The sequence below is a fragment of the Magnolia sinica genome, chromosome 5 (genome assembly GCF_029962835.1).
Source record: "Magnolia sinica isolate HGM2019 chromosome 5, MsV1, whole genome shotgun sequence".
Classification (NCBI taxonomy): Eukaryota; Viridiplantae; Streptophyta; class Magnoliopsida; order Magnoliales; family Magnoliaceae; genus Magnolia; species Magnolia sinica.
In genome coordinates, this window is record NC_080577.1 from 18,233,176 (window position 1) to 18,305,264 (window position 72,089).

Genomic DNA, 72,089 nt, shown 5'->3' on the forward strand with positions numbered 1-72,089 from the left:
GATTGTGCATGTTGAGTCGTGCTATAGCCGAATGCAGCTCAATTTGAAGCCAAATCTTTTGGCCCCAAGCATTGAGATAGACCGAAAGGCTGATGCATTGCCAATTGACCATTTATTGAACCACTTGTGAATGAGATCAGGTAATTTGAGAATGGAAGGGTTAAAATAAGATAATTATTAGATATTTTTGGTTTTCAATACTCCAACGAGCGTCCGACAAATCAGATAGTTAGGTGTTAAAATAAGATTACAAATAAGATAGATAATCAAATAACATAGATGAACTTGAAAGAAATTGACATGTTTGATTGTTTTGATGATTGAAACTTGGTTATTAGTAAATGAACTTGAAAGAAATTGTTCAAATAGTGGATTTAGATAGATTTCAGTTACTATATTGATTTGATTTAGATATTGAATTGATTGTCAAATAATAATAAATAGCGTAAATTCAATAAATAAATGCTTATTAATTAAAAATTATAAATATTAATGCAATGTAAAAATTAAGAACTAAATCAAACTGTACGATTCGAATGGTTTGATTAAGCTAATGTTTACAAGTATACAATTTCAACATGCATGCCCGAGCATTGACCTCTCATACCCTGCCATACTATCAACCCTCCCCACGTGAGTTGTACGTCCCATACCCACTAGCAGAATATGTAGGTGCAATGGTGACAATGAGCTAGAACAGGCCCAAGACTGGCCATTAAGGCCATAAACGGGCATGTTCCTGTGTGAGATTGTACGTTAGTATTCGATCCTACCTGAACTTGATAGGGTGAATTATAATTTGGGACCGTCCATCAAGATGAGACTGCAGTGGATGGGAAATTATTGAAAGTATGTACATATCAGATTATCCTATCTAATGAGATGTAAAAGACACCCATATATGGGACTTTTGACAGATGGGCCATCCAAGATAGGCCCACTAGAAGTATGGTCCTGATTGATAGAACAGCTTGCACGTGTGATGTGAAAATGTGGCTCCACCGTATCATCTCCCTTGATTAACATGAGCCCAAACAGAGAAGTAAAAGTAGCAATGGCCAGGCTAATTATCAAAGCCAACAATGCATTGGACCCTGGCCTGACCTGACCTGGTCCACTAAAAATTAATATAATTTCAATTTGGGTTGGGTTGGGCTAAAATGACTGGAGCCGAGTTCAGCCCAAAATTTGATTGGACCATGTCCAGCCCATGGACCAACGTACAACAGCTCATAACAATCCGTAATTTGCATGTGTAAGGGAGCCGGTGCAAATGCCTCCACACGATAATGGCTATTTGAGAAGAAATCCAATCCATCCAAGTCAAGGGTCCACCACTATGTTGATGCCCTGGCTCAAGAATTTGGTCAGTCCACTAATCAGGACAAAATAAAAGTACCACTTGTTTTTGAACCAGTGGCCTTCCTAATGAGCGGACCAACTTAAAATTTGGGTGAGAACATATTCAGAGTTACCTTTTGGATGGATTGGATACATATTTACCAGATGTGGGGACGTGGTGATGCGTAGATGGTGTGCCTTGTAACACGTGGGTTTGTGATTTGTGTGAATTTGATAATTTAGATCACAATGGTATTCTTTTGAATTATCATTCTTAACTAGAAAGGAAATAAACCTTTTAATTTAGATGATTTAAGGTAGAAATATTTCATTATTTCGATATTTTAGGGCATGTATGGTTGAGGATTACTATAGTAAAGTATTGTAATGAAAAAGCTTAATTAATTATAATCTTTTTCAGCAATGTTTCGTCTGTATTTGAATGAAGATTATTGTCTTTGGTTCATTGATGGTAAATTTATAATGATAATACTTTTTCATTATGTTAATATCAAATTCTTAAATCTATATATTATGTATATAATTTTCACAATAATAAAATTGAGAAGCGTATTAATTAAAAATTCATTTACCTGTCTCCTAAAAATATTTTCGTATTACCGAGGAATGTTGCATTTGATTTTGTGATGGTAAAATCATGATGATAATACTTTTTTCATTATATTATCATGGTACGTTATCTTCAAGTCATCTCAACTGTATTAAATTAAATAAGAAATTATATAAGTGGTGGAGTTTAGCAGCCACAGTACTGTGATATATGGATTTTATCCATAATCTATTTTCAGATCATTTTATGATATGAGCAAAAAATGAGGCAGATTTCATACTCAAGCAAACCACACTGTAAGTATTGTATTGAACAATTTCTGTTGAAAACTTCTTAGCAGCCATGGAAGCATTGGATCAAACTGGCAGTTATTTTTTCACTCCATCTATGTTTGCGTGACTTCATGAATAGGTTAGTAGACCTGAGAAGTTTTCAACGTTGGGTGTCATCATCACTAATGCTTCCTTTGGTGTGGCCTACTTGAACCTTGGACTCACCTCATTTTTGAGATCCCATCCTAAAATGATCTGGAAAAAAATGGATGAATGGGGCAGATAAAACCCATACATCACAGTGGGCCCCACAGAACATAATTAGTACACATTAACAGTAGATTAGAATCTTGATCTCTAATACATAATACTGTTAATTAAATAAGATGAACTCATTCTTATTCCTCTACCAAACAAGAGGCTATTTATGAGACACGTGCTGAATGTCATGAGTGTACAAATTAATCAGGGCCACTCATAAAGCGTGTGTGATCAGGGACATGCATGCCCTGGTCTGAAGTTCAATCTGGTCCACTCATCTGGTTGCTCACATGTGTACGTTGAGTGATACATAAGTGGACACCGAGGATTTTGATCTATATAATGTCAGAGTGGACCCCACATGACCAATGACAAGAAAGATCAACTATTTGCTATGAATGGCATCTTCAATAATATATGAAGAAGAAGGGAAAAAAAAATACAAGAACAGATGAACATTAGGTACCACCAGTTGGAGTGTTCATGTGTGGTGGGCTACAACTGACAGCGATAGATGGTGATGTCTCCTCGTGTGGGGCCCACTTGCCAACTCAAAATTACATGACCTGGCCCCACGCAGATGCTGATGCGGAATCCGATGTGTTGGAGAGACGAAGTGACGATGAAGCGTAGTGAGACTTACAGAGCATCTGAGCCGGCCAACCCAATGCATCATCCACCATGCGCACGTGCCACCTGCATGGCACGGTTTAAGCGTGCGATGAACCCATGTCTAAGACCCCCACCGTACTGCAAGAAACGTGCCACACCTATCAAGGTATCATATCATCCAATCCCAACAATAGATACAGTGAGATTTCTAGTGAGATTTCTATTTTCGGCTAATTTCATTAATCCTTTGCACCCCTATAGGCCTCGTATTGATTCATGTGTTTTATCTATGTTATATATCCCTATGTGCTCTTTTACCCATCACATTTGAGTTGCATATGTTTTCATGTGTTTGATATCAGATGTGAATCTGGTCTATTGATTACAATTTTATGGTCCACCAAACCTAAACTTCACTTAGGAGCTTTGATTTTCGGTTTACTGTATTAATTCTAGGTAAATGAGTAATAATTATTTACTTTTGATTTTATTTTATTTTTCCTGCAGTTTCCAAGTAATGTTGACAACCGATGTCATCTATTGCACTCTCACTTCACTCGGGGAAAAAAGTTACATTTGTGGGGTCCACCATAATAAAAGTATCTTATCTACAGCGTTCATCCCTTTAGCTAGCTCATTTTAGCACATGAGCCAAAAAACAAATGAGATAGATCTAAAGCTTGAGTGGACCAAACCATAAGAAACAATGGGAATTGAGCTCTCACCATTGAAAGCTTTTTAAGGGCCCTAGAAGCTTTGGATCAAGCTGATATTTTTGTTTTTCTATTATCCATGACTCTATGATTTTATGAACAGGTTGGATTTCAAATAAACATTAATGTAGGCCCTAGGGAGAAAATACCTTTCAATGGTTGACATCGTTCAATCATCATTTCTTAATTTATGGCCCACTTGACCTTGGGATTTGTCTTATTTTTGTAGTCATACCATAAATGTGCTGTTAAAAAGGTTGGATGGTATGGATAAGTCACATACATCACGATGAGGCCCACAAGTTTAAATTGATGTTAACATAGTTTTTATGGACCGATTTTCAAGATATAATTCCTAGCCTATTTAATTTAAACCGGCTAAGTTAGTCACAATTATTTATTTATACTTATTTACTAAGAAAATTAAAAATCCAACAACCCTTTAATAAAATATTTTTATCAAATGAGGAATTTGATGAAAATCACATGATTGGTCGGTCAAAATACCATGGTACTTCCAAACATGCAATTATTGTAGTGTAGTAATGATTTTAATTCCATCTAATGTAATTCTATACCATTTAATCCCACCTGCCAACTGAGTAATTTTGAATAGTACTGCACAGCAGATTATAGAGTTGAGATTGAGTTAGCTCAACCAGGACTCAGATAACCATGGTCTGACGATTCAATAAGAACAAAGTCCGCCATGACATTTAATGACATTATATCTTTAAGTCATCTCAACTGTATTAAATTAAATAAGAAATTACATAAGTGGTGGAGTTTAGCAGACACACTTTGATGTATGGATTTTATCCATAATCCATTTTCAGATCAATTTATGACATGAGTAAAAAAATGAGATAAATTTAAGACTCAAGTGAACCACACTGTAGGTATTGTATTGAACAATTTCCATTGAAAACTTCTTAGCAGCCATAGAAGCATTGAATCAAACTGACAGTTATTTTTTCGCTTCATCTATGTTAGTGTGACCTCATGAATAGGTTAGTAGGCCTGAGAAGTTTTCAAAGATGGGTGTCATCATCACTAATGCTTCCTTTGGTGTGGTATACTTGAACCTTGGACTCACCTCATTTTTGAGATCCCATCCTAAAATGATCTGGAAAAAAATGGATATATGGGGTAGATAAAACCCATACATCACAGTGGGCCCCACGGAACATAATTAGTACACATGAACAATAGATTAGAATCTTGATCTCTAATACATAATACTGTTAATTAAATAAGATGAACTCATTCTTATGCCTCTACCAAACAAGAGGCTATTTATGAGACACGTGCTGAATGTCATGCGTGTACAAATCAGGGCCACTCATAAAGCGTGTGTGTTATCAAGGACATGCATGCTCTGAGTGATACATAAGTGGACACCGAGGATTTTGATCTATATAATGTCAGAGTGGACCCCACATGACCAATGGCAGGAAAGATCACCTATTTGCTATGAATGGCATCTTCAATAATATATGAAGTACTAGAAGAAAAAATCACAAAAAAAAATAAAAATACAAGAACAGATGAACATTAGGCACCACCAGTTGGAGTGTTCTTGTGTGGTGCGCCACACCTGAGAGCGATAGATGGTGATGTCTCCTCGTGTGGGGCCCACTTGCCAACTCAAAATCACATGACCTGGCCCGACGCAGATGCTGACGCGGAATCTGATGCGTTGGAGAGATGAAGTGCCGACGAAGCGTGGTAAGACGCACAAAGCATCTGAGCCGGCCAACCCAATGCATCATCCACCATGCGCACGTGCCAAGGTCCCTGCATGGCACGGTTTAAGCGTGCGACAAACCCATGTCTAAGAGCCTCACCGTACTGCAAGAAACGTGCCACACCTACCCGGTCCATGCCTGCCCAACACCCACCGTCAGATTCCGGCAGTACGGCACCTCCATAATCGGACGGCGACGGGGAGAACCCCGCCACAATACTAATGTACTCGATCATGCCATCCAAAAGAGACACCGGTGCGCTACCGTTCCCGTCCCAGAGCCATACACGTGTGATACCTTGTTGCACCGCTGCTGCCATGGCCCACTCGACGTGGGCCATGTCCATGATATGTGAGCTAATTTGAACAACGAATTCACGTGGACTGCGGCGATCGACGGCCACGATTGCTCCCTCCTCGGTCAAGTTCTGGCCAGAGAATCGGAGAGTCACACGATCGATCGGCTTTCTGGGGTGGTGATCATCAGGGTATAGAATATTTTCGACGAAATGGCTGGCGTTAATGATAATTCGGGTAGCTTTGTCGTCGGAGACGAATAAGAGACCGAACCGGCGGCCTGCTGGAAGATCGGTAGCGTCGTTGGTGATGGTGATTTCAAAGCCTTTTGATGCTTCGTGGTTGGCCCAGATGGACATAATAGCAATGAAAAGGACGGTGATGATCCGGTGGATGATGGTGGAGGTGGAGGAGGAGATGGTGGTGGTAGGGGGGGATTGGTTGACGTGGTGGTCCTCCATCTATAGAAAAAAGGTTTGGTATGAAGAGTGGATGGGAACAATAAACAATAAACAAGAAACGGATCATCTTGTCCTCGGATGTGGTTTGGGTGGATACCCGGATTCACTTACGTTGGTGGATCTCTAACTGTGGGGCCCATTTTGATGAACGTGCCTTACATCCACACAGTTTATCCATTTTGAAAGATCATTTTAGGGCATGATTCAAGAAATGAAGTAGATCAAAATCTTAGGTAGACTATACCAAAGGAAACAGTTATGATTGAATGCTCACCGTTAAAAAATTCATGGGGGCTACCTTAATGTTTATTTGTCATCCAACCTGTTGATGAGGTTAAAAACGCCTGGATTAAGAGAACATACAAATATCAGCTTCATCCAAAACTTTTATGGCCCACGAGAAGTTTTTAATGGCCGTTCACCATCTACCTGAGACTTGGAACTGCTTCATTTTTGGATCGATTCCATAAAATGAGTTTTCAGAACGGATGGACGGCGGGATATAAGGAATATACATCACAGTGGGCTCCACTGTCAGGGATCTCACCCACCCCGGTGGATCCGGGGAACCACCGAAACCGCCCTCTCCACTTGTCATGGGCGCGGATTGGCTACAGGTTGAGTGGCGAGACTGGTACTGAAGTGACGTCACCAAATTCTGTGGGCCCACCATGATGTATGTTTTGTATCCACGCCGTCCATCCATCTGGAGATGGAGATATCATTTTAGGGTAGTATGCAAAGAACGAGTCACATCCAAATATGCAGTGGACCCCACCAGAGAAAACAGTGGGGAGAGTGACACCACCGTTAAAAACTTATAAAGGCCACAAAAGTTTTAGATCAAGCTGATATATTTTTTTTCATTACTTTAATGTCTTTGTTAACTTTTGAACAGGTTGGATTTCGAAAAAAAACATCATGGTGAGCCTTAGGCAGGTTTTAAAGGTGGGCATCAATCTCCCAGCTGTTTTCTTTGGTGGGGTCCACTAAAGCTTTGGATCTGGCTCGTTCTCTGGGTCATGCCTTAAAAAAATATCTCCAAATGAATGGACGTTGTGGATACAACACATACATCGTGGAGTCCAGGTAACTTGGTGACGTCACTTCAGCAGCCACTCTCGCTACTCAACCCTGTCAGTATCTACTCCGCGTACCCCTTGTCATCCTCTGTAATGATTGTGGGCCCCACATCATGAACGGTATTGGGAATCTGTCAGGTGGGCTGGGCCTCACCATCACGTGTCATGTTGAAGATTCATGATCCAGTGAAACTTCCCATGCGCATGGTTGTATATAGGCTCATTGCAATCCACATCACCTATCTGAACCATTCGTTAGGCCCAGCCCACAAATCATTGTTGCTTTGAAAATATCATACTGATCTGTTTATCAAAACCGTACCAGTGACATGAAAAAAAATTTGAACGGACAAGATTGTTTGTAGGAGGTAGCTTCAGTCACAGATGTCTAGGACCATCTGATTGATGTGAGTTTTTCACAGTAGACGAAGAAGAGTAGATTGGACGTAAAGGACAGTCCGGATAGGTGAAGTGAAGGCTAAAAACTTCCCAAACGCATCTACGTGCATGGAAAGGTTTCCATTCTCGACCCACTAGATCATTTCTCATTTACCATTGAACCGCGCTAGCGTACTCGCGCTATGTATACTCGAACGGAGGACGCATGCACGCGCAATATCCCATCCGCGTCTTAAATGAACAAAATAGAGAAAACAAAGGATGCAAGCACTGTACGTGAAGTCTCACATACAACACCCTCACCAACCACCGTATCATGCATTTTGGACATCCTAGTTCCAAAACATAGACCATCTAAAGATCACCTTACGGTGGAAAATGAGTCAGATCACCGGGAAAATGAGTCAGATCACCGGCCGTCCAGTCTCTCAACATTGTGGCCCAACAAATGAGTTCACAGGCCTGATTTTCTCCACACTTGATCTCATGGCGTGGCCAATATCTCTGCACGGCTGGGATTGCGTGGAGATGAGGCTTCAGCTGAGGAAAGACGGTTGCGTGTGAAAATTCAACGTACAACGCCTGTTCGTGATCATTTCTATGACCTGGCATAGTACACAAATAAAGATAACTTGATGGTTGCTGGTGGGGCCCACCATTAAAGGAGCATAACCACATGGATGGAACCCCAGTCGGTGGGGCCCACTCACAAGGAGAACGTGGGAGTAGCGTGGACTGAGAGAGACCAGACCACCCAATTCACGATCCTACCAAAGAGAAATTTACGACTGTGGACCCCACCTTTTATCCATTGAATATTCTTGAAACAATACAAACTTAGAATACGCAGTTGGACCTCTTCGTACGGACAACAAATTTCAGAACGAAAATACCCCTCCTTTTCACGGAAACCTCCTTTTCACGGAAACGGATTGGGTACGCCTCCTGCCACCCGCGAAACCTCCTTTTCACGGAAACGGATTGGGTACGCCTCCTGCCACCCGCCCAAGACGGATAGTCAGTGGTACGTGGGCCTCACCATGATGTTTGCTTTTCATCCATGCCGTCCATATATTTTTTGAGATCATTTTATGATATGAGACCAAAAATGAGGTATATCCAAGTCTCAAGTGTACCACATTACAGGAAACAGTGTTGAATGAGCGTCAACCATTGGAAACTCGGTGCCCCCCTTTTTTTCCCAAAAACCCCAAATTTTAATGGAAAACCCCCCCCGGCCAATTTTCCCTTTCCCTTTAAAAAAAAAACCCCAAGGTTTTGAACGAAATAATAATAATTTGGCCTCCCCCCTTTAAAAAAAAAACCCTTTTGGAAAATTTTTTTTTTAAAACCCCCCAAAAAAACCCAATCAAAAAATTTTTCCAACCCCCCCCCAAAATTTTAAAAAATTGGGGGGAAAAAATTTTGGGCCCCCCCCGGGGGAAAAGGGGGGGGTTTTTAAAACCCTTGGGGAAAAAAACCCGCCGGGGGATTTTTTGGGGGGGAAGGAAAAAAAGGTTCTTGGGGGGGCCCCCTTTTGGACATTTCCCGGGGAAAACCCCCTGGGAAACTTTGGGGGGTGGGGGCCCCAAAGGGAAAACCCCCCCCCACCCCCAAAAAAAGGGGGGGGTTTTTCCGGAAACCCAAACCCAAAAACCCCCAAAGGGAAATTTTTGGGACCCCAAATTTTAAAAAATACCCTTTTTAAAAAAAAATTTTTGGGGTTTTTTTTACCCCCCCCCCAAAAAACCCCCCCCCCCCTTTCCCCAAGGACATATAGCTAGGCCCCGGGGCCCCCTTTTTTTTTTCCCCCCTCCCCAAATCCAAGCAAAGGATGGACCAAAATTTTTTTTTTTTTTCCCCCTTCCAAAAATTTTTGGAAAAAAGGAAAAAAGGGGGCCCCAATTTTAAAGGAAACCCCCCCAAAAGTTTTTAAAGGGTCAAAAAATTTTGGGGGAAAACTTTGGGAAAAAAAACCTTTTTAAAAATTTTTAAAAAAAAGGGGGAAAACTTTGGAAAACATTTTTTTTTGGGGTTTTTAAAAATTCCTACAAAGGGTTTTTTTTTAAAAAACCTTTTTTAAAAAAAAAAAAAAGGGTTTTTTTTTTTTTTTTTTTTTTTAAAAAAAAAAAAAAAAAAAAATTTTTTTTTTTTTTTTTTTTTTTTTTTTTTTTTTTTTTTTTTTAAAAATTTAAATAAAATGTTTTTTTTTAAAAAAATTTTTTTTTAAAAATTTTTTTTTTTTAAAAAAAAATTTTTTAAAAATTTTTTTTTTTTTAAAAAATTAAAAATTTTTTAACCCTTTTTAAAAACTGGGGGTTGGAAACCCGGGCCCTTGGGTTGGTTGGGGGTTTTTTAATTTTTGGGGGGGCCCAAATTTCCCAAAATTTTTTTTTCCCCTTCCAAAAAACCCCTGGAATTTTTTAAAATTTTGGGGTAAATTTAAGGGGAAAATTTTTCCCTTTTCCCCTTAAACCAAAATTTTCCCAATTTCTCCCAATTGGAAGAAAATGAAATTTTTTCCAAATTTTAAAAAACCCCCCCCAAACCCCCCCAAATCCCAAGTGAACATTAGAAATTCCAAAAAACCCTTAAAATTTTTTTAAAAAAACCCCAAAAAACCCCGGGGGAAAAGGAAAAAGAAAATTTAAAAAAAAAAAAGGGGGGAAGAAAAAAATGGGGAAAAACAAAAAAAAATAACCAAAAAAAAAAAAAAAAAACAAAAAAAAAGAAAAAAATAAAAAAAAAAAAAAAAAAAAAAAAAAAAAAAAAAAAAAAATTTAAAAAAAAAAAAAAAAAAAAAAAAAAAAAAAAAAAAAAAAAAAAAAAAAAAAAAAAAAAAAAAAAAAAAAAAAAAAAAAATTAAAAATAAAAAATAAAAAAAAAAAAAAAAAAAAAAAAGGGGGAAAAAAAAAGCATGATTAAAAAACACAACTAGAAAATCCAAAAAAAAAAAGGGGGAAAAAAAACGGGGAAAAAAAAAAGGGGAAAAAAAAAAGGGGGAAAAAAATTTGGGGGGGGGAAAAAAAGGGGGGAAAAATTTCGAAGAAAATTTAAAAAAAGGGAAAAATTTGGGAAATTTCTGAGTGGCCCTTGGTAAAAAAAACAAAGGGGGTTTTTTTTTTTTTTTAAAAATTAAATAAATTTTAAAAAAATTTTTTTTTAAAATAAAATTTTAAAAAAAAAAATTTTTTAAAAAAACCTAAATTTTTTTTTTAAAAAAAATAAAAAAAAACAAATTTTTTTTTTAAAAAAACCCAAAAATTTTTTAATTAAAATTTTAAAATAAACCTTTTTTTAAAAAAAAACCCCCCAACCCCCCCCAAAAAAAAACCCCCCTTTTTTTTTTCCCGGGCTTCTTCTTCCCCCCTCCTCCCCCCCAAATTTTTTTTTTTTTCCCCCTTTTTTTGGCCTAATGAATTTCATAGGTGAGGCCCACATTAAAATGTGTTGTATGGGTTAAAAAACAACCCCCAAAAATTTTTTAAAAATAATAATTTTGGTTTTTAAAATTTTTAAAAAATTTGGAAAAAAATTTGGGGAAAAAAATTTTTTAACCCAAAATTTTTTATTTAAAAAAATTTTTTGGGAATTTGGAAAAAAAATTTAAAAAAAATTTTTAAAAAAAAATTTTTTCCCCCTTTAAAATTTTTTTTTTATTTTTTTTAAATTTAAACCATTTTTTTTAAAAAATTTTTTTAAAAAACCCCCAAATCCAATTCCCCTTTTTTTTTTTTTGAAATTTTTTTTTCCCCATATTTTAAAATGATCCGTCTTTTTTTTGGGGGTTTTTTTAAAAAAAAAAGAAAAAAAAAAAAAGGCCAAGGGGGTTGAAATACCACAACAAGGGAAAAAAGGGGGGGAAAAAAAAAGGGGAAAAAAAAAGGGGAAGAAAAAAAAATTGGGCCAAAAAAAAAAAAAAATGGAAAAAAGGGGGGAAAAAAAAAAAAGGGAAAAAAAAAGTGGGGAAAACGAAAAGCAAGGGGAAAATTAAAAAAAGGGAAAAAAAAAAAAGGGGGAAAAAAAAAAAAGGGGAAAACGAAAAAAAACGAAAAAAGGGGAAAAAAAAAAAAGGGAAAATTTTAAAATTTTTTTTTTTCCCAAATTTTAAAAAAACCCCTTTTAAAATTTGGGAAAATTTAAAAAATTTTTTTTTTTTTTCCCCTTTTTTTCTAGTTTTCCCCTTTTTTTTTTTCCCCCTTTTTATTTTTCCCCTTTTTTTTTCCCCCCTTTTTTTCTTTTCCCCCTTTTTCTTGGTTTCCTTTTTTTTTTCCCCCCTTTTTTTTTTCCCTTCCTTTTTTTCCCCTTTTTCCCTTTTTTTTTTCCCCCCCCCTTTTTTTTTTACTCCTTTTCCCCCCCTTTTTTCCCTTTTTTTTTTTTTAAAATTTTTTCCGGGAAGTTATTTCTGCGATTTTTAAAATTTTTTCAAAAAATTTTTTTCAAAAAAATTTTTCATTTTTAAAAGGGGGGCCAAAATTGGGTTTTTAAACCCAAATAAAACTTTTTGGGGGGGTTGAAAGGGGGAAAAAACCCGGGGGGAAAAATTTTTTTAAAAAAAAATTTTGGGGGTTTGGGTTGAAGGCCATTTTCCCCCCAATTTTCCCAAATTTTTTTAAAAAAAATGGGATTTTTTTGGGTTAAAATTAATGGGGTTTTTTTTTTTTCCAAAAATTTAAAAAAAAAAATTAATTTAAAAAAAAAAACCCCCAAAAATTTTTTTTGGGAAATAAAAATTTAAAAATTAAAAATTTATTTTGGGTTTTAAAAAAAAATTTTGGCCCAAAAAAAAACAATTAAACCCAATTTTAAAATTTTTTTGGGGTGTGTTTGATTTTAAATTTTGGTTTTCCTTTCAAAGACTGGCTATATGGTAATTAAATTTTTTCCCCTTTTCCCCCCTTTTAAATTTTAATTTTTTTTCCCCCTTTTTTTTGTTTAATAGGTTTTTTTAAAAAAAAACCTTTTTCAGTTTTTCCCCCCCTTTTTTTTAATAAATTTTTTTTGGGGTTTTAAAAAAAAAAGGGGTTTTTTTTGGGGAAAAAAAAGGGGGCCCTTTTTTTAAAAAATTTTAAAAAAAATAAATTAAATTTGGTTTTTAAAAAAAAGGGGGGGAAAACCCCCGGGTTAATTGGAAAAAAACCCCCGGCCCCCCCCCTTTTTTTTGGGGGCCGGCCGGGGCCCCCCCTTTTTAAATTGGGCCTTCCCGGTCCCCGGGCCGAAGCTTGACCCCCTTTTTTAATAAACCCAAAAAAATTTTTTTTTTTTTTTTTTTTTTTTTTTTTTTTTTTTTAAAAAACAATTTTTTTTAAAAAAAATTAAAAATATTAATTAAAAAAATAAAATTTTTTTTTTTTTTTTTTTTTTTTTTTTTAAAAAAAAACCCCAAAAAATTTTTTTAAACCGGTTGGGTTTGGGGGAAAAAAAAACCCCCCCTTTTTTAAAAAAAAAAAAAGGGGGGTCAAAATTCAAAATTTTTTTTTTAATTTAAAACCCCTTGGGGGGGGGAAAGTTGAAAGGGGGGGGGTTTGGGTTAACCCTAACCCCCCCCCCCCTTTTTTTAAACCCCCCAACCCAAAAAAAAGGGGGGGGGGGGGGTTTTTAAATTTTTTTTTTTTTTTTTTTTTAAATTTTAAATTATTTTTTTTTAATTTTTTTTTTTTTTTTAAAATTTTTTTAAAAAATTTAATATTTTTTTTTTTTTTAAAAAAAAAAAAAAAAAAAAAAAAAAAAACCCCCTTTTTGGGGGAAAAAAAATTTTTTATTTTTTGGGGGGAAATTTTTTAGGATCTGATTCTTCTGAAGAAAAACCAACCCAATTTAAATTTAAAAAAAATTAATTTTGGTTGGGTTTGGGGAAAAAAAAAAAAAAAAAATTAAGGGGGAAAAAAAAAAAAAAAAAAAGAAAAAAGGGATAATTAAATGGGGAAAAAAAAAAAGGGGTAAATAAATTAGGGTTAAAAAAAACTAAGGAAAAAAACAGTGGGGCAAACTACATTATGAGCGGAAAATTTTTAAAAATTTTTTAAAAAAAAAAAAAATTTTTTTTTTTTTGGGGGGGGTTTAAAAAAAATTTTTTTTGGAAAAGGGAAAAGGGGGGTTTTGGCCCTTTTTTAACCGGCCCCAAAAAAGGGGGGGGCCCCCCTTTTCCCCCCCCGGTTGGGGGGGGTTTTTTTTTTTCCCCCCAAAAAAAAAAAAATTTTGGGGGCAATAAAAAACACGCAACTTTGGTGGCACACGTGTGAGAGATCTATTCCAACCGTCCATTTTCATCGTACATGCGTGGCCCACTTAGTAGACCGAGCCTAAGTAATGAGTCCGAAATTTTATAGGTTTACCCATCTATTCATGGACGCCTATATCCTACACAAGAGTCGAGTTTCACGTGTGCTGTGATTCACGTTTTAAATCTTTTCATGCCTATATCCAACCCCCTCGCTACCTTGATGCATGTGTTGTATATTCACGCCATTCGTTTAAGGGCTGTTTAGATTTATGTATGAGATTGTTTTACATTGTCTTTTTATTAGGACAAGGTATTCATAAATACAGTTTTATACTATCTAGGCTATAAATCTATATAGGTCCTTAACTTGCTGACTCATTTTAGCTCAAGAACTTAAAAATTAAAAACATCCAAACTCATTAAAAACTTTCAAAGGCTCACTATGTTATATATTTTATATCTAAATATGTATATATAAGTATATAAAAATATTTTTCTATCTTTTAATTCATTTCTTTATCTATTTATTTAACAAGCATATCTCCTAAATTAGAATGATTTACTTAAGTTACCATATATAATTTTGGGTAGGAGATGCTAATTTAGCCAACCAACCTAGTTATTTTCCAAGATTCCATCGGGTTGATGATCGAAAATCTTATTTCATTTAGTTCGTGGTCAATTCCAATCACTTCGCGGTCGGGTTGGTTCGAGTTGAAAGTCGGGTGGGTTGGTTCGGGTGGTGCTCAACCCTAACCCAACCCAAGTTTCCTATACCTAAACCTTGACCCAACTCAACCCAATCTTGGGTTGGGAATTCTCAACCCAAGCCCAACCCAAGAGGGCTCGACGGGTTGATTGGGTTGGTCGGGTGTATACGTGCTAATATTTTCGTTATTACATTAGTTTATTATATTTCAATATAGGACTTATTTTTTGTATCTATACTTTTATTAATTATATACGTGAATATTCATCATAAAGAACTTCATTTTTTCCTTTTAAAAACCAAGCTAAAATATGGGACTACTCCTTTAAAAAGTCATGTAGCATAGCACGCAATCTATTTTGGAGAGAGAAATTCGGCATTTCTTATTAACGCGAGTCCTTGGAAATGACGTGGACAAATGAGACCCGACATCACTAGTGTACCTTCTACATAAACAATCCACACTCAATTATAATTTATAAGTAACTAATATATTGATCGGGTTCGAGTTGGGTCGGGCAACCTGAGACCTCAACCCAAGCCCAGCCTAAGTTTTATCGGGTTGGTGTTTGTATAGCCCAAGCTTGAGATCGGACCCGATATATCCTGCCCGAGCCCAACCCAATGTCGGGTCGGTCACGGGTCGGTCGGGTTGAACCCGCCCAACTTTCAGCCGTACATGAACTTGAGTGGAGGAAATTAGAAAATCAACGGGGCAACTAGAAAATCAGCGGGGCAAATTAGGAAATTAGCGGGGCAAACTAAAAAATTACCTGGACAAACTAGAAAATCAACGGGGCAAACTAGAAAACCAGCGAGGCAAACTAGGAAATCAGCTAGGGAAACTAGAAAATCAACGGGGTAAACTATAAAATCAGTGGGGCAAACTAGGAAATCAGCGGGAGAAACTAGAAAATCAGCAGGGCAAACATGAATTTGAGCAGGACAAACTAGAAAATCGGTGGGGCAAACTAGAATATCAGCGGGGTAAACTAAGAAATCAGCGAGGCAAACTAGAAAATTAGCTGGGCAAACTAGGAAATCGGCGGGGCAAACATGAAATTCAGCGGGGCAAACTAGATAATCAGCGGGGCAAACTTAACAGATAATTTTATGGCTTAAGCCGATAAATCTAAACGTATCCAATCTTCAAATGGACCACACTCATTTTCATATTTGCCCCGCTCATTTTAATGTTTGCCCAGCTCTTTTTCGTGCTTGCCCCGCTCTTTTTCATGTTTGCCCCGCACTTTTTCATGCTTGCCCCGCTCATAATTCAGTTTGTCCCGTTGTTTTTATAGTTTACCCTGCTCATACTTAAGTTTGCCCCACTCATAATTCAGTTTTCCCCGCTATTTTTCTAGTTTGCCCCTCTCATAATTCAGTTTTCCCCGCTGTTTTTCTAATTTGCCCCACTCATAATTCAGTTTCCCCACTCATATTTCAGTTTGCTCCATTGTTTTTCTAGTTTGCCCCGCTTAATATTTAATTTGCCCCGCTCATACTTAAGTTTGCCCATTGCTTTTCTAGTTTGCCCCGCTCATATTTATGTTCTGTTTTTTAAGTTTGCCTCGCTCATATTTGATTTCCCCACTTGTTTTTCTAGTTTACCCAAATTGCTTTTCTAGTTTGCCGCTCGGGGGTGGTAGACTCTTAGGAGTTTCAACACCCAAAGCGTTCGAGTATCCGTAGGTGGTGAAATATGTATATATAAGTGTATAAAAATATTTTCCTATCTTTTAATTCATTTCTTTGTCTATTTATTTAACAAGCATATCTCCTAAATTAGAATGATTTACTTAACTTACCACATAAGATTTTAGGGGTAGGAGTAGCTAATTTAGCCAACCAACCTAGTTATTTTCCAATATTCCATCGGGTCGATGGTCGACAATCCATCATTTAGTTTGTGGTCAATTTCAATCACTTCGCTATTAAACTGGAAATTTGGCAGGGCAAACATGAACTTGAGTGAGGCAAACATGAAATTGAGCAGGGCAAACTAGACATTCGACGGGGCAAACATGAAATTGAGCAAGGCAAACATGAAATTAGGGCTGAAAGTCGAGCGAGTTAGTTCGCGTTGGTGCTCAACCTTAACCCAACCCAAGGTTCCTATACCTAAACCTCGACCCAACCCAACCCAAGGTTCCCATACCTAAATCGGTGGGGCAAATTAGAATATTAGCGGGGAGTACTAGAAAATCAGGGCAAACTAGAATATCAGGGGATACTAGAAAATCAGGCAAACTAGAAAATCAAGGGCAAGCATGAAAATCACCGGGCAAACTAGAAAATCAAGGGAAACATGAAAATTAGCGGAGAAAACATAAATAATCGGGGCAAACTAGAAAATCACGGGCAAACTAGAAAATCAGGGGGAAACACAACGGGGGAAACTGGAAAATCATCGGGGCAAACTAGAAAATCCAAGGGCAAACTAGAAAATCAAAGAAAGAGGAATTTTATGTTGAGAAGGTGAAAGAAACAGAGATGGTGACAGATGACTATGTGAAATTAATAGTAGATTGGTTAGAGGTTTATAGAGGGGTCCCTTCCATTTTAGATGAGAATTTTTATGTGTCAGCTTGGTGGAAGCTGCCCTTCCATGAGTTAGATTTTAGGTATGGGAGGCCCACCTATGGTGGCCCAGTTGTGAGTGGAATGGATGAGTTTGTGCTGTTGCTCTCTGATGGTATTGGGGTGAGGAGAGGTGGAGGTGACAATGTATAGATGGCCTTAGAATAAGAGAAGATGGAGAAATTCATGATGCATGTGTTCGAGATGTAGTCCTTTCCTTATATATTAAATGTTGGTATACACGTGAAATAGGTAGTGTCCTTATCATGTGTATGAGTTGTACTGTAGTGAAAAGAGTACAAACTATAGTGTTTGACTATCCACTTTGTTGATGTCCTTGTACAATGGTTTGATTACAGTGGTCCACATCTTTGTACAGAATGCATAGTTTTTAATTTTCACAAGTGGGAGACATTTTTGGGTGATGCAGAACAATTCATTGGTCAGTTGACTTCCACTGAGGATGTATCAAGGCACAAAGCGACATATATTCACTATAAAAGAATAAAATTACAGGAGATAGAGATTACCCTATTCGAACAAGTTTTGAATCACCTAAGCTATAAGCTTGAAACCCTACGAACGAATTAGAAAGCTCTTGATACCCCATATTCTTGATCACACCCATATATATATATATATATATATATATATATATATATATATATATATATATATACACACACACACACATACATATACATGGCATCTCGGTGAATCACAATCGAAATAGGAAATAAATCCCGCACGATCGTTCGATGAAACATTCGATGACACTTCGATGGCATCGAACATCTTCGATGTTATCAAACTAACCAAAATGATCTAGCGACTAAACATGTATTTTTCAAATTTTCTCGATGGGACTTTGATGTCATCGACGGTTTATCGATGGCATTGAACCTTTTTTAATAGCTTTGAGTAGGACACCAAAAGTGTCCAGTAACAAATTGTGAGATTTTCATATTTTAGTTAGTATTGCACTAAAAAAGAAGAGAAAATGGGCATTATTGTTACACACTGTCAGCATGGCGATTCATATTAGGTGTAATAATTATATATGACACAGGTAAATAGCAAAATTGTGTTTACAAAAATGACGATTCATATGCTTGACCCACTCATTTTCATGCTTGCCCCGCTGATTTTCATGTTTGTCCCGCTGATTTTCTAGTTCGTCCCGCTCATATTTCAGTTTGCCCCGCTCATTTTCTTGCTTGCCCCACTCATTTTCATGTTTTCCCCACTGATTTTCTAGTTTTCCCCGCTCATTTTCATGTTTCCCCCGCTCATTTTCTTGTTTCCCCCGCTCATTTTCATTTTTCCCCTCTAATTTTCTAGTTTGCCCCGATCATATTTCAGTTTGCCCCGCTATTTTTCTAGTTTGCCCTGCTATTTTTCTAGTTTGCCCCACTCATACTTCAGTTTGCCCCGTTGTTTTTCTAGTTTGTCCCGCTGTTTTTCTAGTTTGCCCCGCTTATATTTCAGTTTGCCCCGCTCATTTTCATGCTTGCCCCGTTAATTTTCATGGGTAATTTCGTCATGTATAAACCACATAGTTTCCTTGTTTGGATGAAACTTTTGTTTTGGAGTTTTTGGGGTCTGAATCTTTCTTTCTGCTCCCAATTGAAATAGGGTTTGAGAACACAAAAAATGACGCGTTCACAGCTTTTACTCGTAATCTTCATATGGTTAACTCTACGTGATAATCTCATAATCACTTTCATGACAAACTACATAAATAATTGTGTTCTTTAATTTTCTTCATTGCTTTCACATTTTTAATTAACCGTATGATTGTGAGTTCATAATGGTTTCCTACCTATTCAAATAAACATGAAAATCAAAGCCAACAGTAAAACTTGGAGAGGAATGATATGATCGTTGACAAGATAATATGAATAGTACTCTTGGGTCTTGAGTTTATTCAACTGTGATGCATGGTTTGGTGATCCAGGCCAGTCGTCTAATGGGTCGCACCATGAATTAAATTTTTTCCAAAATTTTCCCTGTAAGTAAATCATTCTAGTTTAGGATTCTTACTCTTGCTCGGGTGGTAGACTCTTATGAGTTTCAACACCCAGTCAAGCATTTGAGTATCCATACGTGGTGAAATTCCTCAAGTGTGAGTGCATGGGGGTGTGTGTGCATGTGTAAAAAAAAAAAGAAAAAAAAAACATTCTAGTTTAGGAAATATGCTTGTTAAATAAATAGACAAAGAAATGAATTAAAAGATAGAAAAATATTTTTATATACTTATATATACATATTTACATAATTATGTATTAGAGAAAAATGTAAGGGAGAAAAAGTTCTTCATGTAAAAAATAAAAAAATAAAAAATAAAATAAAAAAGAGAAAAAGATACATAGCATTACAGTTATGGCTACGGTTATAATCCGTAGCCATAGCCCAGCTCTGACCCGGTCAACCGGGTCCCAACCCGGTCGACCCCAACCACTGGCTCCTTTTTTTCTTTATTTCTTCTCCCATCTTAATCCCCACCGATTTTTGTGGGTCCCATTATGAGGTATGTGTTATATCAAAACCGTCCATCTATTTGGAGAACTCGTATTAATGCTTGAGATGAAAAATAAGACAAATCTAGCTGTCAAGTGGACCACACTGTAAATGGCAGTGGGTAATTGAACGTCTACCATTGAAACCCATTTAGGGGTTACAAAAGTTTTGGATCATTATGAAATTTGTTTTTCCAGTTCGTCCAGGTCTTTGTGACCCTATGAATGAACTTAGATGGGGAGGATTTCTCACAAACATCACAGTGGCCCCACCTGAGTTCCCATCGCCCGGACTGTCGTCAGCGCTCGTCTCTGCACGCCAGCCAGAGGAAGACAGGGGTATTTTCGTCCTCAAAGTTGGTGGCCGTACGAGGAGGTCCAAGTGCGTATTCAAAGTTTGTATTGCTTCAAAAATACCACTGGATAAAAGGTGGGGTCCACAGTCGTAAATTTCTCCCTACCAAACCATCGTGTAAGTTCTTCTCTCACTCGCTCGAGTGCAGATATAAGGAACACTTGCGAGAGATCGGAGCCACTCATCAGGTGAACTCCACTATGTTACATTCTATATTGTAGAAAATATGCAGATGCGATCATCAAGTGGGCCAAAGTCGTACATAGAATTGGGGCCAATCTCCGATTATTTTTAACCATGGAATTTTGTTCATGTACGTGTGGAAAACTTGATCAACAGATTACGGCCCTGATTTCAGAGATATGATATCTACCTATTGGATAACGACTGATGAGCGGCTCCGATCTATCACAACTCTTCAGTGTTTCTAACCACGAGGAAACGTGCACTCAAGCAACTAAAACTTAGGGTGACGTTCATCAGTTAACCAGAGTTTTGGTAATTCCACACGCCTGCGGGATCCGTACACATCCACACGCTTTTCACACGTGTCATAATGTGACACATGTGTGAAGAACCTTCCGTCAGGTTAGACACACTGTTTAGATCTTTTTGGATAAAAATAGTGCCATCTTAGGTGGGCCACACCATTACAAGAAGAATGAATGATTGAAAAAAAAAAAAATTTAACGGTCAATTTACTTTGTACATCGGGTCCCACCTGAAGATTGAAAATTGTGTTATTTTTTCGGAGAAAGATCTAAAGAAACTTTCCAACATTATGGAAGGATAGGATCTAATATACCTGTTTCTTATATTCAGACACGTGTCCACTTGGGATGAGTACTGCTGTCCACGGGTGTCTAAATTAGCAAACCTCAAACCTTACCTGATTTTTAGATCGTGATGTGGGGGGCAATAGTTTCCAGAACTTAGTCAATCTTAATTAATCGGAGAAGGTGGATTGTGTCTTGCTCTCTTAAATGATTTTAATGTCTATAGGAAGGACCAACGATAAGATCTCCTTCTTCTCACATCATTTTAAAAGTACAGTTACAAAAAATTAGACAGATTTAATCTTCATCTTAGGTACGGCCTTATGGCCCGTGGTAGAGAGACTCTTTTTCAACATTCAGGTCCCATCAGGCGGTGTTCAGTGTGTGTTGTGTCGATGTGTGTAAGAAGGAGAGCCTTTAAAAAATTAAGACGACTCTTGCATTTAATGCAACCCAAGCTTACTAGGACGCAGATTTCCTATGAAAGGCTTTGGTAAGAAGTTAATGTGGAGGGATGTTGGGTGGGGCCCACGATATGTTTGTGAGAAATTCACCTTGTGCATATGTTTTATTAGATAATTTTAAAACATATTATCAAAACTAAAGTATATCCATCACTTAAGTGGGCCACACGAGAGGAAAATTTGGGAAAAGAAATTCTTACAGTTGAAACCATCGTGGGCTGCATGTTGATGTTTATATGCTATCCAAACCTTTTATAAGATGATTTTCAATGGGATGAAGTGAAAACACCAAAAATATGGTCTATAAAAAGCTTTTACAGCCTTAAAAATGCTTCAACAGTTCTCATTGAATTCTCTCTATTTCCTCTTGTGTGGCCCACTTAGGTGTTAGATACACCTCGGTTTTGGTAGCACAAGTTTTCTAGTAAAATAGATGGTCAGGGTGAATTTCTCACAACTGTTGCAGTGGGCTCCACTTAGCATCTGCGCAAGAAAAAAAATTTACCTTGCTTTTCCTTGGTGCCGGTAGCTTTTCTATGTTTTTTGAAGCTTTTGCCTATTAAAATTAATAAATTCTAAGCTTACTTTCCATCAAGAAAAAAGGAAAAAACAAAAACCTTTCTGGTAAAGCCTTTCTCACGCTGCGGTGTTGCATTGCCTTTTTAACAGTTGGATTTAACTCATTTTAAAACAAATACATCAGGATTGGGCCCCAACAACTCTGCCCGCGCGTAGCTAGAGACAGTCAGGTAGGACGTCAGTCTAAGCAGGGGCTCTACGAGACCCACCATTATGTATTATGTGTGGGTTTTATCCATGCCTTCTATTCATTTTTTCAAATCATGTTAAGATATAAGACAAAAAATTAGGCAGGTCAAATGGACCACACTGCAAGAAACAACAATTATAATGTAATTTGCCGTTGAAACCTTTTTAGGGCGATGTTCATTTGCCATTCAACATCTTCATAAGTTTATATAAACTTAGATGAAGGGAAAACACATGGCATTGATACAAAACTTCTACCGCTCACAAGAAGTTATCAATGGTGGGAGCTCAATCCCCATTATGTGGTCCACTTGGGCCTTGGGTCTCCCTCATTTTTGGGTTCACATCTTAAAATATTCTGAAAAAATTAATTGACACCATAAATAAAATCCATACATCACAAAGGCCCCATGAAGCCTTGCGTAGACAGTTAATTGACAGGCAGGGCAGGTCGCAATCCACTTCCAAAATCCTGAAACCCTACCAACTTATTCAGACTTTCCTCAGATCCAATCTGTTTATCAAGTACACTGCCTCTAGTTCCAGAAACCTTTATGAGAATCAGAAATTCAGGTAGGTCACACCACAGGAAACCGTTGGCATGAAATGCCTCCCATTAGTTTTGTGCGGGACCCACAGAGCTGTCAATATTTCATCCAATTCATTCAACTTACTCAGTAGGATGAAAGAGGGTGCAGCCGGCTTCGGTGGATCCGGGATCCACCAAGGTGGGTGGGATCCCTGACCATGAGGCTCACCATGATGTACGTGCCTTATATGCACACAGTCCATCGGATTTGAAAACACATTTTAGGGCATGATACAAAAAATGAAGTTCCAAATCTTAGGCTGACTGTAATATAGACTATTAAAAATTTATCATGAGCCACAAAAGTTTTGAATCAAACTGATATTTATGTCGTCTCTTCATCCAAGTTCATGTGAACTTATCAAAAGTTGGATGGAAAATAAAAATTATGGTAACCCTCATGAAGTTTTTAATGATTAGGATTTCATCACGACTGTCTCCTATGGTATGGTCCACTGAGATTTTGATCTGCTTCATTTTTTAGATCATGCCCCTAAATTCACTATCAAAATGGATGGACATTGTGGATGTAAGACACATACATCACATCGGGCCCCATAGTTAGGGATCCATTGAGCTCGGCCAAACTGCGGTCGATGAAAGAATCCCCAAAACTATGCTATTCTACAATACAGATGGGACATAACATGTGATAGGTGTAATTACCTATGATGGCCCAAAACAATTCAAAATATGGGCCTGGGCCAACCTCAGGCCCATCCCATTGACAGCCTTACTAATTGGGATTTCTTTAGGAATGAATTTTATAAATATGGGTGTATTGATTTGATTGGAGACACTTCTCCTTCTTCACTTTGATCACTCAAAGGCTTAGGGTTCAATGATCAATGGAAAAGTATTATGATCTAGTAGTTGTTATTTTTTAATCAACCCCCATTGAAGGTGAGGACTATCATATAAACGGTTTGGATCATTGAAATATGACCCTAGATCGAAGTCCAACATATCCAATTGTCCCACATGTGTTCTTCCAAACTTCCAAATGTTGCAGATGAACTAGTGGGCCACACAAAAAACACTCTTCTCGCATGCAATCTACTTTCCACTGCACATATATCAAAATATCAATGGATTGGGCCCACCCAATAAATTTGTGTACGTGTGGAAAACTTGATCAACAGATTACCCTGATTTCAGAGATATGAAATCTACCCATTGGATAACGACTGATGAGCGGCTCCGATCTATCACAACTGTTCAGTGTTTCTAACCGCGAGGAAAAGTGCACTCAAAGCAACTAAAACTTAGGGTGGACGTTCATCAGATAAACAGAGGTTTGGTAATTCCACACGCCTGAGGGATCCGTACACATCCACACGCTTTTTCACACGTGTCATAATGTGACACATGTGTGAAGAACCTTCCGCCAGGTTAGACACACCGTTTAGATCTTTTTGGATAAAAATAGAGCTACTTCACACCTCAGGTGGGCCACACCATGACAAGAAGAATGAATGATTGAAAAAAAATAAATTAACGGTCAATTTACTTTGTACCTTGGGTCCCACATGAAGATTGAAAAGTATCCCATTTTTTCCGAGAAAGATCTAAGGAAACTTTCCAACATCATGGAAAGATCAGATCTAATATACCTTTTTCTTATATTCCTACACGTGTCCACTTGGAATGTGTACTCTGTAAATGGGCAAACATCATATACGTGTTAAAGTTTTGGAGTATTATCTTAATTAGATGTGGACATTTTTATTAAATCATCCATTTGAATATTTTTCACTAAAAACAAAGGTTATGATTACTCACCGTATCTGATTTTGAGATCGTGATGTGGGGGCTGATAGATTCCATGACTTAGTCAATGTTGATTGATCGCATAAAGCCGAATGTGTCTGCTCCTGTATTGGCCGTAGGATCACGTCATCTCATCCCACTTAATTCCATCCAAATTGTCCGTCCAAACAGTCAGTAAATGTTTAATGTCACTGGATCTCTCTTTTCTTGCATCATTTTAAAAGTATAGTTTAAAAAAATTAAAATAAAAAATCAAACATATTTAATGATTTTGTTGGCGGGTCCGGCTCTATGAGCAAGGCCTTAGTAGAGGAACTCTTTTTCAACATTGAGATCATGGGCTTAAGTGCCCACGTGATGCAACTATGTACTGTGTCAATCATGTAAAAAAGAAGAGAAAAAAAAAAACTTTGAAAGCAGAAAAAAACATCCAATACTTGGCATGAATCTTGCATTTAATGCAACCCACGCTTGCCATTTTATGTGGTGTGGTCCTTTTGAGAGTTAGATTTTTGCTTCATTTTCTGGTTCATACTATAAAATGATACGAGAAAAGGAATAAATTGTATAGATGTATATATAAATAACGATTGGGTCCCAATAGGAATGGACTTCAGGGATAAATAGATACATCACGATTGGGTCCCCAACAAATCTGCCCGCCCATGGCTAGAGACGGGCACGATAGGATGTCCATCTAGGCAGGGGCTCTATGGGACCCACTATATCACACCCTCCATCTTCTTCTTTTTTTTCAGGGTACCATGCTAAATATTAGGCAGCTCCAATGCTCAAGTAGACTGTACCACGGGAAACAGCAGTTATAATGTAACTTACGGTCCAAACCCTTTTAGGGCCATTGTGATATTTATTTATCATCCAACTTCTTCACAAGGTCATATAAACTTGGATGAAGGGAAAACATGAGTTTGATCCAAAACTTATGTTGCTAACAGGAAAATACTAATGATGGGAGTCCAATCCCCATTGTGTGGTCCACTTGAGCCTTGGGTCTGCCTTAATTTTGGGTTCACATATTAAAATGATCTTTAAAAAAAAAAAAAAGATGGACGACCTACATAAAAACCCATATATCATAGATGGCCTCAAAAAGCCTTGCCTGGACGGATAATTGACATGCAGGGACAGGTAGCGGTCCACTTCCAAAATCCCAAAACCCTGCTAGCTTGATTAGAAGCGTACCTACCACTACTTCAAACTTTCCTTAGATCCAACTCGTTTATCAAGTACACTGCCTCTAGTTTATGACAATCTGAAACCCAGGTAGGCCACACCATAGAAAATAGCATGAAATGCCCACCATTGGTTTTGTGCGGGACTCACAGAGCTGTCAATATTTCATCCAATTCATTCATCTGACTTACTCATTAGGATGAAAGAGGGTGCGGCTTCGGTGGATCTGGGGATCCACCAAGGTGGGTGGGATCCCTGACCATGGGGCCCACTGTGATGTACGTGCCTTGTATGCATGATGTCCCTCCGTTTGGAAAACACATTCAGGGCATTATCCAAAAAAGCAGACCAGACTACTAAAAATTTCTCGTGAGCCACAAAAGTTTTGGATCAAGTTGATATTTATGTGGTTTCTTAAACCAATTTTACGTGAACTTATCAACAGGTTGGATGGCCCTCATAAAGTTTTTAATGGTTAGGATTCAATCACGATTATTTTCTGTGGCACGGTCCTCTAAGATTTAGCTTTCTTCATTTTTCATTTTCAGGTATGGTCTTTTTTTTTACACACACCACCACACGGTCACGCGGTGGTGGTTTTCATTGCCTATGGATACTCGAACCCTTGACCAGGTGTTGAAACTCCTGAGAGTCTACCACCCGCGTAGGAGTTAGGATCCGGATAGACACTGTAAATGTAAGATACCTGCATCACAGTGGCCCCACAGGGATAGATGAAAGAATTCCCAAAACTATGCTATTCCAAAATAAAGATGGGCCATAACACGTGATAGGTGTAATTCCTGAGTGGCCCACAAAGGGTTATGTGTTTCCTCACAGAAGTGTGGAGCATGCTCTTGCGTGCCTACTCAGTGAATCTGGCTAACCAGTTTGATGAAAGATACAAACCACCGACAGAAATCTATAGTCAACATCTCATTCATATTGTTCCTCGTGGTATGGCCCACCTTAAATACGGACTCATTGATTTTTGTTCAGATGTTTTTTAACAGATGATAGAAGCTAATGGACAGAGTGGGTTTTATAGTCGACATCTCCTGTACTCACTCTCTCATTAGTCTCTCTAATAACCTCTCTTAGAAAGCTTTGCTGGCCCATCGATTTTTAGCTTAAGTTACCACAAGAACCTAAGAACGAGGCAGACTAAAAACTCAAACCAGTCGCATCGAGAAACAGCAGGGACAGGACAGGACTGGACGGGGATTGCCTGTTGACACTACTAGCAGGGACTTACCAATGGAAAGTGCTGTGTGGGCCCTGACATGACGTATGTACCTTATCTATATGTCCATTCATTTTATCAGCTCATTTTCCGCAAACAAAAAATGAGGCAGATCAAAATCTCAAAAGTACAACGCCACAGGAAATAGTAGTGACTGAACTCCCACCATTAAAAACTTATCCAGGGTCACGAAAGTTGTAGATCAAGCTGATATTTGTGTTTTCCCTTCATTCAAGTTTGAATAAACATTAGAATGGAATAGTCGGCATTTGACCACCACAATTTTCTTATAGGGCATCTACTTGATATTTGGATCTATCTAGTTTTTAGGCTCATGCCTAAAATAAATATTCAAACACATACGTTATTATGACGTTCATGGAGCATCGTCTAATAATGACCTTGCTACTAGCAGTGTCAGTACTCAATCTGCATCCGTGGGCAAATGCCCAGCATCAAAACCATCCTAGGGCTTCTTATGCTGTTTACATGCAATCTATTCCGTTCCCACAATGATGAAGGGAGAAAAAAAAATACAATCAAGCACCAAACAAAGCTTCCATGGTACTAAGAATGTTTCAATGGACTATTTCTTAAGGTGTAGCCCACTAGAACTCTAAATCTACCTAATTTGTTAGATCACGTCCTAATATGAATTGGTGGAAGAATGCTTTTTTTATAATATAATAATTTTTCTTTAATATTATAATTAGATTAGTCTTTTACTATTATTTATGCTGCAATGAACTACTTTCGGTTTGTTACAAATCAACTGCACAGGCGGTTATGCTTTTGGTGAATCTGAACCGTTCATATGGATGGATATTTTATGAAAGGTCCATGATAGAAAAAAAAATCACGCCAAATACTCTTTCCTGGATGAATGAATTTTGCCAATCAAAGTGACGGTGACTTTAGAGATGTGTCATTTCAAAGGGAAAAGCCTGTTAATTGACGAGTGAGATTCTTTCTACTTATTTGGCTTCTAAAGTTTTGGGTACCCACAGAAGATCCCACCAAATGTACGGTCAGGAATGTCGGATAAATACCGAAGATGCAAAGAACAAAGACTGGTTCATTGCGATGGACGTGAAAGATACGCCCAGTTAGTTCTTGAGAAGTTCCGCTTGCATTAGAAATTTCAATTCAGGAATAGAGCCGGTGTTGTCACTCATAACTTAGTTACCCTACACTATTATAATGAGATCTGGACCGTCCATCTGTTCGGAAATGCCTTGGATGGGTTGTACCCACAGAAACACATTGATTAGATGACTACATACACTAAAGGCAGACTGATGATAATAACAAATGGATAGTTAAAAAGGACTCCAACCGAGGTTGACATAATAATAATAATTTCTCCTGTCAGATCATTTGCTCATTGTGATTTTTTTTGGAAATCATCCATCCATAATAGGATCCAACAGATGAATGACTTGGATCTTGGTAATCACCCATCCATAATAAGGGTCCAACAGATGAATGGCTTGGATCTTGCGCATGTGTGCGAGGTGTACAGATGAGAATTAATCGGGTTATCAATCTTGAATGTAAATGGTCGTCCAAGGTTGTTTCGTATTGTCTGACTGGATGTTGATTGACTACGGACCTGGCCTAGACCACCTCTCCTTGGATGACGTGAAGATATTATTTTGATGAAATGACATGCCACTGTTTAAGATGGGACCGATCAAATATATAATAGACTAGCTTGCTTTGTTCCAAGTTCATTATTTGATAGTGGCCTGGTGTCTAATAAAATGCAGCCACATTAGACGTTAGGGACGAGCTGGGTCCAGGCAGGGAAGAATCCAATCCACTTCCTACCTGATGTCTCCTTCCTATGGCCATACATGGGTTAGTGAGGTTAGTGCATTGTCATTGTCTGATTTCAATTCAAATTGCTTTCTGAAGCCTAAAAAGCATCAACTAGATTAAAATGGGTTGCGAGCACAAAAGCACATGCATCTCTACATCAATAGTATGCATATATTGAAAGAGAAAAGGGATATGAAAGAGATATACAAAAGAAAATTATACTTAAAAAAAGGTTAAGGCAAATTATAGTGTCACTATATTTAAGACAGTGGTTAAACCAGTTTGCAAGATTATTGCAACAAATCTGCCTTCAAGATACAATATGCCTTCTCTTATAAACGTGCAAAATTTGCACTTTAGGCCTGTAAAATTTACAAAAATTTGCCCAACTATACTTGCATAGTGTTTACTCCTGACTTTTTTGCTTTTTTCACAATTTACACCCTGATTTGTTTAGTATTTTCAATTTATTTTCTTTAAATTTTTATAAATTTTCAAGAAAAGACTAAAAAGGAAAACAATGGAATATGTTGGAATGATCACAAGATTTGATTTTATAAATTTAGAATGGATACTTAAAGTCTTGATGCGGACACGGGTGCATTCAAGGTGTACCAACGAAGAAAGCGCCAACCACAAGTGTCGTCCTTGTGGATAGGCGAATATTGAGGAGCTGAAGACCTTTCACATGTGATTGGACATATAGAAGACCCCACTTAGGGAAGACACATGTGAAGGAAGATTGGAGAAAGAGGACCGAGCGCCCAAACTTTCTCATACTTATGTTATTTGCACGTTTTTTGACTTAGTTAGCGGTCTTTTAATAATCTTATATCTTTATTTGCTTATCCTAGGGGTATTTTAGTAATTTTATGTCTTTATGTGCTTATTTAAGTGGGGTAAAGCCCTAAACACGAATTTCAACTATTGATGAATGAAAAGCAAACCCTTTGGTTGCCTCCTTCCTCTCTTCTCTCTAATGGTGCTTCTTCTCTCCCCTTGATCTTCTTCTTCTAATTTCTTCTTGTGCCTCTCCAACTTCCTCAAGGTAATAACTTTCTTTCTTCTATTTTTTGTTTTGGCTAATTCCTCTTCGATCAAAATCTTGAGAACCGATCTAAACCCTAAATCCCCAAATTCTCAAATCCCTAATCCGAGAAACTTCTTGGTTCTTCGGACTAGTGATCTTCATTGATCGATTGGGTGTGACCATGCAAGATCGGGAGGTCTCATCCATCGCCGGATCCAACCTAAGTAGTAATTGAATTCCATACTCCATGGTTGTATTGATGGCCCGCTCCATTGCATGTTTACTTTATGATTTTCTCAGAGTTATGATGATTATTGTTAGAATTTTAGATCATTTATTCCTTTTATTTCCACTGTTTAATTATCTCCATGAGCATGCATCATAATTAGGGCTGTTCTGCGTTAAATTTGGTATCAAAGCCTAGGCTTGCATGGTTTTTGTCTAGATCGAGTTATCAAATTAGGGTTTTGATTTTTAGGTTTAACTTGGGAAAGTTTCAAGTTTAGAAAGTTTTCAATTTTCGAAACTTTCCAATTTTAGAAAGTTTCTAATCTGGAAAATTTTCAGATTTGAGTTGTTTACTGTTTCAACTTAATTGTGTCAGTTCATAGTAGTTTTGCATTCATCGCATTCATCTTGAAAGTCATAACACCTAGTAGTCTAGTTAGGTAGAGTTTGGTTCAAGTCTTCATTGTATGCCCACGAGAAGAGGTAGAGGTTTCGGACTTCAACCTACCATGAATAACGAGCAGTTATCTGAGCAACTTGCTCAATTGATACAAAAGATAACCGCCCTAGAAGCGAGTCAAAGGCGTGAGTTTGCCCGCCTTGAGAACCAAATTACCACCACCATGACTAAGGTGGAGCAACTAGAGGCGTCCCAAAAGGAAAACCCCGCTGTAGGGGAAGATGCGCACTCCCAAGTGGAAGGAATCATTGAAGAACGTGCTGCCACACGTGGTGGTAGTGAGGATAGAGATTGTGGTAACGGTCGTGGTGTGGTGCGAGAGGCACGAACCACATGTGGTCATCAAGACCGTTATGATCCAGATGAGCGTGCGATGAAGAGTGTGAGAGTTGAGGCCCCGAGTTTTGATGGACGCTTGGATCCCAAGGCATTCCTTGACTGGGTGGGTTGACATGGACCACTACTTTGAGTGGTATGGCATGTCAGAAAACCGTCAAATGCGGTTTGCTAAGATGAAGCTTGTGGGTCAAGCCAAGCTCTTCTGGACCAACACCGAGCATAGGGTAGAGAGAGTTGGTAGAGCCCCTATCACACATTGGTATGAGATGAAAGAGAAGTTGAAGGAGAAGTACCTTCCTCTCTCATACCGTCAGAAGCTCCTTGACCAATGGCAATCCTTACGCCAAGGGTCCATGCCTGCCGCTGACTACATCGCTAAATTTGAAGAGTATGTGATGCGATGTGATATCCGAGAAGACCCTCTAGTAACACTCTCGCGTTTTAAGACGAGCCTTTGTGCGGATCTTCAGCGCGATCTTATTACTCGGCCCTTAACGGACTTAGATGAAGCATATCAAGTCGTGCAGGAGTTAGAGCAGTATCTGAAGGCTCCTGTCGTTCGTCGTTTTGAGTCCCGAGACTCTAATACTAGATCTAGTTCCCAAGGAACTAGACCTAATATTGGTAATCAACCTAGGGCACAGGCGACCATTCCGCCTAGGCCTAGGGAGGACAAGGGCAAAGGGGTTCTTGGTGCCGGTCCTAGTAACATGAGCCAAGTGAGGTGCTATGAGTGTGGCAACCTTGGCCACATGTCTAATCAGTGTCCTACGAAGAGCCGTGGGAGAGCCTTAGTTATAGGCGAATCCCACGAGGGTGGAGATGACCAGGGTGATTATGAAGTTGAAGAGTATCACCCTGAAGGAGGACTTACTGATGAAGAAGTGGATGGAGAAGCAACGCTTGCAGTAGTCAGGCGTGTGTTAGCTCAGTCTAGAAGTAGTGCTGACTGGCGTCGAAGCACTATCTTCTACACTATTGCCAAGTGTGGTGAAAAGAATTGTAAAGTGATAGTGGACAGTGGAAGTTGTCAGAATGTGATTTCCACTAGTACCTTAGATCGCTTAAAACTGAAATCCACACCTCATCCAGACCCGTATAAAGTTTCTTGGGTTGACAAGACATCCCTACCTGTCACCCAGCAATGTCTAGTCCCCATCGAGTTTGGGTCATACAAAGAGTCCCTGTGGTGTGATGTTTTACCTATGGATGTGGGGCATGTTATCCTAGGTAGACCGTGGCTATTCGATAATGATGTCACGATCTTTGGCCGTTCGAATGCATGTACTTTTATGTATAATGGTAAAAAGATCAAACTTAATCCCATGCCACCTGAGAATACACTAGGAAAGAAGAAGGATGAGAAGGCAAGTGAGCCTAGAGAAATGGGGAAATCCAAACCTAAGTCTTTACATATAATCAGCGCAAGAGAGTTTGAAAAAGAGGCTAAGGAGGATTCTATGGTGTATGCCCTTGTGGCTAGAGAAATTACACCTGAGGTTCCATCAGAGTTGCCCTGTGAGGTGACCTCGGTCCTGAAGGAATACAGTGATGTATTTCCTGAAGACTTACCGAATGAGTTGCCACCTATGAAGGACATACAACATGCCATTGACCTTGTCCCAGGGTCTACTCTACCGAACCTTCCTCACTATAGGATGAACCCTGCAGTGCATGCAGAGTTGAAGAAGCAAGTTGATGAGCTTCTGCAAAAGGGTTTCATCCAAGAGAGTATGAGCCCGTGTGCCGTGCCTGCATTGTTGACGCCAAAGAAAGACGGCACGTGGCGCATGTGTGTGGATAGCCGTGCCATAAACAAAATTTCTATCAAGTATAGGTTCCCTATACCTAGACTTGATGATATGCTTGACATGATGGCCAGGTCCACTATATTCTCTAAGATAGACCTCAAGAGTGGATATCACCAAATTCATATACGCCCAGGAGATGAGTGGAAGACGGCGTTTAAGACGAAAGATGGACTGTATGAGTAGTTGGTCATGCCCTTCGGCTTGACTAACGCACTCAATAGTACTTTCATGCGGGTGATGACCCAAGCTTTGAGGCCGTTCATGGAAAAATTCCTAGTGGTGTACTTTGACGATATTCTTATTTATAGTACCACTAAGGAATCACACCTTGAACATTTAAAGAAGGTCTGTAGTGTCCTTAGGAAGGAAAAGTTGTACGCTAATCTTAAGAAATGTGCATTCATGTCTAACCAAGTTGTGTTCTTAGGATTTATAGTGTCATCTGAAGGGATGCAAGCAGACCCTGAAAAAGTCAGGGCCATAGTTGAGTGGCCAGAACCAAGGAACATTCATGAGGTGCGAAGTTTTCACGGCCTAGCAACTTTTTATCGTCGGTTCATTAGGGGTTTTAGCACGATCATGGCTCCCATTACTGAGTGCATGAAAAAGGGAGAGTTCGTGTGGTCTAAAGCCGCCGTCAAGGCTTTTAAAGAAATTAAGGGCAAGATGGTGGAAGCTCCTGTCATGCGTCTACCTGACTTTTCTACAGTCTTTGTAGTAGCGTGCGATGCGTCTGGTGTCGGTTTAGGTGGAGTGTTGAGTCTATAAGGACACCCTGTGGCCTATTTCAGTGAAAAACTGATTGAGGCAAAACAAAAATACTCCACTTACGTCAAAGAATTTTATGCGGTAGTGCAATCCCCGAGACATTGGTGATACTACCTCCTACATTAAGAATTCGTTTTGTTTTCTGACCATGAGGCTTTGAGATATTTGCATTCTCAGAAGAAACTCAACCCAAGGCATGCCAAGTGGGTAGCGTTTCTTCAGGAATATTCGTTTGTTTTGAAACACAAGGCCGGGGTTGAAAACAAACCAGCGGATGCCCTTAGTAGGAGAGTGGCGTTGCTCAACTCTTTGAGTGTAGAGGTAGTCGGATTTGAGCAACTGAAAGATGAATACCCCATATGTCCTGATTTTGGGGGTACTTACACGTCGCTCTCTAGTGACCAGCATATTATGGGTGGATATGTTCTTAAAGATGGCTTTCTTTTCAAGGGAGACAGACTTTGTATTCTCCGTATGTCCCTTCGTGAATTCCTCATCTGGGAGCTTCATTCAGGAGGGATAGCTGGCCATTTTGGTCGTGATAAGACCATTGCCCTCGTGGAAGATCGTTTCTATTGGCCAAGCCTCAAGCGAGACGTAGCCAAAGTTTTAGGGCAGTGTCGAACATGTCAACTGGCAAAGCAAAGAAAGCAAAATACTGGGTTGTACACGCCATTGCCAGTGCCACATGCTCCGTGGCAGGACATTAGTATGGACTTCGTGCTCGGGCTTCCCAAGACTATAAAAAAGCACGATTCCGTTTTTGTCGTTGTGGACCGTTTTTCTAAAATGGCGCATTTCCTCCCATGTTCGAAGACGTCAGATGCGTCTCATGTTGCTCGTCTTTTTTTTGATGGTGTGGTACGTCTCCATGGGTTACCTAAAACCATAGTGTCTAATCGTGATGTTCGATTTACTAGCTATTTTTGGAAGACACTGTGGCACATTATGGGAACTCATTTGCAATTTTCTACTGCTTACCACCCACAAACAGATGGTCAAACTGAAGTGGTAAACCGTAGCCTTGGAAATCTTCTACGTTGTCTAGTGGGTGAACATGTTAAGACTTGGGACCTAATTTTACCAACTGCTGAACTTGCTTATAATGGGTCAGTTAATAGATCTACAGGGTTGAGTCCTTTTGAAATTGTAAGTGGTTATAAACCTAGAATGCCCATAGATCTCTTACCTATGTCTGTTACCCAAAGGTCTTCTGAGTCAGCCGATGCATTTGCACGCCATATTCATGATTTGCATACACATATTAGACAGCGGTTAAATAAGAGCAATGATGATTATAAAGTTTTAGCTGATTCTCATCGTAGAGTGCAAGAATTTCAAGAAGGAGACTATGTAATGGTGCGAATAAGGCCAGAGCGATTCTCTCAAGGATCTGCAAAGAAATTACAAGCGCGTAGTGCTGTTGGACCATTCAAGATATTACAAAAGGTTGGGTCCAACGCGTATCGGGTTGACCTTCCATCTGAAATGAGCATTAATCCAACTTTTAATGTGGAAGATCTAGTCCGTGCCCATACTCCCATTGTTGATACATCATCCCTTTCATGGCCTTTTTCTGAGTTTGCTACCCAACCCCTTCCACCCCCTCCTCCACCCATTACCCATAAAGAAGCAATTGAGGAAATCTTGGATGACGAGATAGTATCCACGAGAGATGGGGGTTTCCAAAGGTATCTTGTCAAGTGGAAGAACAAACCATCGTCTGAATCTACGTGGCTGTCGGGCGACGCATTGCAGGGTCTTGATCCAGATCTACTTGAGCGTTACAAAAGTTTCAACTCGTCGGGGTCGAGTTTTCTCACCCGAGGGGAATTGATTGCGAACACAAGTGCATTCAAGGTGTACCAACGAAGAAAGCGCCAACCACAAGTGCCGTCCTTGTGGATAGGCGAATATTGAGGAGCTGAAGACCTTTCACATGTGATTGGACATATAGAAGACCCCACTTAGGGAAGACACATGTGAAGGAAGATTGGAGAAAGAGGACCGAGCGCCCAAACTTTCCCATACTTATGTTATTTGCACGTTTTTTGACTTAGTTAGTGGTCTTTTAATAATCTTATATCTTTATTTGCTTATCCTAGGGGTATTTTAGTAATTTTATGTCTTTATGTGCTTATTTAAGTGGGGTAAAGCCCTAAACACGAATTTCAACTATTGATGAATGAAAAGCAAACCCTTTGGTTGCCTCCTTCCTCTCTTCTCTCTAATGGTGCTTCTTCTCTCCCCTTGATCTTCTTCTTCTAATTTCTTCTTGTGCCCCTCCAACTTCCTCAAGGTAATAACTTTCTTTCTTCTATTTTTTGTTTTGGCTAATTCCTCTTCGATCAAAATCTTGAGAACCGATCTAAACCCTAAATCCCCAAATTCTCAAATCCCTAATCCGAGAAACTTCTTGGTTCTTCGGACTAGTGATCTTCATTGATCGATTGGGTGTGACCATGCAAGATCGGGAGGTCTCATCCCTCGCCGGATCCAACCTAAGTAGTAATTGAATTCCATACTCCATGGTTGTAGTGATGGCCCGCTCCATTGCATGTTTCCTTTATGATTTTCTCAGTTATGATGATTATTGTTAGAATTTTAGATCATTTATTCCTTTTATTTCCGCTGTTTAATTATCTCCATGAGCATGCATCATAATTAGGGTTGTCCTGCGTCAAGTCTCTTTCATGAAAAGGCACATGGCTTTTCATAATGTTTTTTCATTAAATGAACTCTCTATAATTTCAATTTCAAAAGATGTCACATTTCTCAAGAGTCACAATGATTCACAATCTAATGGCTACTAAGAATCATCAAAAACCACAATCCTTTTTATTTATTTTATTTTAAAAAACTTAATAAACCCTGGTATTTATCAAATAAAAAAGTCTGAATATATAAAGAAAAATGTGTATAGAAAAATGTGCCTTACGGACATGAACCTTCACTTAGTATAGACACATTAAAGTTATATAAGAATCATTAATGATTATGGACTTAAACTAAGTATTCTATGCGACATAATTGGAATTATCATATGTTTTAAAATGGAAGCACATTAGTGGCCTTGTACTCAAACCTAAATTCATGAGCTCATAAGAGTGGTCAAAATTCTCGAACACAAAAAAGTGGCTCCACTTCCAATATTCATATAAGTGTATCCTTATGAAAGCCCTTGTAACAATAGCACCTTAAAAAATAAAATTTAAAAATTTAAATTTAAAAAAAAAAAAAAAAAAAAAAAAAAAAAACCTCATTAAAAGTAAATTCCCATCCTCCTTTTAATTATTATACGTACCAAGCATTGTATATGTGTCTAAGAATGAAACAAATAGAAAACGTAGAACATTGCTTTAGTTACTTCCTATGAGGTTCATTGAATCTATTAACTTGGTTTCCCTCATTTGGTGTCTAAGAAATTCACTTTAGTTCCATTCCACTTGATGATCTATCGATTCTTTTCCCCAAATTATCTAATATTTTTGTCGATTTTGTAATCTTGTTAAATAACTTTGTTAATCAAAATAAACTAATATATTCTATGCATTTTCAAACCTCTATAGGTATACCATGTAGTTCTAAGGCCTTCCTACACTCACCTTTCTTAAAACTTCTTACACTTCAAATATCTTAATAGTAAGAAAATATATACGATCTTCAACTTCTTTTGAGTTTATGATTCCTTTTATCTCTGAGCTCTTGGATTGGTTGTCATTTGATAATTTTTTAAAATAACCTCTCCACTCGTCAGTTCATAGCATTGTCTTTAATCAATAGTCTGCTTCAACACTCTGAATGCATCTCTTACAATTTTATTTTATTTTTTTTGGAGGGGCACTTCAACTTTGTTGATGATATAAAAAACATACAAACTTCAGGTGGAGACCACGAAAAGATCGGGAATCACCTATCATATAATCTATCACAACAAACTCTACTAAATACGCATCAAGCAGCTCACTCAACATATGCACAACATGTGCAGTGGAAAAACAAAACATAACAAGAGAACAAGCCCATCAAAAATCAGCTGGAGGGATCCCATTGAGAAGAACAGAGGGCCGGGAACTCACAGGCAGACTTGCAACAATTTCATTCCAAGCAATGATGGCGGCATCACACAAAAAAAATGCACTACTGCTGGCAAATCTCTAGAGACGAATTTATAAACTGCAAACAAGTTACAAGATTTTGTCTCCAAGAAGAATCACAGACATGGTGATTGAAGATAATTCCACACTGCTCATGGCAACCCTAACACACTGAAAGTTCTGAAACCAGGATGCAAGCACCCGAGATCCAAAAGGCAGCAGCATTGGATAATAGATTTGATGGGGAGGCATCATCATCAGCTATATTCAGAACTTGAAAATTTTGCGCCCAAGTGCTTGGAAGCTAAAATGAATTAGAAGATTTGAAGCCTATTCATGCATCTGAGACCTTTCTCAGGAGCCTGAATAATCGTATGGAGAAGACACTGCATCTTCAACCACAAAAGCTGAGAGTCTGCAACCAACTGATGCTTCAGCTGAGGAGACAATTGATACTTCAAAAAGGAATGCCGGAACTTTACAAACCTTGGTACTATTGAAAGTCTGGGGATTTCAAAGACATCTCTACTCACATGGAGGATAGCAAAACTTCATAGACTACCCTTACTTTCTCTCATCGTTGCATGTTTGAAGACATTGTTTCTTCACTTTCCCTTATCTCTAATTAATTATATATATCATCGTATCCAATTAGTGGCCACTGAGCATATGATTATAATTAAATTAGTGAATGGTCCAAATGGAAGTAAAAATTAGATGGTTATTTTCATATTTGTCAGTGCAAGTTTACTGTCATCCTCCATCCACAGTGAGATCGCCAATTTAGATAGTCTCTGGATTGAAGTACAACTATGCCATCTATGTTTAAAAGGTTCAAAACTAACATCAGGCCCAAGAAGTAAAAATAAAAATAAATACATAAAAGAAGAAAAAGAAGCCTATGATGTTAGCACACATAGAATACCTATATTAGAATTGGTATAAATTTAATCATATGATCCCACTTAAATGAAATTGTATTGTTAGCCAATTACTCTTAACTGTCCATTTTATACAATCAAGAATCTTCGGTCAGGGTCAGTCCTTGGATTTTTAGGTTTTGCTCCACCCAAAGTGAAATAGTATGGTCTGATTAATATCTATGCCAAGTTTATGATGGATGAGATCACTTCGGCTACAAAGTGAAAAGGATAAAGGAAGATCCTTCGTTTAGGCGGGTGGCCCCATCTATTAAGCCATACCAAGGGTGGCTTTATATTTTAAAAAAAAAAAAACAAACAAATAAATAAAACAGAGAGAGAGAGAGAACTAAGAAATCTGGGCTGCACATGTGTATATTTTAGAGAGAGAGAGAGAGAGAGAGAGAACTAAGAAATCTGGGCTGCACATGTGTATATTTTGAAGATGGGCCGCACTGTTTCCTGCGGTGTGGTCCACCTGAGATTTTATTCTGTTTCCTTTTTTTGGCTCATGCCCTAAAATGAGCCAGAAAACAGATGGACTGCGTGGATATAAATACATCATGGTGGGCTCCACTGTCCACATAACCACCAAGCTCACTAGTTCCCCAGATCCACTGAAGAGTCAAGTTTTCTTCGCTGCAGCTCATCCCAAGTGAGGGCCCACCATACACAAGTCCGGATCACCATACATTTTTCTCCACGTGTGGAGTGATAAACTGCATAAACTTTTACTCCAACAGCCAAATAAAATTTCGCAATAATTTTTTTTAAAAAAAAAGCTCCTCTAAATACACAAAACATATGTTGAGAGAACTGAAATGCACATCAAGTCTCTTTAAAGTTCCATATATATATACCCGAGTCTTACAACACAGTCAAAGAAAGCAGGATCTGTTGTTTCACCTCTACACTTTTTCGAGGTTCACCTCTACACATTACAAAACACCCCTTGAAATAAAATAAATAAAAGAAAAGAACATTGACATCTCTATTCCCATTCCTAGACATTTAATCACCCATATTTGCAAATATAAACCCCACCAAAAAAAAAGGAAGGATAAAAGACCATTTACAAACCGGTGAGCAATGCACCCACCAGAAGAGAGACCACATTCACCTGTACATTTCCACCCTTATCATTCTCCCGCTATCCTATCTTCCACGAGACCGAATTTCTCTCTATGACAAAAATAGAAAAAGGGCCGATCCCACTCTGCTTCATTCACAGTTTGCTACTGAGACGAAACGGGGCATCTATCACTCCAAAAGTGGACACCAACTACACCTTATACAATACACATCACCTGCTTACCTTTAAAAAAGAAAAGAAAAAAAAATCTCACCATTTATACATTTATATACGTATGCAACAGTGCAGCAATCTTATCTTGCGAGAATCTGTTATCCTTCTCCTGAGCTGCTTCCAAGTCGGATATTCTCCAGTTTCTCATCTAAATAACCATTTGGTGGACTTGCGGACAAATCCTCCCGGCTTGTCCCATCTTGCTGACGGGAGCGGACATTTATGCTGTTCAGGGGGAATGGTTCCTGAATGATTTTTAACCATTAGCTTTGATGAATTCAGCCAGAGCTTTGGCCTAATCTTTTCCACTAAAAAAGAGGATTAATAGTGACAAAGAATGGGTTTCGTTTTTTAATATTCTAGAGTAAAAACTTCAATAAGAGAGTTTAAAAAAAAAAAAAAAAAAAAAGTATAATATCTATAAAGACCATGGAGTAATGGACATGTCAAAGAAGCATAAATCAGATCAGTGATAAGTAACACAATGATATTGATTGAAATAGCACTAAGGACTCACTTGGTTGCAGCATAAAAGTGAGTTTATCTCATGAGCTTTGCTAAGTGCACATGTGCACAATAAATCCCATGTACATGCCACATATGACAGCATGGCATAGACATGCAAGATCTAAGCCATCCATCAGTTTGGTCCAACCCTGTACATGTTTTCCCAAAAATAAAATCTGGTCCAAACAACATGTGGCCCCCAATTTTGGAAACAGGTGGATGGGTTAGAAATTTTCAGCCAAGTTTGTTAGAGCCATATATTTGTTTTACAAACTCTGGCCCACCTGACCAGTGGATCAACCTGATTCTTGGGCTGGGGTATCAATATAATGGTGCCATTCTGATGGATGGATTGGATCCCAGAGCTATTGTGCCATGCTGGCACGTGCACGGCATGTACATGAGCCTTACTGCACTCACGTGTGAGCTTAGCAAAGCCTTTATCTCATTTATCTAATCATAATTATATATTAGAGATCTCTTCTTTCTTTTTCTTTTGCAGGGATTAAAAATATAACCAACAATTTATGTAAACTATGATCTCTAATAGATAGTTGATATTAACCAACAGTTTTTTCTTTTGTCAAGGATTAAAAATATAACCAACAATTCATATAAACTATGGTCCCTAATGCATACTTAATATTAAATAAAATGAGATGACCTCATTTTTAAGTGGGAATCTAACAGGACCTTTTATAATCCTCAACCCGAGGACAGTGTAGCATCCTCAAGCCCCAAGTTTGTACAAGCAGGGCCGAGCATCAATAATCCACGGCATTTGATCTGATAGATGTAACGTGAGACATAATCACCATAGTTCTCTGGGAGATCCTAGCCGTCCAATCTTTTGGCTTTTTTCTGTTGATTTTCAAACATTGCATTATATTATTTTACATCCCATTTGCAGTCATCTGGGTCGCTGAGGCATGGGGCCCACTTGTACAAGCACAAGGATCATTAAACTACGAATATCCCAAGTGCATCCCATCACCCAAAAAAACAAAGGTCATCACCAAAATAGGGACCAAAAAACGAATTTCAGGGGTTCCATCCTCTAAGGGCAGGTATCATTCAATATATATATTTCTACTGACCACTAATTTTGCCAAATCATATTACCTGATCACCAAGTTCAGATCCCTCGGAATGGAAGAGAATAGGGCGGCACCGCTTGTCTTCATTCATCAAGCTTGAATTCTGGAAATGGGTGACAAGGGCCGCCTTGCCTTGGATTCGGGCATAAGCCAATGAAGCAACTTTCTCACTGTTGAACTTCTCCCACTTTTTCCCATTGAATGCCTGTACAAGCATCAGAAGATTGAGTTAGCTCTCCAAGTTTCTTGGGTTTTACCGTTCCGTCATTCGAAGATAATAAGACCAACTAGCAAGAACCTCGTAAAATGGGATGATGTGTGAAGGAGAGATCATGTTTATAAACGCATAACCCACATTGCATTTATTCTGCACACAAAATAAAGGGCACCATCAGATGCAACTCAACAAGAAGAAACGATAAAATCTTTACCAGATGCCACACAACTGTATTACCTTAAAATCAATAGGCAAGTAGAGAAAATCGTAAGTGCCCCTGTGATTTTCATCGATGGCAGCCAGCAGCATCTTTGAAGTGTACCTGAGAAGCAATGAAAAGGATGGATACGCGCAAGAGATTCGGCCTCAGTTAGTACAAAGATCTCAAGGCAGGAACGAATTCAACAGGATGTTAAAGAGATGTCTTACTTATTAGGAATGTTTTTTATCATTAGAGTCGTCCGTGTATCTTCCCCACTAATGATTTTATCCAGGTCAAGCTGATACTGCTTCTTGCTGTCAATCTGGTTTCCATTGTTCTCAACCCGCCGACTGCGTCCACGCTCAATCAGTCCATCAATGCCTGGGGTTACTGGCCCAGGAAATGGACCCCCGCCACCAAGGAACATAGGACCCAGCCTTGGTGAGGACAACATTCTGAAGCTGGGGGAACCGTTTTCAGACATGTTTCCCGAAAGAGCAACACCAGCGTTCAGAGAAGCCCGAGAACCCATATTCATCATGAAATTCCCTTCGTTGCGGCCCATGCCTCCAAAAGCAACTGGGCCCATGAAAGATGTTTCTGGTGACTCGGGGAAAAAACCAAAGTGCCTCTCTAAAGGAACACCAGACGGGGCAGATCCAACATGATGCTGGTGATGGTGGTGAGATAAACCAACAAAAGAGCTGTTACGGTTAGAATATAGAAAGCCCTGTCCCTGCCCATTTGATGAGAAAGAATGTCCCATAGATGGTGTTGGCCAGGCAGACGAATGTGTGTGCTCAGAATAAGGGGTGGGGCTACCCCAGAGAAACTGAGGCCCGGTCAATGTTCCAATACCAGATGGATTTGAGGTTGAGGGACCGAAAGAAGACACAGTTCCAGGACTGGGGCTCACATTTGCCATCATTCCACTGCTATGCTCTGGAAAGGAATGAGAATGCTGAAAAGCAGTGCCATTTGTTGAATTGGTGTGGGCAAATACCTGGTCTGTGTGGCTAACCCTACCTTGGTCCTTCCCGATAGGTGCAATCTTGGCAGAATTTGATAACAGGGGAGGCAGGATGGAAGCAAGTCCAGGCAAATAGTTGGACATAGGACTGCTGGTTCCTAAATTTGGAGACTGGCTAAAAGCTTGCACTGAGCTCTTTTCACTTGGGCTGCTGAATGCCCAACTGCCTGTCACGAATGCGGCACCAACTCAGTTTCCAACAGAGCAGACAATAACATCAACAAGACTAACTCAAAGTTGCAATAAGCACAAAGAAACTAATATCCAACAAATGTGGCAAAGAAAACAGTGATAACCTACCTGGAGGAGAATTGGCTATTGGCGAACCCACTTGAGGTCGATAACCTCTGGTTTCATCATGTTCCAATTCTTGAGTCAGTTGTTGCATCAAGCTGGACACAGAAGAGGTACTGATGATTCAGTGATAAACTAGCAAATCAGGAAAAAAGAGAGGAGGAGGAGGAGGAGGAGGAAACCAACATATGAAGTAATATGATATAAGCTCAGTGGCACAAGTGACAGATTGCACAAGGTTGTCAGGTTCTTTGGGGGGGGCGTGGGGGGGAAGGAGAAGAAAAAACATTTAGTTAAACGATTATGATCTGGGGCCAGGAAGACATTGATTATGTAACTTGCTAATCAAGTTTATGACACAAATCAGAACTTAATAGTTCGGTTTCCTTCACTTGTCTTTTTTATTTTATTTTAGCCCGTTTGAAAGAGTTGTCTTTTTCTTTCTTTCTTTTTTTCTTTTCTTTTTTTTTTTTTTTTTGTTTTGTTTTTGAGCGACAGGTTTTGAGTTGTAGAAAATAGATTCTTGAAAAAATAAAAGAAAGAACACCGCACTCTCCTCTGTAGACCACTTTTCACTCAAACCTCTCCTTAAAAGACCCCCACTCTTCTTTATCCCATCGTTCATTTTTTTTTTCTTTCTTTCCTTCTTTCTTTATTTCTTTCTTTTCTTTTCTTTTCTTTCAATCAACAATAACTCATTCATTTTCTTCCAACCCTTAGTCTCTCCCTAAAGCATAGAGTACCTGAACATCACCCTCAGAAAATACTCTTCTTTAATGGTTTCTCTTTCATTTTTTTTCTCATTCTCTTCTGCTCTCCTCTCTCTTAACACTCAACCCTAGTCATTCTGTTGATGTAGTCTCTCCCTAAAGCACAGAGTACCTGAACATCACCCTCAGAAAATACTCTTCTTTAATGGTTTCTCTTTCATTTTTCTTCTCATTCTCTTCTGCTCTCCTCTCTCTTAACACTCAACCCTAGTTATTCTGTTGATGCTTTCTGATTTCTTGCACAATTTCTCAACACTCACTGACTTTCTGATTTCTTGCACAATTTCTCAACACATGCAATTAACAAATTCAACTTGGCCAATTTCAACATTGACTAGTTTATTAGCACAATCCTTTGGGTGTACTTACTTTCAAGTCAGTGATGATATTTAACGATATTAGACATACAAATAAATGCATAGGCCCATATAAATTTTATTAAGTTCAATGATTAAACTAAGAATATCTAATTACTAGGTATTAGCTCCATACACTGCCCACAAAAACCACCACCATTCTCCTCGGCTCCAATGGAATTAAACCTAATATGAAATAAAACTGTCCAATATGGCATCCACACACTAACTAGTTGACTGGCTGATCTTTTGGGTGATTTCCAAGTCATTAGTGATATTTAAACAATATTAGATCTATAGCTTAAATGCATAGAAGCAAACACATTTATGAAATCCAATCGACAATTTTTATTTTTTTGTGTTGGGAGAAGTAACATTTAAAAATAATAATAAGCCTCTTTGGATTTTTGGTCCTCTGATTTGTAGATTGCTGTTTTTCCCCTAAAAACAAAAACTCGACTCTTTGAAGTACACAGCAGCCCACGTGGCTGCTTCCGATTTTTCTCTTTGGAAAACCTCTTCTGGAGATCCCACTTTGTTTCCCCCAGTCCACTAGCAAGGTCAAAAGCCACAAAATGCACCACTATTTTTCAGAGCCGAAGGCATAAGAATCCCTCTCCAATTAAGAATGAACACCTGCTCTTTGGAAAACAAGAAGCATAAATCAAGAAGCATGCAAGGACAAGAAGCCATATGAATGAAATAAATATAAGCTCCACCTATTTGTAGTTGTGAAAAGTTGGTGGTTTATTGAGCTTCGCATCAATTAAGAAACAAATAAAAAAGAGAATTGATATGAATGATATTAATATAAAGCCCAGATATTGGTAGCCATGAAAAAAGGAGAGAACAATAACAAAAGACGTATACGCACTTTCTCCGTGCTCCACCTGGACGGCTAGGTTCAAGCTTTATGCGCTTCCCAGCGATGTCACTCCTATTCAATGAACGAAGAGCTGCTTCAGCTGCTCTGACATCATAAAATTCAATAAACTTATGATGCCGCTTGTGCGGTGTCTCCCTAATCTGCTTTACGCAACAAGGAAACATCACAATGCACATAAGGATACACTTCTCATGTCAAAAAAGAAAATGCCCATGAAGAATGGGAAAAGGTAATAAGTTTCTTGCCTCCTTGACTTCACCATAAGCCCCAAATATTTGACGGAGATCATCATTCGAAACTGAAGGATCCAGATTAAAAACTACAAGAGTTCCTTGGTTAATATCTTTGTCCGATGGGTTATCCTATGATTAAGAAGGACAAGAAATGCATGCACGAAGAAATACTGAGAAATGAGGAAGGTTATAAAACAAATTCTGAACAATGTGTCACTCAAACATTCATTTCAAACCTTCGGAATTGAAAAATGAATGTCAAGTTTTCTTCGTCGCAAAGGCTTGTTCTGTAATGCACGCATTGCAGTTCGAGCAGCACGAATATCATAGTAAGAAATCATCACAAACCCCCTGTGTTTACATGCAGTGTAAAGAGTCCGGATGGCACCATATTGCTGCAAAAAAGTGAGATGATTTCATGAAGTCCACCTTGATTTCAACTTCTCAAAGGGAAAACAGAACCAGAGCAACCAAAACCTAAAAAGAATATCTAAGAAGAAAGTAGAAGTATTTTGGAATATTAAATGTAAAAGGAAGAAAAGAGAATGAATGAGGCCTCCCATTCAGAAACCAATTCCAACACATGCAATATTAATGAAAATAAAAAGAAAAAAAAAATTTGAATCTAGAAAGGACGATAAGTTGCCAGCATGAGTGAAGTATTGCTGACAAAGGCTATTCAGTTAAAAGTGAGCCTTCCAACTTCAAAAAGAAAAAGGTCAAAAAGTCGCAAAACCATATTACAAGACATGAATTAATAGCAACAGGATGCGGAAATATAAGAAACTTAAAACTAGAATAGAAAGATGTGTTGCTAAAATTAACCCTGTACTGCAGACTAAGAATTTGTCGTCCTTGAGGCAAAAATGCCTATTACAAGGGCAGTTTAAATGTAATGCTTATTGATTCAATATCTCTCAACTAATCCTATTACAAGGATTAGGAATTTAGGATGATGTTACAGGATTGGTAGCTGATAAACAGGAAAAGGTTGCAAAGAAGGAAATGGAGAGGGTCATAAAAGGAAGAAGTGTGCAAATAGAGGGAGCAGAATAATAGGCATTGGGAACAATATAACGAAGAAGAACAGTACACTTTGAATGTTGTTCACTTGGAAAAAACCAAGCCATATGAAACCAATACTAAACTTTATTGGCGTACAATGATCGCAAAAGCAATAGAAGCAAATCGAAGCCACCATCTACATGCCCGTAGTATCTTGCTCAGGTTTCAGTTTATAAAATTCCACAAAAACCAATTAAAAGAAGAAAACTATAACAATTCAAGTAAAAGCAAGCAAACCAACCCCCCTCTTGCACTCCGTACCTACCGGCCACTATATTCCTCCAGAGCCTGCCCTCTTCAACACTAAATCTCCCACCTTCTGAAATAGGCTTACACACCCCACTCCATTTAAGCAAATAGAACTTCCTCCCCGCCAAGTCAATCTTTCCACAGGAAATCCCTCCTGAGTTTCTCCAACATATCCAAGACTGACTTCAGGCATTTGAATAACAACATAAAGTACACCGGCATGTTGGAAAACACTGATTTGATCAAAGATAGATGCCCACCCAACAATAGAGATCTAGTCTTCCAGGAAATAAGTTTCCTCTCAATCCTATCAATCACAGAATCCTGCAAATGCTTAGCTGGCTTCCCGATACAAAGGGGCAAGCCTAGATATGATTATGAAAAGGAACCAACCTTGCAACCAAAAAATTTTTAATACCAAGACATCTCCTCTTCCCCCACATGTACTCCTAGCATCTCTGATTTTGCCACATTAATTTTCAAACCAGGGCGCTGCCTCGAAACACACCATGATCTTCCTTAAGTTTCGAACCGACTCCTCATTTCCCTCGCAGAAGAGAAGAGTGTCATCCGCATATTGATGATGACTAATACTATCTTGACAGCCCACAATCAAAAACCCTCTAAAAAGCCCATTCTCCTCGCCCTCATGAAGCATTCGACTTGAAGACTCAGCCGCAAAAAGACACGATGACAGGGGATCGCCATGTCTAAGGCCATGAGAAGCTCTAGAGTATCCTTTCGGCAACCATTAATCAGCACTAAATAGGATGCATTCTGAAAACAGGCCTTCATCCATCCCCTCCACTTTGTGCCGCAACCCAGTCTCCCAAGCATATAATTGAGGAAGTCCCAATCTACACGATCGTAGGCCTTTTCAATGTCTAATTTGCATATCAGACCACTCATCTTCTCTTTATATCTGAAATCAATGCACTCATGGGCAATAAGGGCACTATCCAGAATTTGCCTATCAAGCACCTTGACATTCCGATATAACTTTAGAAAGGCATTCCCTGAACCTTGAAGCCAGAATTTTCGCCAAAATCTTGTGAGGGCTACCCAACAGACTTATTGGTCTAAAATCTGCCACTTGCTCAGCCCCATCTTTCTTAGGAAGGCTTCATGCAAACATGATTTATCCTTTAAAAAATGCGAAAGAATAGTTCACTATGTGCTCACCGTGAGAGAAACCGGAGAGGGCGAATACAGAGAACGTGAGAGGGCCAAGACGATGAATGGAGAATGGAGGAAAATGCCATCAGAGAAGGCTGATAGCTCAGGTGGGATTGTTTCAGGGGGGAAATCATGCACAAATGGTAGTCACAATTCGAGAATGAAATCTCCAAGAAGTGAGAAAGGAGGGATCGGTGGTAACGAACTACCAGTCGGCCTGAGGCAGGCAACAGAGAATGGTAGACCATCAATTGAAGGAGATCGAAGCTCACGAGTAAAAGAAAGTCCAAATTAGTTACTTCAAGAATATCCAACTCTCTTCATCGAAGGATTCCAGAGGGCTGGTTGCCAATTAACTTCTCGTAGGTGTTTGGTAGGGAGGGCATGAGCGATTATGAAGACAGTCATCCCCAAAGACAGGTTATCGACAGCACCTTAAGGTTTTGCATTCGTTCGTATGAGTTTGGAGGCAAAACTTGGCAAGGCGGTGGAGATGTTACACGGAGAGAGCGTCAAGGGCAGGAAGATGAAGGTTCAGACGACTAGATTTGGTCCAGAACATAAGAATAAAGAGATTCGGCAACATTCAGCGACGAAACCCATTGCTCAGTTAGACAAAGGCAAGGTTTCGATTGCGGACAGAGTTCAGCCGAAATCAACTCCTTTCTATGGGTTAGTAAGGCGTCCTCTGCCTTTGGAAGAGAAGGCTCTCTTCGAAGGAGGTTTTGTCAGTGGCCTCGATGCTGAACCACGATGCCTATGAAGATTCTCTCCAGATACAAACGGGCTGCTTCAAAGTTCAGAAGCGAAGATTTTGATTCTACGGAAGATGATTCTAGTTCAGAGGAAGAAGGAAGGATGGTGGTTGGTTCCTTTGCAAAGGGAGAATTGTTTGAAGAAGATTTATATGTCACCCCTCTCTGCGCAAAGAAAATGTCAGATATTATTACGACGGGAGATGCAAAGAGGTGTCTAGATTCGGCGATCAAAGTGAAGAAAAACATTACTCTTTCAACATAACAACAAAAGTGGGCCAGAGATGTTCTTGAAAGGGTTGGAGGCCTCGTGGGTATGTTGTATGGAGTCTGAGATGAAGATGTCTAGGCCTTCTTTCATTTTGCGCAGGATAGAGCTTCTCAATATCTCTAGGATATGCATTAACCGAAATCGAGTACATATCCCAAGGGTATGAGGGAGCTAATGAATCTAGAGTGCTCTATAAACTACGATTCTGCAATTAGATATAATGGCAAGAAGTGGGTCAAATCGGGTAAGGAAGTTATCCAATGATCGTTCTTTCTTAGAATGTCCGTGGTTTGGGTGGGAAGAGTAAGAAGGCTTAGGTGAAGAAGATTTGCCCCAAGGCGAAGCCAAACATCATAGCTGTTTAGAAACAAAGCTCCAGTCCTTGGATAGAGGTACGCTTGACTCTCTGTGGGGTTATATTTCTAAAGATTGGGTGGTTTGACACTTTAATGGGGGCAATGAGGGGTATTTGTCTGGCGTGGAAGTATGACAAATGAGGTCGGGTTAATTCCTTCTCTGGGATTTATTCGGTTTCGATTCTGTTGCGCGATTTATCCTCAAGATTCCAATGGATTTGAACTGCAGTGTATGGGCCATGTAAACCCGATCTAAGGGGGCACTTCTAGGAGCTGGATAGCATTAAGCAAAGATTGATGGCATGGGGTGTGTTTTTCTTTTGAGAAATCTAGAGGTGGTAAATTACGACAGGTATGGCCTCTTTTTCAAATTAGGTATGCCACCATGATTTAGACTTACCTCTATGAGGGGCTAATGGTCAGAAGGCTCCTATGTTGGCTCGTTCGGACAAGTTTCTAGTTTCTTCTTACTAGATTGACAAATTTTCGTTGGTCAACTAGCAGGGTCTCCCCAGGTCAACCATCAAGACTTCCCTTTGAGAGGGGCTAATGGTTAGAAGGTTCCTGTGCTGGCTAGTTTGGACAGATTTCTGGTTTCTTCTAACTGGATTGACAAATTTCCATTCGTCAACCAACAAGGTCTCCCCAGGGTTACTTCAGATCACAGGCCCATTGTTTTGGAGGTGTCAGAAGGACAATTGGGGCCGTAAACTCTTCAGATTCAAGAAAGCTTGGTTAGAAGTTGATGGTTTCGACCAGCTCACTATAAATTGGTGGTCGTCATTTGTGACAGAAGGTTTTGCCGGATTTCATCTTCATAAAAAACTTAAGATACTAAAGGAGAATATCGTAGTTTGAAAAAAAAAAAAATTGGGCAAAAGGGAGCTAGAGTTTGATAAAATAGTTGAGGATATTCATTCCTTAGACCTGTTAGAAGAGGACAACAGTTTGTCGAAATCAGACAGATCGAAAAGGCTGGATCTTTCTCATAAGTATGAGAGTAGGGTTAAGGAAGAAGAGGTCGAGTAGCGCCAACGATCTAAAGCGTTATGGCTGAAAGGAGACAGGAACACAGTTTTTTAACAGCATTGCTAGTGCTTGCACTCGTCTAAACATGATTTCCAATTGGTTAATGGGGTTTAGGTTACAGATAAGAATCGTATTTCAGGAGCGATTGTTACGTTTTACGAGAAGTTATTTGCTGGAGATCTTTGGTGCAGGTCGAGACTTGATAAATTGGGCTTTTCTCTTCTTTCTGCTGAGGACGCTTCCTCATTGGAAAGACTGATTTCGTAAGAAGCAGTCAGGTTCGTTCTTAACTTGATGGGTGGAGAGAAGGCATCGGGCCCAAACAGTTTTCCTACCTTCTTTTTCCAAAGGTTTTGGCATGTTATCAAGAAGGATTTAATGGACTTTCTTAGCAAGTTCTTCAAGAATGGTATATTATCTTCCGAATTGGGAATCCCACCTTTGAATCCTTTTTTATATGAATCCTACAATTTACTATTCAAATCCCGATTTACGACTCAAATTATATTTGTTTTCTTCTATTTCTAGCTTCACTTAGTTTTCATTTTATGTTTTTAAATTGGTGGGGGCTTTAAGAATCATTTAGAAGGAATAAAAATAAAAAAAATAAATAAATAAATAAAACCTTTCCAAAAAAACGAATCATTTAGAAAAAAAAAACTTTCAAAAAAAAAAAAAAAAAAGAATCATTTAGAAAAGGTAAATTATTTTATTTTGTTTGTTATAAGAGCTTAAATGACATCTTCTCTTCAACGTTAAATCATAGAGCCTTTTTTTATGATTTCCTACTTCTCAAGTAGTTGAAGCAATTGATATAGGACTTACTTGGAATGTTTTTACAGATAGTTACGATCAAGTTAACTTATATGCATTGTGGAATAACGGTTAGAAATGAAAATATCTTTTTCATCAGTCTACGGAATCATATGCCGCTTTTCCAATGTGGTTTTACATTTAAGAAAGGTAACAAGAACATAAATAACTAAAGGATCCTTGTATGGTTTTTAAGGAAAAATTCTTGAAAGACAAAAAAAAAAAAAAAAATTGGAAGACGAGAATCCTTTAACACTATCTTGACATGGTATTACTTGTGCATATTGATGGCAAAAGGATGATTGCTACATTTTTGTTTTAGTTTTTTCCTGATTTATTATATTTTTCATATTTTTAAGAAAATCATTAAAAACTCTTATGATTTATGATACAATTTGCGATTCGATACGATTCAACCCCTATTATGATTTGCGATACGATAGTGATTTTGACAACATTGAGCATAGATAAGCCAAAGTCTGATATCAAATTTTTGTATTCACACTTCACCCATTTGATCTTATGCTGGAGAAACTTTTCAAGATACCATTCAATTTTCTCGAACAGCTATTGATCCAAAAAAAAAAAGTCAAATCAATTTTGGGATTGAATTTGAAGTTAGATGTTCTTCTTTGAAAGAACAACCATTTCTGTGCGTGCAGTCGTGCACATGCACAAGTATTCTGGAGCAGCACATCCCTAGCCAAATGGGAAGATTCATCCCTAAAAGAAATATGAATAAAAGGGGAACAGCATGTAAAAGAAATCAATCAATGGTAATGAAGTGGTTACATACAAGCAGAGATTACAAAAAGCAAACTGACATCTGAACAAATATGACACAAAAATAGTGACCTCACCTCAAAAAGAGCTCGTAGTTCTGAATCCTCAACATTACTATTGATGTTCCTCACAAATAATGTTCTAGAAGGATGCTCTCCATATGGATGTTCCCCTGCAACAGTTCCTACGCCATTTGGAAGACCATACTGAATGGTTCCATTTCCAGCATAGCCATCATTTATACTTCCTTTGGCAATACCAATGCCCACGATCTCCTGAGGATCAAAATCCAATTCCATACCCCCTCCACTACCGAAAAGATCATACTCTTCGAGATCCTCCACTTGACTAGGCAACCCACTGAGGTCAAAATCATCCATTATACCAGCTAAAAGCTCATCCTCGTCGTCAGGAAGCAGGCTTCCAATTCCATTGGGCTCATTGTCTTCAATGGTCTCCTTAACCTCCACATCAAGATGCAGTTTACCAAACTTAGATGTGGCATCATCAATAGATTGGACAATATTTTTCGGGTTCATAAAATTCACTGCATGCCGATGAAAAAATAAATAAAAATCATTATTATACTTATGTTGTAGATAAAAGGAATCACCAAAGATAAACAAATGCATACATTTCTCATGTAGCAACACAGGTAACGAGCTAGAAAACAGGCTAGCATCATTTGATCCATTATGTGAATCAGACCCAGATGGAATCCCCCATGCGCCACTTCCCACTTTCTGAGGTATCTTTGCTGATGAGATCTTGGAAAGACCTGTGCCAGATAATATGAAATGATCGAGATGAATGCCAAGAAATATCTTTCATCTTGAAAGAAAAGGGTAGAGAGCCTTTGCAGCTACCTGAGAGTGAATCATCTGGAGGCTGCTCCATTGCATCGCCTTCTGCTAATAAAAAATAAGAAATTAAGAATATAGCGATAAAAATCATTCATCATGAGTTCTCGATTCTAGCATGGTGCATATGTTGCTGTGAATGCAAGACATAAAGAGTTCAATCTTGTTTCAGTAAGTGCACACCCCCCACAAGGTGCTAAATAAATCCACCAATTTTAAGATGGTAGATGCAAATCAAAGATGGCACTTTCAGCCTATGTGGTACACGATGCATGTGTGTGTGTGTGTGTGTGTGTGTGTGTGTGTTTTGAATGGTAACAAAAATCCTAATGTGTTTGGCATGGCAAACTTCAAAAGGCACATGCATGAGTACACTTCTGTAAATAAAATATATACATGCATGTGCGTATTTATGTATGAACAAACCTTTATATCATATTAGAGAAAAAAAGGGGGGTATTTTTCTCCATTTACCAACTTGTTCTTGTGGTGAGACCTGTGTAAGTGTTCCTTATTTTATTGTCACAATACAAACCATTACTAGGTGATGTCTGCTGTGAACATGCCCCTGGTCCAGAAAATCAGGTTGGTCCCTCACATGATGGGCCACATGCTTAGGTTAAAAGTGAGGTGTTGATCATTTTTTAACAGTCCATTTTTCTCTCACACGTTCCCAGATGAATTGATTGACCTTTTTTTCCAAGTTAGACTACTCCGATTTTTGAACTAGGAGATATTCATCGCGGGGCTGGCACCGTGGGCCTCTCCCGAGGAATGTCCCAGATCTCTCGCATGTGTGCATCAATGTACATGTCCTTTGAGGGACCGTCTCCATCTCACTTATCTCCAATGTGCATTTGCACGTGCTTATCAGCAGTGAAAATTAAATGACAACAGCAAAATGGTGAAAATCAAAGGAAATTTAGAAAAGAAAAAGAAAAAAACATTACATGGTCCAATACAAACCAATCAGCAGTAGCCTAAACTGACATTGACCATTAACAAACTATTAGGAAATCTTCTTTTATGAATTAAAACCATGCCATCATCATCTCAAATAGTAGTTTGTATCAACATTGAAAGACAGCTCCCTCTTATAAAAGAATAGAAAGCGCAAAACAAAAACAAGACATTAAATTTTTATGAGGCTCATGTTATCTATAATAAAAATGAATTAAACCTAGAGAGGGAGAGGATGCCCTTGTGAAAAGAATCTTCCACACAGAGAATGCAAGCAAGCTTAAGGGCAAGGAATGATAAATCTTCAGCTTGACAAAAGATACATACTTAAAAATCCAAATATTGACTAGAGGAAAACTTTATGGGAAATATGTCTAGACACCTCACTTAAACGTGTTCAACGAGTGGGACTTTTTTATGACATCACTAGGAGACTTAAGCTATGTAGATTTTTGAAGTGTTGTGTCATGTACCGTTCAGAAAAAAATTAAATAAAGAAGTGTTGTGTCCCATCAGGGGTCAGTTGGCATCCAAGTGTCCTCAAAAGTGTCAACATGATGAAAACCCAAGAAGTATAAAAAAAGCCTGGGTAACATTGGTGGCACGTTACACAAGAAAAGATACATGCACAGGCACAGAACGACTTTCCTTTGAAATAAAGCATCAATCCCTTTCCGGAGTTCCAAAAACAATTCTAAATGTTAAATGGGCTAACTTCATTCAAATGATAGAAAATATGAATGAAGTGGGGATTTTAAATTTAAATTCGACTTTACAAGACTGGTATATATGTCATATACAAATTTCTACTTTTAACATTGAAAACACACTTCTACCTGCACTCCAAAGAATTAGGGAGCTTTCTATCAAAGTCATCATATGATGCACAATGAAAAGAATAACTTTTTCTTGTAACACCAGCACTTCTGCAAGTGGGGCCTGCCTTTCTTTATAGCATAATCCTTAAATCTTGTGGATCCCAACAAGGAATGTGCCATGCCCTAATATCTCCCTTCATTAATTAGGGGTGACAATTACTTGGGTGCACGTTGGGTAAATGTTGCCAAAAGGGCCCAGAAATGAACCCATTCCTAAGCCCAATGAATGACTCAAAATGACATGATCAAGCACAATGCATGAGCAGATTCTTAAGGCCGGCCCAACCATGCCCATCAGCTCACATATAAAAAATGTCCTGGGAAGGCTCAAAACTGTCACTAAAGTAAGCACGCATTTGTCTTTTAATGTCGCCGAATGCCCTGCCCTCTAATTAGTGACACCAAAATTCAAAAGTAGGTTGACAATGGGTCACTGGCATCCCCTGCAACCAACTACTTAAGCATGCCCTTTCCAGTTCTGATCCAACAGTGGTACAGTTCTGTGCCCAATCCTGGTCATATTGGCGTGTGAGTGGTGCTGGTGACCATGAATGAGTGGATTCCCTACTATTTTTTGCAGACAAACACTCGACCTTGATCATTCATGTGTGTTGGTCCTACGAGCTTAGCGGTTAGACTGGCAACTGCCAGTCAATGGCCCTACTCTGCTCACTCACCCTTTGGGGCATGAGCTTAATAGTTGGGTTGGAGGGTCAATGCTGGGTTGAATTATTTTAGCATGTAATTGTTGTCAACGTAAGTGTCTACCATGGCAGGTTCCAATAGCCCCAGTAAAAGAGGAAGGTAGATGTCTGGTGGGCAGCCAACTGTATACCTGTTGCCAATCGAGCATTTGGAAGACAGACTCAAATTGCTGGTAAAAGGCTAAGGTGGTGATGATGGCAACAATAATGATAAATAAAATATATGGGTAACTCAGGTCAAGCCAGGTTATTTCACTTAAATGAGTTTTCTTCTTCTTCTTCTTCTTCTTCTTCTTCTTTTCTTCAAACTAGAACATGACCTCAAGCTCAATAAACTCAGCCCAAGCACATCTAAGCGGTCTGGGTTGGTTGGTCCACAGGTCGAACTGACCCTAGAGATGATTCTAGCCATGTGATAAAAATCACAATTTTCAACAATCCAAATTTAATAGGGTCAACTTGGATGGTTAGAATCAACCAATAAGAGATATATTTGGGGTGTCTTCCATCCACAAGGGCCAGTGAAAGATTTGATCACCAGAAGGTGGACCACACATGTCCATTGAACCAAGTAATTGCTTGATCAGACATTGTATTTCCTAACTCTTAAACAGCATTTCATCATACAAAGATATAAATTCAAGCATTCTTAAGTAATTCAATTGCCCAGAGGGCAGGGACTCCCCCAAATATAAGGAGGAGGAAACATTTGAATGCAGATTGCCTGTGACCACCTACCGCAGGAAGTTCCTGAGGTCAGAAGTTAGTAGGTGGGGCCCACCGCGATGTTTGTGAGAGATCCACCCCATCCATCCGTTTTGTCAGGTAAGTTTAGGACATGAGCCCAAAAATGAGGCAGATCCAAAACTCAAGCGAGCCCCACGACAGGAAACAGTGGGGATTGAACGTCCACCATTGAAACATTCATAGGGCCACAAAAGTTTTCAATCAGGCTAAAATTTGTGTTTTCAGTAAATCCCCATGAAAATGACCTTATGAAGGGTTCGGATGGCATATAAACATCACAGTGGACCCCGGGAAGATTTCAATGATAGGCATTTCCTTCTGCACTTTTTTCCTGTCATGTAGCCCAATAGAGTTTTGGAACTGCCTCATTTTTGGGCTCACCTCCTAACATGAGCTGGAAAAACAGATGGCCGTGGTGGATTTCACACAAACATCATGGTGGGCCCTACCTAGATTCATCAGCGGTCACAGACAACCAACATCCGAAACATTTGGGGCCTCCTCCATCCACCACTGGACCCATGCTTGATGGGAAAATATAAACATGCCAGCATTAAGCCCAATCAAGTAATTTATTACCAAAGAGTTCCTGAGAGAAGGGGAGGGGATGTGAAAAAAAAAAAAAAATCAAATATATATATATATATATATAGAGAGAGAGAGAGAGAGAGAGACAATGTCAATTCACGCCCGACAGCTAATACATCTGATCAGCCCAATTCCTGGGTTTTTCTCCTCCTCAGCTATCAGAAGCAACTTTCAAGCGAAAAAAAGGAAAGAAAGAACAACACTACTAACGATCGAATTCTACCATATCTTAGGAACTATACAAGTAGAAGATAGTATACGACGGGATATCCGAAGCACCCAAAAATAGATTTCTTTCACTCTAAAAAGAAAATACCTCGAACCGAAATTCTGTAGATCAAAACGTGAAAAAAAAAAAAATCCAACAAACTCAAAATCCGCTGCTAAATCCCTTCAAATTGCAACTTTTAACTAATAAATTCAATCAAGATAAAATCTTTCTCAGCAGTCAGACAAAAAAAAAAAAACACGAAATTTTAGACGAAATCGAACAGAAAATGCAAAGAGAATCGCCGATTACAATAACATTTACAATCAAACCCTAAAATATTGTCTTTACCAAAATCAGAACTCTTTATACTGAATCAGACGACTAAAGCCAGAGAAGCGAAGATCGCTCACCTCTACAAGAAGTCGGGTTCGTACCCTAGACAGTCGTCCGAAGCAGAAAACCTAAAATTCGACCGTTAGAAACCCTAAAGTCGGGGGCGAGAGTGGTGCGGGAACTCCACTTCGGATGGATCTCGCGATTTTGGAAGTTGTTGCGCGATAGACAGAACGAAATATCTGAGGAAAGGGTGATTTTATTTTGTTTTCTGCTCTGCTTGCTTCTGCAGGGTTTGGAAAGGAGAGAGAGAGAGAGAGAGAGGGTCTGGGGACGAATCCACCGTATTTGAATTGCTTTTGGCGTCCGTTGACAGAAAGGTTTCTCTTCTTTGCTAAATCATTAAAATAGAATAAATGGGATTAGATAATTTTGAAACTGATAGAGAAATGCCCTTGCTTTTCTCATGAACTGCTAGACTGCCACTGATTGATGAAGTGGCGGCACATGGCCATACGAGGATTTCCTTACGGTGGGGGCCACATGATTCATTTGTTACATCCATTCCATCCATCAGTTGAGACAGATTATGTCGGGACGTGAGAGCAAAATTCGGAATGATCCTAATCTCAAGTAGACCACAGCACGTGAAACAGTGGGATTGTGGACGGCCAAGATGAGTATTTTCTGGGCCGCCGTGGATTTCACATGTCATTCATTCAGCTCATATATATCAACGTGGTCCCCATTGTGATTTATGTATTTTATTACTTCTGTCCACCCATTTTTTCAAATAATTTTAATGGCGCATATCTCACACCATATGAGTAAAGTAGAGTGAATTGAACATTCACAGTCGAGGAGCTTTCGAGGGTGATGGAAGTTTTGGATTAGGCTGTTGTTTGTGATTTCTGTCATGCGGGCTGTGTTCTTATCAACAGTTTGGATGATAAATAAATATCATCGTGGCTCATTGGATGGCTCCAACAGTATTACCACTATTTTATATGATGTTATCTACTTGAGCTCTGGATATGATTAAATTTTGAGTTCAACTCTTAAAATTGAGCTGAAAAAGCAGATGGGGAGCATGCATAAGTCGCATACGTTCACGCGGGCTTAACAGAATTTACTCGGTAGAATAAAGTGAATTTAACTATTCATCTCGTGATCCCGCTTACATCAACGTGACCCAAAACTTGAAGCGGATTGGCTGGTGTACCACACACTAATGATCTGACTGGTGTATTGATGTCACCAAGTTGTGGGTCCATCATGAGGCACGTATTATATCCAAACCGTCCATCCATTTATTAGCACAATCCACTTACATCAACATAACCCAAAACTTGGAAGTGGACTTGTTGGTGTAACACACATTACCGGCTTGGCTAGTGTGTTGACACACCAAACCCTGTGGGTTTTCATTATGAGGCATGTATTATATCCAAATTGTCCTTCTGTTTGGCCAGCTCTTCATAAGGGTTGAACTGCAAAATAAGACAATTCTAAAGATCAAGTGGACAACGCTGAAAGAAGTAATGGGGAATAAGAGTCTACCATTGAAACACTAAGGGCGCGTTTCCCGCATGGGATTATATAGAATTATATGGGAGCGGATTTCCTCATCCCAGTTTTTTAAAACCGTCTAGTTTGGATGGGATGTAGATGTATAGATTCTCCCAATCCTGCATTGGAATTAATGACGGTGTTGGATCACTTTTGGGGAAAACTACCAAATCTCACCCAATGCCATCCCACAAAAAATAACTCTGAGGGTCTGTTTGGGCAGTGGGATTAGAAGGGATTAGGTGGGATGGGTTAAGAAGACATAATTATTACCCATGGCAGGGATTGTCCCCTATTGCTATGGGATAAAATTAATGTCATGCTTTGTTGATAATACGATGGTGCATTGAATGGATTTACCCACCATCATTTGAAATTATTAGAATAACATACCTATGTTATATCTAAACCGTTCATTTGTTTTGTAATCTCATTTTATGGCATAGGCCTAAAAATGAGGTAGAATCAAAACTTACGTGGCCCCAAAGAAGTTTTCAACGGTAAATATTCGATTCCTATTGCTTTCTATGGTAGGGTCCACTTGAGCTTTAGATTTATCTGATTTTTTGGCCCATGCTCTAAAATAATCTCAATAAATGGGTGGACGGTATGGATATATCCCACACATCATGATGGGACCCACACAACTTTCCAAACATTGAGTGAAATTGACACGAGACCCAATGCAATTCCATTAAATGTAATTCCAAGCTTCTCCACTCTTTCCAAACATGGAGTGGAATTGGCACGGGACGAGGTGAATCCCATCCCGCCTAATCCTTTCTAATCCCCCTGCCCAAACAGACCCTGAATTCCGCGAGCAAACCTATAATTTAAGCTAATAGGACTATGATCTAAGGGTCTGTTTGGGCGGTGGGATTAGAAGGGATTAGGTGGGATGGGATTCAAAAAATATAATTATTAACCATGGCAGGGATTGTCCCCTAATACCATAGGATAAAATTAATGCCATGCTTTGTTGATAATACGGTGCTATATTGAATGAATATACCCACCATCATTTGAAATTATTAAGAATAACACACATGTGTTATATCTAAACCGTTCATTTGTTTTATAACCTCATTTTATAGCATGGACCTAAAAATGAGGTAGATCCAAAACTTATGTAGTCCCAAAGAAGTTTTCAACGGTAAGTATTCATTCCCTGTTGCTTTCTATGGTGGGGTCCACTTGAGCTTTGGATTTACCTGATTTTTTGGTCCATGCTTTAAAATAATCTCGATAAATGGATGGACGGTGTGGATATAGCCCACACATCATGGTGGGACCTACACAACTTGCTAAACATTGATTGAAATGGCATGGGACCCAATGCAATTCCATTTAATGTAATTCCAAGCTTTCGTATTCTTCCCAAACATGGAGTGAAATTGGCATAGGACCAGATGAATCCCATCCCACCTAATCCCTTCTAATCCCACCGCCCAAACAGACCCTAAGATGTCTTCAATCCGCTGCAAGCGAACTTGTGAATCGACACCATATATAGGAATGAAATCGGTCCTTCGCTTAGTAGCTGGATTGTCAATTTCGTTGGATCTGTCCATTTCAGTGAGCTCATGTATCCAAAATCCATGTATGGTACATGCAATGAAGCATCGTGTGCATAGTGAAACCATCTGATACAAATATTTTAATTTTATCTTCCATCTATTATGAGAGTGCGACATGAAACTGACCTTTGTAGAGGGTTTGGTTGGTTCAATGTCCACTCCAATTTCTCCTGATTTTGGAAGGAATATTTAAAATCTCTTGTGATTGTTTGATGTTCATGGACCTTCATTGGTACCTGATATTTGTTCTGGAATCTTTGCACAAAACTAACCTTTTCAGTGGGTTTCGCCACTTTGATGTCCACTCTAGTTTCTTCTGAATTTGGAAAGGATAACATTTCCTATATATTTTTATGTTACCGGCTTGAAACTGACCTCTATATTAATGATAACATTTCCTTGACATTTTTTAAATACCTGCAATTGAAACAGGTATGTGCTTAATACAAATCTTGTATGTGCTTAATGTTAGAGTAAATGGCATGCCTGGAAAATATCTCATGGATTCACCCCATAAAGCAACTCGTGATCCATGAGATATCCTGGTGTCTAGAAAATATCTTATGGATCCACTCCGTAAGGCAACTCGTAATCCATGAGATATTTTAGTATTATAATCTTGCTCCAATTATATATAGTTATAATTAGCCTCACAATATTCACCTACCTTGTATATCTTGTAATATTCACCTATCTTGTATATCTTGTAACAGCCCTCCAAATCAGTGGTTGATTATTCTCCTCTTAAGTTATTAATAGAAACCGTGCACCTCTATGAAATGCATCAGATTACATCTCAATCTATCTCTTAATACGGATCTTCTGGTGATTTGATACATGCTTAATACACTTCCTCTCTCCATCTTTTTTTCGGAAGTGATTTTGTATGTGCTTAATACAGATTTATGAGGGCAAGCAGCGTGACTGGTCATTCATTAGTCCCACCTCATTATATGCCACAAAATGTTTCCAATACACAAGTGCAATCCATCGTCTTTACTTCTATATTGTGGAAGATACTTTATTTTCATTTCTACAAAATTGGCTGATCCGTGCCTGTGGTTGACTTGCCAAACTTTACTGTGGAAGTTTGGAAACTATGACTGTGGGGACTCGGGCCAATCAGTATCCCAATAGGGCTAACTTATAATCCACACATAATCCAAGCTCACATCTCCATCCAAACACGACAACATGCATTAGTCCCTGACTGTATTCTTCCATGCAATCCAAACAGGCATCCATGACAACTGAGGGCCCGTTTGGCCTGTGGTATTAAGTTGTATTAAACATGTTTGCATTACTAATCCTATTTTGAAATACGGAATGACTTGTTTGGAAGGAGTGTGCAATGGCATTAAAATTAACTTTGTAAGCTTTGGAAAATGAGCCTATTCCACCGATGATGAATTTTTGCTTCATCCAGTTTCAATTCAAATGCAATTTGAAAGTAAATTCTGGAATTTACTTTTTAATGTATATGGTCCAAACATGGTATTAAGAAACATGTGATGCACCCAATTCAGGGATAATACCTTATATATGCATTTATTATAACTTTCACTATTCCATCTACCTTATGCCGGAAAGAAGGCAATTGAATTGTTTTTAGAATTTCATCCCATCTAATCTCAACCAATACCATGCGCCAACCATCTTATGGGCCACACAGGTTTTGAATCAATATGATATTTGTTTCACCTTTTCATACACATCAGTGTGATCTTATGAAAAGATTGGATGGAAAATAATATATAGTAGGCCCTACAAATGTTTTAATGGTGAAAATCATTATCCCCACTACCATTTGTGGTGTGGTCCACTTGAGATTTTTAGGGCCCGTTTGGCTAGGTGGATTGGAAGGGATTGAATGGTATTAGGGTGGATGGCATGGATTTCAAGGCAATGATGGTGTTGCCAGTGGATTGTCTTAAGATCCATGGGATTGCTATATCGAGTTTGTTTGGCACGCCCAGCCAGTCCTAGGATTAAACCTTCTCATCCCTTCCAATCCCTCAATCCAAACACGTCCCAGGCAAATTTGAACGGATTAGGGCAGATTGGATGGGATTTAAAGGTAATGATGGTGTTGTCAGTGGATTGTCTTAAGATTCATGGGATTGTTATATCCCGGGATCACATCACCCAGTCTGTTTGGCACGCCTGGCCAATTCCGGGATTTAACTTCCAATCCCTTCCGATACCATCCAATCCCTTCCCATCCGCCCGGTCAAGCGGCCCCTTATGCAACACATATTTAGGCTCATGCTCTAAAATGGTATGGCCAAATGGATGAATAGCGTGGATATATTAAATACAATATTGTGGGGCCATGTAACCTTGATCTCCTTTGAACGATTCCTGCAACTCAGGAGCTCGAGAATCGTTGAAGCTCGTCTCGCACGACACGCACCCACACATGTCAAGTCGGTGGCGTGTGGTACACCAGCCAATCCGCTTCCTTGAACTTCGGTGGACGCGAATTCGGAGCTTCGAGAAGGGACGCGGATTTCCTGCGAAAGCCTTTCGCAGGAAGTTCCTGCGCAAGGATGCTGGGTGGGGCACACTAAAATGTATGTGATAAATCCATTCCGTCCATCCGTTTTGAGATCTTATTTTAGGGGTGGGACAAAAAATGAGGCAGATAAAAAACTCAACTGGATCACACGAGAGGGAGAATTAGGGAAAGAAATTTCTACCGTTGAAATCTTCCCAGTCTCCACCTTGATGTTTATATGTTATCTAAACCGTTTATAAGGTCATTGTCAATGGGATTAAGTAAAAAAAAACCAAAAATATAGACTGATAAAATAATTTTTTGGGCATACGAATGCTTCAACGGTGCTCACTGAATGATCGCTGTTTCCCCTCGTGTGTCCCATTTTAGTTCTATATACATCTAATTTTTTATCTCAAGTCCTTAAATGATCTCGAAAAACGGATGGACGGATTGGATTTATCAAAAACATGTCGGTGCGCCCCACCCAGCATCCTTGCGCAGGAACTTCCTGCGAAAGGCTTTCGCAGGAAATCCGCGTCCTTCGAGAAGGACACAGATAGCGTCCTTCCCCTCCTGGACGGACTGTTCAGGCAGGGCTCTGTCATGCCCACCGTATGTTTGATCTATGTCGTCCATCCATTTTAATGGACCATTTAGTAAAATCCCAAACATGAGTCAAATCCAAGGCTCTAGTGATCCACACCGCTCCAAGCAATGTTGATAATGGCAGCCACCGTTGAAACCTTCCCGCACTCCCCGTGATGCTATTTTGCCATCCACCTGGGCGAAGGGAAAAAACAAATACCAGTGCTTCCAAAACTTAAATGGCCCTAAAGAAGTTTTCAACAGTGGACATTCAATCCCCACTGTGGTCCACTTGAGCCTTGCCTCATCTCTCAGCTCATACCTTAAAATGACCTAAAAAAATCGATGGACAGTCGTAGATAAAACTCAGACAATATTATGGTGGGCCGCACAAAGCCTCTACTTTGGACTGAGTGTGTCCAAGCAGGGCACTATCCACATCCAAATGGGAGGTGGTGGTTCCTGTGTGGCCAGACTTGATTGTCCTGTGAAGCTATTAAAGGTGAGGCTAACTTTAATTCCGGCAGCGGAACATAGTCCAATCAAATCTCATCGAATAATTTCCATAAACACTCAATCAGCATCCAAGATTTAGTTAATGAGCTCTCCATGTCTAAGTGCTGCATGAGCTTCAAATCATTTTAATTTTTTGTCTAGTACACTAACATGAATTAAAGAAATTGGTGGATAAAGTGAATGTGAGACATATTAAGTGGAGCCCACCGCTTTTTTATCCGGAAATACATGACTGCACCAGGTGCCAATTTAAGACAACCATTCGAGTAGGCCCCACCCATAAGAAAAAGCACTTATAGTCTTGTAAACATTGTGCGCATACACATGTGTATATGTATTCGTCATTAATGGTTTGATCATTAATATGTTGGAAACTTTGTTTGATGCCACTATACTTGTAGGGAATTAAATTAAAAAAGCTTGACCTAAAATTTAATGTGAAGCTTAACTTGTGTAGTTCTTCACCTATGTATAACATTATCATAGCCAACAAATAAGTTAACATAATTCATAAGCCATTGTACATGATGCAACTATTGTGGGTATGGCGAGTCTTTATCATTAGATATTGTCTGCACATGTTTAGGCGTGTTCACGAGTACATATTGACTAAATTTGGGAAGTCAATTTGGATTTAGCTGACGAATATTGGCTTTTACTTCATATATACTTGTTATGTTTATCCTTAAATAGGAGAGGATCTAGAGTCCTAGTTAGGATTTAGTATATTGCTTTGATTCATTAATATATAAGCTTTTTAAGTAGATCATGGTTGGTTGGGTGCTTGATTATGTTGTGTCATGGGGATTAGGATTCACAATAAAGTATCTATGGCCCTTTAAGGTTTAGCCTTAAATTAGGAACTAAAATAATTGATCAACATGACCAATTAAATTAATTTTGTACATCATTTAGATTAAACAATTTATTTCAAAATTATTATATGCATTGTTTTATAAAACCAATAATTTAGATTTATTTTTGAATTATTGATCATAGTCATAAGATATAATGTGCTTAGAATAGTGAACCTTGAGGCATCATATCGAAAGATATGTTTATGATAGCATGAGATAGAATGATTGCATATATTCATTTGGTGTACACGTAGAAACATCTAAACCATAATAAAAGTAACTTGGTCAAAGTTCATACATGCTTGAGTAAATATATTATGGGTGTTGCTTGCAGTTTGATTAACCTAAGAAAGTTAGCTGGAAAAAATTCTCTTATAATAAAGAAAGCATGGTAAGAAAAGGTTATAAGTATATAAATATGTAAAATACCTTAAAAAGATATTAAAGTTCTGCACTATGAGAAAACTTACTTAGGGGCTGTTTGATTTTTCCGCTCATGCCCTAAAATGGGTTGGAGTTCAATTCCCATTGTTTCCTGTGTTGTGGTCCACTTGATCTTGGGATCTACTTCATTTTTCGGCTCATGCCCTAAAATGGGTTGGCTAAAGGGATGGACAATGTGGATAAGACACACACACTTATGGTCAGCCCCATGATTTAACATTTTTCTCCTCAAGTGACATGAGGAGTGTTATAAGTGAAAGATGGCGGTCAACATCACCTTGGAAATCCAACCAGAAATACATTATTACCCATTTACCTTGAATTACCTCTGAACTAAGAAAATCAGATAGGCCCTTAGCATGTAATGTAGAAACCTAACAATGACAGAGGGACGAATGAAAAAATACAAAAAACTAATGCGGATCATCTTCCATTTTCTATAAAAAAATATATTTTAAGTTTGTACTAAATCATGCATATTTAGAAGTAAATGTATTTAATTTGCTCGACTAAGAACGACTCAAGGGGTGAAGATGTGGTGCTGACATTTCAGGTCCTACTGAGTGTGAGTCGACTCAGACAAATCTGATTCTTGGCACCCAACCATATTCAATCCTTTCGAGTCTGAGTTGACTAAGATGCGTCTCATGAGACTGACTTGTTTGAGAGTTAAAACTATGGCTGGCCACGCGTATATGGGAGATACTAAAAAATTATCTAAGATAGAAATATTTTAACACTTGGGTCATTTTAATTTTTCCTTTCAAAATGAACGACTTCTCAAATTATATTTTTCTATTTTCTTGGGTTACCTTAAAATCTTTCAATCATGAAAATATTCTTGTTTTCATCCCATACTGAGGTCCATAATATAAAAGGTGTGCATTATTGCAGCACGACTCTGCATTCAGCAGTTACAGTCATTAAAAACATAAAAAATGGCAACATGTGGAACACGTGTTATATAATTAATCTAATTTAAAAGGAATAGTGAAAGACTGAAAGGGTGATCCCACCCGTACAATCGGTGGCGGCTATGAAATGGACCACTAAGATGAACTAAAAAAATTTATAAGCCCTTAATCTGAGAGAAAAACAAAAAAAAAAAACAAAACAAATCGTTCATTTGTCAGTGGTTAATGTTGTCCAAAAACCATGTTTGAGGTTTTATCACATCTGTATAATAAGGTGCACAATTTGGATGGTCTGGATTGATTTAAATGCATGCCCATGTACATGGCCTATGGGGATGATCATAAACAATGAAACTACTGGAGATCTGACCGTCCAAAAACTGGTGAGTGGTTGGATGGTCTAGATTCATCATAACGTGTACCAATCAATGGTTAGTACGGTCATCAACATCCAATTAGTGGTATACACCCCCTCACACGCCAACTTAGCAATTGTGTGGACCACCTGATGAGTGTTTATGATGTGGCATCCACTGAAAAGAGAACATATGCAAAAAGAGGCTATCCACTTGGATGGATCTACAACCTTGGACTAGAATTTTGGGTGCGTTGATTATCTCATTTGTGACCATCATGGCAAATGCACGGCTGCCCTGCCAGCTTTGAAATTGATCAATTACCAGCCGTTTAAAGGCATGATCTTCTCTTGAAATTGAAGGTGACTGACTCCCTTTCAACTATCATATTTCTCTTATACAAGTGGGTCTGACTTAAAGACGATGTTGCTGAATTCTAAGTGGCTGAGTAAATAGGCAGCTTGCAATATCCGTTGGGAAATAGATGATTTGGGATTTTTGGCTTCTTGCACGCAAGATCAATATCAGCACATGTCATCATGTGTATACTAAGCCCGCAACTTTCCTTTTTTAAATAAATAAAATTCTCATTGTTTGCCACACGAATGGTAACAGGTTTATGGATAAGGGCGGCCACACTGGGGAGTGTGAAATCTTTTATGTATAAAGAAAATTTTCAATATTTGTCGGGAGAAAAATAAGAAGTCTACTCATAAGGGCGGCGCGCCCGTATATTGGATAAAGAGCACCGGGGAATGTGAACTCTTTTATATATAACGAAATTTCCCCATGCTTTAGGTCTACTTAATAGGGCGGGCAGATCCATTTGCTAAAAAAAAGAGCATTGGGGAGTGTTCTCTCTCTCTCTCTCTCTCTCTCTCTCTCTCCATATATATATACACCTCCTGCTGCCGCATGAAGGTTTTATGCGAGCTTTTCATATGAGCTATACACACACACATTAATGTCTCAACATTAGCTGGAAGAAAGATAAAAGGTTTGCTTAAAAGGGTGGGGATGCTTGTATGTTGGATATGGACTTTCAGGGAGTTTAAACTATTTTTCATGTAAATATATACGGTAATGCCTGATCATGTGAGTGGGTACAAACATAAGCTTGATAAGAACCAATGGGGAAGGCTTTATTATTATAATAATTATTAAAAAGATAAGCTACTTATACTTTAAGTAGCTTATCTTGATTTTTTTACTTATTAAACTGAAGTGATTAAGTAACTTTACTGGCTCATTTGGATATTACCAAGTAGCTTTTTTAACTTAGGTAAGTTAATAAGTTACTTTTTTAAAGTAAGTGAGTTTGGTCATTAAACTTAAATAATTAGTTTTTTAGAAAAAGTAATTTATTTTTATTAATTATTTTTTATTACTTTTAAGCTTTTAAAAGTAACTCATTTCCTTTATTTTCACTAGTGACATGGCACCTGGAGAAATTATTTAAGAAAATATGCTCTTGGTGACCATGAATCCCTTTTAAGTTGATGAGATGATTGGAAAATCATATAATAAATGAGTAAATGATTTAGTGGGTCCCAAGTGATGGTGGCCCATATCGAGGTGGCTTCATACGATGGATGATCTACATCAAAGGTCCACCTCAAATGATGAATGACCCACATCCAAGGCAAGCCTCGCATAATGGGCAACTCACATCAAAGGTGGGCTTCACATGATGGGCAATTAATAATGGTGGCCCCGTGTTATAGATGATCCACAGTAAGGTAGGCCCCACATGATGGACAATCCACATCAAAGGTCGGCCTATTAATGAGTGTCCATATCCAAGGCGGTCCCGCATGATGGATGGCTCACATCGGAGGTGGGTCCACATGATGGATGGTCCACATCAAAGGCCACATGATGGGTAGTGGATATTAAAGATGGGCCCCCTGTGATGGATAATAACATTGATGGTGGGCCTCACATGATGGACAGCTAACATGCATCAAAGGTGGGCCCTACCAAATGAACTGTGCATATTAAAGGCTAACTCCTAATGATGAATAGCCCACGACCAATGTGGTCCTTGTATGATGGATTACCCACATCAAAGGCAGGGCCCACACAATGAATGATCCACATCAAAGGTTGGCTAACATGATGAATGGTGGATATTAGGGGGACCAAATAAACTTTCAAGATAATTACATATAATGTTGGAAACTAAATATATTTTTTTTTATATTTTTTGGATGATAAGTATATTATTAACCAAACATACTTAGCTATTAATTAAGTAGAAATTAATATAAGTTACTTACGACAAAAGTAACTTATCTAAAGTAACTTAACATTCAAAAGCCCCTAAATTTAAATTTATTTAAAAAAAAAAAAAAAACACTACTTATAATTGATCATAAACCAAACTTATTTCAAATAAGTTACCTATCTATTGCTATAAGTAAAAAAAGTAACTTATTTGGTGGTATCTAAACAGGCCTTTAGTGATTCTTTTCACATGCGAGTAGCCGTGATGCAGAATAGATGGACCGACTTCCATATGTGGTCATCTTCATGGGTGGGACAGCTTATGCACCATTGCATGTACTAAGCAGTAGCAAATTGGCATGGATTTGGTGCAAAGGTGGGTGTTGGATGATGTGACTTTTCTATGACCCTTATTAAAAGGGTATGATATAGCCATATAATTATAAGTATTCGAAGGTATATGTGAAATATGTGTCATGTCCACTTTGTATATCTATTGTACTCGTTTATATTGGAATGAGGGGCTATAAAATGTGTAGAGTCTAAACTCAAGCATACCATAACTGAAGCATACGAATTGAATGCCCCTAATTGAAACTTTCTTCAGCTTACATCAGTTTTAGAAGTGACCCAAACTTTTTTCGAAAGTAGGCATTTTCATCTCACTATTTCTGTTTTAGATAAGATGTAAATCCCACTCTTTTTTGGGTTTGTGTCCTTATGTGAGCTGGCAAGTGGATGCCAACAGAGCTTCTGGTTACAAGGAAATTCTCATCTTTTGTTGTTGCAGCTAGCAAGCCTCTCATGATCATCGAAAGAATCCTCCATTTATATAACTGGGCCTTATTTTGCTGCTTGCATGCTGTCTTTTCTACCTTTGATTGTACAAAGTCACAGTCACCACCCACATTGCATGGCCCCAAAATCAGATCAATCGGAATCTTAGCCTTTAACTAAAGGGCATTTTTATCTTGAAGTAGGAACCTTAACCTTTTTCATCATTCCAAACGGTCCATTTGAGCCATCCAAAAGGACAGTTGGAATCTCTTTTCTATGGCTTTTGTGTTAAAACCGATCAACATTGGACCCCACCTATTGGACAGCCTGGATTGATCTACAGTGGTTGTATGGCTGAGAACACCTACTTTGCCGAGCATATCAAAAGATTCAAAACTTAAACAAGGAATACTTGTAAACACCTCCCTGTGATTTCTGACAATTGTAAACAACTCCCTGTGATTCCTACTACACTAAGTTTTGTGGGTCCACGATGATGTCTATATCCATGTCGTCTATCTGTTCTGTTTTGCTACCTCATATCAGGGCATGAGCCCAAAATGAGGCAGATCCAAGGCTCAAAGTGGACCACACTACAGGGTATGGGGGAAAGTGATACCCACCGTTGAAATATTTCTATTGTCCACTTTGATATTAAAGGGAAAATATAAATATCAGCTTGACCCAAAACTTCAGGGGAAAAGGTTATATGCGGTCGAGCTCATGGGAACTTCCCATGAGGTCAAGTTGTGTGGGCCCCACCATGATGTCTGTCAAACATCAACACTGTGCATTTGATGGGTGCCCTTTAAATTATAAGATATACCAAAAATAGCCGTATAAGGAACTCAGGTAAGCCATGCCATCTAAAATCATGTGAAGACATGCTTAAAACATATAGAAGCACTTGGTGGGGCCCACCTGAAATTTGGATGCATCTGAAACTTGTCTGACCCCTCATCCAAGTGGGACACACATAATGGATGGGCTGGATTTGTGAACCACATATCGGTGGGCCCAAAAAATGCTTATGAATGTTTTAATGGAGGGTAACCCCTCTCAACTTTTGTATGTGGTATGGCCCACAAAAGTCACGGATTGACTTAATGTTTAAGCCCTAGGCCCACCATGGAATGGTGCTTCTGACTAATGGGATAAATTTTTGTCACGCATCACAGTGGGCCCACACAGCTCAACCTCACAGGAAGTTCCATGAGCTCTACCGCATGGAACCTTTTGCCAAACTTCCGTGCATATTAAGAAGTTTTTAACAGGGCATTACTATTATTTCCCATGGTGTGGTCTACTTGAACTTTGTATCCATGCAAGATCCTTTTATTTCCTGTGAACGTTGGATCACTGCCGTTTCCTATGGTGTGATCCACTTAAGATTATGGTAATTCCCACCTTGATCCAAACTATTGTTAAGGTCACGCAGACTTAGATGAAGGAGAAAAAGAAATAAATATCAGCTTCATCCAAAAATTTATGGCCCACAAAAAGATTTTAATGATCAATTACCATAGTCTCATGTTGCGTGGTACACTTGAGATTTAGATCTGCTCCATTTATAGGTTCATGCTCTAAAGTAAGTTGGCAAAATAGATGGACAGTGTGCATATACAGTACAAGCATCAAGGTGGGCCTCACGGTCAGGGTGGCTTTATGTTCAGTGAGGCCGGACGTCCCACCTAACCCGCTCCAATGTTTTAAACCATGTATGTGCATGTCAGCGATAAAAATGTTAAAGAGAGGTCTTGTACCGATTCCGGGTGGCTAACACTGAAGTGTAAACTGATGGTGTGTACCAACAAGCTAACTAAAAAAAATAAAAATTATTAAAAAGGAAAATCTATGATCTGGTCCATCCGAGATGAGGCCTTTTTTTTTAAATTTTTTTTTTTTTTTTTTAAATTTTTGGTTAGCTTGTTAGTACACCCCACTGTCGGTTCACACTTCCAAGATGGGGCCTTCGTATCAATGACTTGGATAGATCAACCATAGAACCCCATATCTAACAACCAAGTTCCTGAACAAATGGTAAACCATACATCCCATATTAAATATGTATTAACTGAAACCCTCATTTACATAAGAGAACCCATTTACACACACACATATGGGAAATGGTAGTATGAGGTCAAGCTGTGTGGGCCCCTTCGTGATGTGTTTTGGACATCAACACTGTGCATTTGATGGGTACCCTTTAGTTTATAGGATATCCCATAAATCAGCCATATACGGAACTTAGGCGGGGATCATACCATTTAAAACCATGTGAGACATGCCTAAAACATATAAAAGTACTTGGTGGGGTTCACCTGAGTTTTGAATGTGGCTGAAACTTAGTCTGACTCCTCATCCAAGTAGGACACACACAATGGATGGTCTGGATTTGTGAACCACATATCTGTGGGCCCAATAAATGATTATGAATGTTTTAATGGGAGGGTAACCCCTCTCCACTGTTCTATGTGGTGTGGCGCAACCAATTCATGGATTGATTTGATTTTAAATCTTGTGGCCCACCATGGAATGATGCATCTAACTGATGGGATAGATGTTCAACAAACATCACGGAAGGGCCCACACAGCTCAACCTCATGGGCAGACGTCATAGCAACATATATATATATATATATATATATATATATATATATATATATATATAT

General features: G+C 38.7%; 2 protein-coding genes and 1 long non-coding RNA gene across 7 annotated transcripts; all 3 read right to left on the reverse strand.

The window, feature by feature from the left end:
- Positions 1 to 5,195: 5,195 nt before the first annotated feature.
- LOC131245623 (uncharacterized) lies at positions 5,196 to 6,313 on the reverse strand. The gene has a single exon (XM_058245204.1). It carries the CDS (start codon positions 6,273 to 6,275, stop codon positions 5,424 to 5,426), a length of 852 nt encoding a protein of 283 aa, XP_058101187.1. The 5' UTR covers positions 6,276 to 6,313; the 3' UTR covers positions 5,196 to 5,423.
- A 32,929-nt stretch (positions 6,314 to 39,242) lies between these two features.
- Positions 39,243 to 57,437, reverse strand: LOC131245624 (protein MEI2-like 2). 5 transcript variants are annotated; one of them, XM_058245208.1, is made up of 13 exons: positions 57,198 to 57,437; positions 52,682 to 52,723; positions 52,450 to 52,593; positions 51,893 to 52,362; positions 45,555 to 45,713; positions 45,331 to 45,447; positions 45,074 to 45,225; positions 43,080 to 43,189; positions 41,977 to 42,946; positions 41,785 to 41,869; positions 41,629 to 41,697; positions 41,356 to 41,535; positions 39,243 to 39,971 (listed from the first exon to the last, which is right to left on the reverse strand). In XM_058245208.1, exons 2-13 carry the CDS (start codon positions 52,710 to 52,712, stop codon positions 39,825 to 39,827), a joined length of 2,634 nt encoding a protein of 877 aa, XP_058101191.1. In that variant the 5' UTR covers positions 52,713 to 52,723; positions 57,198 to 57,437; the 3' UTR covers positions 39,243 to 39,824. The 5 variants fall into 5 exon arrangements, with proteins under 5 accessions (XP_058101191.1, XP_058101192.1, XP_058101189.1 ...); XM_058245209.1 differs by having other exon boundaries at positions 52,682 to 52,726; XM_058245206.1 differs by having other exon boundaries at positions 57,174 to 57,437.
- LOC131245626 (uncharacterized) lies at positions 43,510 to 45,067 on the reverse strand. Its single transcript, XR_009170928.1, has 2 exons — positions 44,098 to 45,067; positions 43,510 to 44,059 (listed from the first exon to the last, which is right to left on the reverse strand). It is a non-coding gene; the product is annotated as an uncharacterized LOC131245626 (long non-coding RNA).
- Positions 57,438 to 72,089: the final 14,652 nt, after the last annotated feature.

Coding starts and splice junctions, on each gene's coding strand:
- LOC131245623 (XM_058245204.1), bottom strand. CDS start 6,275: ATGGAGGACCACCACGTCAACCAATCCCCCCCTACCACCACCATCTCC.
- LOC131245624 (XM_058245208.1), bottom strand. CDS start 52,712: ATGGAGCAGCCTCCAGATGATTCACTCTCAG. Junction 52,363..52,449: donor TGTGTTGCTACATGAGAAAT/GTATGCATTTGT, acceptor ATCGGCATGCAG/TGAATTTTATGAACCCGAAA. Junction 43,190..45,073: donor CCAGGTGGAGCACGGAGAAA/GTGCGTATACGT, acceptor CTGAATCATCAG/TACCTCTTCTGTGTCCAGCT.